We start from the raw sequence: 72089 nt of genomic DNA on the forward strand, positions 1-72089 counted from the left end.
CAATGTGAAGGACCAAGGGATAGATTAAAGGTGCAGTAGTGCATCGGAATCTAATACTGATCTCTCAGGAAACGCTCAAAGCTAACTAGTAACAATGATAAGATTTACTCATCTTGTACTTAAGTCGGCATTATGCATTTTGTATTAAATCCTGACGCAATTTCTGTGTTTAGTCGTCAATGTGAAGGTCCTAGGGATAGAGTAAAGCTGCAGTAGTGAATAGAAATCTAATACTGATCTACCAGGGAACGCTGAAAGCAAGTCTCTAACAATGAGTAAATATACTCTTCTGGTACTTAAGTCGTCATTGTGCATTTGTATTAAATCCCGACGTAATTTCTGTGTATCATCGTCAATGTGAAGGACCAAGGGATAGAGTGAAGCTGCAGTAGTGCATCGGAATCTAATACGGATATCCCAGGAAGCGCTCAAAGCAAACCAGATACAATGTGAAGTTTTACTCTTCTTAAGTCGGCATTGTGCCTTTTGTATTATATCCCGACGCTATTTCTGTGTTTCATCGTCAATTTGAAGGTCCAATGGATTGAGTAAAGCTGCAGTAGTGCATCGGAATCCAATACTGATCTCCCAGGAAATGATCAAAGCAAACCACAAACAATGAGAAGATTTACTCCTCTTGTACTCAAGTCGCCATATTGTATTTTGTATTAAATCACGACGCAATTTCTGTGTTTCTTCGTCAATGGGAACGTCCAATGAATAGAGTAAAGCTGCAGTAGTGCATCGGAATATAATACTGATCTCCCAGGAAACGCTCAAAGCAAACCAGAAACAATGAGAAGATTTACTCTTCTTGTACTTAAGTCGGCATTGTGCTTTTTGTATTAAATCCCAACACCATTTCCGTGTTTCATCGCCAATGTGAAGTTCCTAGGGATAGAGTACAGCTGAAGTAGTGAATAGAAATCTAATGCTGATCTACCAGGAAACGCTCAAAGCAAACTACAAACAATGAGAAGATATACGCTACTTGTACATAAGTCGGCATTGTGCCTTTTGTATTAAATCCCGACGCAATATCTGTGTTTCATCATCAGTATGAAGGTCCAAGGGATAGAGTAAAGCTGCAGTGCTGCATCGGAATGTAATACTGATGTCCCAGGAAAAGCTCAAGCAAACCACAGACAATGAGTAGATTTACTCTTCTTGTCCTTAAGTCGTCATTGTGCCTTTTGTATTAAATCCCGACGCAATTTCTGTGTTTCATCGTCAATGTGAAATTCCAAGGAATAGAGTAAAGCTGCAGTAGTGCATCGGAAATTAATTCTGATCTCCCAGGAAACTCTCAAATCAAACCACAAACTATGAGAAGAATTACTCTTCTTGTACCTAAGCCGGCATTATACCTTTTGTATTAAATTCCGACGTAATTTCTGTGTTTCATCGTCAATGTGAAGGTCCAAGGGATAGAGTAAAGCAGCAATAGTGCATCGGAATCTAATACTTATCTCCCAGGAAACGCTCAAATCAAACCACAAACATTGAGATGATTCACTCTTCTTGCACTTAAGACGGCATTGAGCCTTTTGTATTATATCCCGACGCAATTTCTGCGTTTCATCGTCAATGTGAAGATCCAAGTTATAGAGTAAAGCTGCAGTAGTGCAACGAAATCTAATACTGAACTCCCAGGAAACGCTCAAAGCAATCTAGTAACAACGATAAGAGCTCATCTTCTTGTACTTAAGTCGGCATTGAGCCTTTTGTATTCAACCCCGACGCAATTTCTGTGTTTCATCGTCAACGTGAAGGGCCTAGGGAGAGAGTAAAGCAGCAGTAGCGCATCGGAATCCAATGCTGATTTCCCAGGAAACGCTCAAAGCAAACCAGAAACAATGAGAAGATTTACTCCTCTTAAGTCGGAATTGTGCCTTTTGTATTATATCCCGACGCTATTTCTGTGTTTCATCGACAATTTGCAGGTCCAATGGATAGAGTTAAGCTGCAGTAGTGCATCGGAATCTAATACTGATCTCCCAGGAAATGCTCAAAGCAAACCACAAAAAATGGGAAGATATACTCTTCTTGTACTTAAGTCGCCATTGTGTATTTTGTATTAAATCACGACGCAATTTATGTGTTTCATGGTCAATGAGAACGTCCAATGGATATAGTAAAGCTGCAGTAATGCATCGGAATATAATACTGATCTCCCAGGTAACGCTCAAAGCAAACCATAAACATAGAGAAGATTTACTCTTCATCTACTTAAGTCGGCATTGTGCTTTTTGTATTAAATCCCAACGACATTTCCGTGTTTCATCGTCAATGTGAAGGTCCAAGTGATAAAATAAAGCTACAGTAGTGCATCGGAATCTAATATGTATCTCCATGGAAACGCTCAAACCAAACCACAAACAATGAGAAGATTTACTTATCTTGTACTTAAGTCGGCATTGTGCCTTTTGTATTAAATCCCGACGCAATATCTGTGTCTCGTCGTCAATGTGAAGGACCAAGGGATAGATTAAAGGTGCAGTAGTGCATCAGAATCTAATACTGATCTCTCACGAAACGCTCAAAGCTAACTAGTAACAATGATAAGATTTACTCATCTTGTACTTAAGTCGGCATTATGCATTTTGTATTAAATCCTGACGTAATTTCTGTGTTTAGTCGTCAATGTGAAGGTCCTAGGGATAGAGTAAAGCTGCAGTAGTGAATAGAAATCTAATACTGATCTACCAGGGAACGCTGAAAGCAGGTCTCTAACAATAAGTAAATATACACTTCTGGTACTTAAGTCGTCATTGTGCATTTGTATTAAATCCCGACGTAATTTCTGTGTATCATCGTCAATGTGAAGGACCAAGGGGTAGAGTAAAGCTGCAGTAGTGCATCGGACTCCAATACTGATCTCCAAAGAAACGCTCAAAAGAAACCAGAAATAATGAGAAGATTTACTCTTCATGTACTTAAGTCGTTATTGTGCCTTTTGTATTAAATCCCGACCCAATTTCTGTGTTTTATCGTGAATGTGATGGTCCAAGGGATAGTGTAAAACAGCAGTAGTGCATCGGAATCTAATACTGATCTCCCAGGATACGCTCAAAGCAAACCAGAAACAATGAGAGGAGTTACTCTTCTCGTGCTTAAGTCGGTATTGTGCCTTTTCTATTAAATCCCGACGCAATATCTGTGTTTCATCGTCAATGTGAATTTCCGAGGGATACAGTAAAGCTGCAGTAGTGCATCGGAAACTAATACTGTTCTCCCAGGAAACGCTCAAATCAAACCACAAACAATGGGAGGATTTACTCTTCTTGTACTTAAGTCGGCATTGTGCCTTTTGTATTAAATCGCGACGCTATATCTGTGTTTCATCGTCAATTTTAAGGTCCAATGAATAGAGTAAAGCTGCAATAGTGCAGCGGAATCTAATACTGATCTCCCTGGAAACGCTCAAAGCAATCCAAAAACAATGAAGAGATTTACTCTTCATGTACTTAAGTCGTCGTTGTGCAACCTGTATTAAATCACGACGCAATTTTTGTGTTTCATCGTCAATGAGAAGGTCCAAGGGATTGAGTAAAGCTGCAGTAGTGCATCGGAATATAATACTGATCTCCCAGGAAATACTCAAAGCAAACCAGAACAATGAGAAGATTTACTCCTCTTGTACTTAAGTCGGCATTGTGCCTTTTGTATTAAATCCCGACGCATTTTCTGTGTTTCATCGTCAATGTGAAGATCCAAGGGATAGAGTAAAGCTGCAGTAGTGCATTGGAAACCAGTACTGATCCCCCAGGAAACGCTCAAAGCAAACCACATACAATGAGAAGATTTACTCTTCTGTTACTTAAGTCGTTATTGTGCCTTTTGTATTAAATGCCGACAAAATTTCTGTGTTTCATCGTCAATGTGAACGTCCAAGGAATAGAGTCAAGCTGCAGTAGTGCATCGGAAATTAATTCTGATCTCCCAGGAAACGCTCAAATCAAGCCACAAACAATGAGAAGATTTACTCTTCTTGTACTTAAGTCGGCATTGTGCCTTTTGTATTAAATCCCGACGCAATTTCTGTCTTTCATCGTCAAAGTGAAGAACCAAGGGATAGAGTAAAGCTGCAGTAGTGCATCGGAATCTAAAACTGATCTCCCAGGAAACGCTCCAAGCAAGCCACAAACAATGAGAAGATTTACTCTTCTTGTATTTAAGTCAGCATTGTGAATTTTGTATTAAATCTCGACGCAATTTCTGTGTTTCAACGACAATGAGAAGGTCCAAGGGATAGAGTAAACCTGCTGTAGTGCATTAGAATGTAATACTAATCTCCCAGGACACGCTGACAGCAAACCAGAAACAATGAGAAGATTTACTCATCTTGTACTTAAGTCGGCATTGAGCCTTCTGTATTCAACCCCGACGCAATTTCTGTGTTTCATCGTCAACGTGAAAGTCCTAGGGAGAGAGGAAAGCAGCAGTAGCGCATCGGAATCTAATACTGATCTCCCAGGAAACGCTCAATGCAAACCACAAACAATGAAAAGATATACTCATCTTGTACTTAAGTCGACATTGTGCCTTTTGTATTAAATCCCGAAACAATTTCTGTGTATCATCGTCAATATGAAGGTTAAACGGATAAATTAAGATGCAGTAGTTCATTGGACCCCAATACTGATCTCCAAAGAAACGCTCAAAGCAAATCAGAAACAATGAGATGATTTACTCTTCTTGTACTTAAGTCGTTATTGTGCCTTTTGTAAAAAATCCCGACCCAATTTCTGTGTTTCATCGTCTATGTGAAGGTCCAAGCGACAGAGTAAAGCTGCAGTAGTACGTCGGAATCTAATACGGATATCCCAGGAACCGCTCAAAGCAAACCAGATACAATGAGAAATTTTACTCTTCTTAAGTCGGCATTGTGCCTTTTGTATTATATCCCGACGCTATTTCTGTGTTTCATCGTCAATTTGAAGGTCCAATGGATTGAGTAAAGCTGCAGTATTGCATCGGAATCCAATACTGATCTCCCAGGAAATGATCAAAGCAAACCACAAACAATGAGAAGATTTACTCCTCTTGTACTTAAGTCGCCATATTGTATTTTGTATTAAATCACGACGCAATTTCTGTGTTTCTTCGTCAATGTGAACGTCCAATAAATAGAGTAAAGCTGCAGTAGTGCATCGGAATATAATACTGATCTCCCAGGAAACGCTCAAAGCAAACCAGAAACAATTAGAAGATTTACTCTTCTTGTACTTAAGTCGGCATTGTGCTTTTTGTATTAAATCCCAACACCATTTCCGTGTTTCATCGCCAATGTGAAGTTCCTAGGGATAGAGTACAGCTGAAGTAGTGAATAGAAATCTAATGCTGATCTACAAGGAAACGCTCAAAGCAAACCACAAACAATGAGAAGATATACGCTACTTGTACATAAGTCGGCATTGTGCCTTTTGTATTAAATCCCGACGCAATATCTGTGTTTCATCATCAGTATGAAGGTCCAAGGGATAGAGTAAAGCTGCAGTGCTGCATCGGAATGTAATACTGATGTCCCAGGAAACGCTCAAGCAAACCACAGACAATGAGTAGATTTACTCTTCTTGTCCTTAAGTCGTCATTGTGCCTTTAGTATTAAATCCCGACGCAATATCTGTGTTTCATCGTCAATGTGAAATTCCAAGGAATAGAGTAAAGCTGCAGTAGTGCATCGGAAATTAATTCTGATCTCCCAGGAAACGCTCAAATCAAACCACAAACAATGAGAAGAATTACTCTTCTTGTACCTAAGCCGGCATTATACCTTTTGTATTAAATTCCGACGTAATTTCTGTGTTTCATCGTCAATGTGAAGGTCCAAGGGATAGAGTAAAGCAGCAGTAGTGCATCGGAATCTAATACTTATCTCCCAGGAAACGCTCAAATTAAACCACAAACATTGAGATGATTCACTCTTCTTGCACTTAAGACGGCATTGAGCCTTTTGTATTATATCCCGACGCAATTTCTGTGTTTCATCGTCAATGTGAAGATCCAAGTTATAGAGTAAAGCTGCAGTAGTGCAACGAAATCTAATACTGAACTCCCAGGAAACGCTCAAAGCAAACTAGTAACAACGATAAGAGCTCATCTTCTTGTAATTAAGTCGGCATTGAGCCTTTTGTATTCAACCCCGACGCAATTTCTGTGTTTCATCGTCAACGTGAAGGTCCTAGGGAGATAGTAAAGCAGCAGTAGCGCATCGGAATCTAATACTGATCTCCCAGGTAACGCTCAAAGCAAACCATAAACATTGAGATGATTCACTCTTCTTGCACTTAAGACGGCATTGAGCCTTTTGTATTATATCCCGACGCAATTTCTGTGTTTCATCGTCAATGTGAACGTCCAAGGAATAGAGTCAAGCTGCAGTAGTGCATCGGAAATTAATTCTGATCTCCCAGGAAACGCTCAAATCAAGCCACAAACAATGAGAAGATTTACTCTTCTTGTACTTAAGTCGGCATTGTGCCTTTTGTATTAAATCCCGACGCAATTTCTGTCTTTCATCGTCAAAGTGAAGAACCAAGGGATAGAGTAAAGCTGCAGTAGTGCATCGGAATCTAAAACTGATCTCCCAGGAAACGCTCCAAGCAAGCCACAAACAATGAGAGGATTTACTCTTCTTGTATTTAAGTCAGCATTGTGAATTTTGTATTACATCTCGACGCAATTTCTGTGTTTCAACGACAATGAGAAGGTCCAAGGGATAGAGTAAACCTGCTGTAGTGCATTAGAATGTAATACTAATCTCCCAGGACACGCTGACGGCAAACCAGAAACAATGAGAAGATTTACTCATCTTGTACTTAAGTCGGCATTGAGCCTTCTGTATTCAACCCCGACGCAATTTCTGTGTTTCATCGTCAACGTGAAAGTCCTAGGGAGAGAGGAAAGCAGCAGTAGCGCATCGGAATCTAATACTGATCTCCCAGGAAACGCTCAATGCAAACCACAAACAATGAAAAGATATACTCATCTTGTACTTAAGTCGACATTGTGCCTTTTGTATTAAATCCCGAACCAATTTCTGTGTATCATCGTCAATATGAAGGTTCAACGGATAAATTAAGATGCAGTAGTTCATTGGACCCCAATACTGATCTCCAAAGAAACGCTCAAAGCAAATCAGAAACAATGAGATGATTTACTCTTCTTGTACTTAAGTCGTTATTGTGCCTTTTGTAAAAAATCCCGACCCAATTTCTGTGTTTCATCGTCTATGTGAAGGTCCAAGCGACAGAGTAAAGCTGCAGTAGTACATCGGAATCTAATACGGATATCCCAGGAACCGCTCAAAGCAAACCAGATACAATGAGAAGTTTTACTCTTCTTAAGTCGGCATTGTGCCTTTTGTATTATATCCCGACGCTATTTCTGTGTTTCATCGTCAATTTGAAGGTCCAATGGATTGAGTAAAGCTGCAGTATTGCATCGGAATCCAATACTGATCTCCCAGGAAATGATCAAAGCAAACCACAAACAATGAGAAGATTTACTCCTCTTGTACTTAAGTCGCCATATTGTGTTTTGTATTAAATCACGACGCAATTTCTGTGTTTCTTCGTCAATGTGAACGTCGAATAAATAGAGTAAAGCTGCAGTAGGGCATCGGAATATAATACTGATCTCCCAGGAAACGCTCAAAGCAAACCAGAAACAATTAGAAGATTTACTCTTCTTGTACTTAAGTCGGCATTGTGCTTTTTGTATTAAATCCCAACACCATTTCCGTGTTTCATCGCCAATGTGAAGTTCCTAGGGATAGAGTACAGCTGAAGTAGTGAATAGAAATCTAATGCTGATCTACAAGGAAACGCTCAAAGCAAACCACAAACAATGAGAAGATATACGCTACTTGTACATATGTCGGCATTGTGCCTTTTGTATTAAATCCCGACGCAATATCTGTGTTTCATCATCAGTATGAAGGTCGAAGGGATAGAGTAAAGCTGCAGTGCTGCATCGGAATGTAATACTGATGTCCCAGGAAACGCTCAAGCAAACCACAGACAATGAGTAGATTTACTCTTCTTGTCCTTAAGTCGTCATTGTGCCTTTTGTATTAAATCCCGACGCAATTTCTGTGTTTCATCGTCAATGTGAAATTCCAAGGAATAGAGTAAAGCTGCAGTAGTGCATCGGAAATTAATTCTGATCTCCCAGGAAACGCTCAAATCAAACCACAAACAATGAGAAGAATTACTCTTCTTGTACCTAAGCCGGCATTATACCTTTTGTATTAAAATCCGACGTAATTTCTGTGTTTCATCGTCAATGTGAAGGTCCAAGGGATAGAGTAAAGCAGCAGTAGTGCATCGGAATCTAATACTTATCTCCCAGGAATCGCTCAAATCAAACCACAAACATTGAGATGATTCACTCTTCTTGCACTTAAGGCGGCATTGAGCCTTTTGTATTATATACCGACGCAATTTCTGTGTTTCATCGTCAATGTGAAGATCCAAGTTATAGAGTAAAGCTGCAGTAGTGCAACGACATCTAATACTGAACTCCCAGGAAACGCTCAAAGCAAACTAGTAACAACGATAAGAGCTCATCTTCTTGTAATTAAGTCGGCATTGAGCCTTTTGTATTCAACCCCGACGCAATTTCTGTGTTTCATCGTCAACGTGAAGGTCCTAGGGAGAGAGTAAAGCAGCAGTAGCGCATCGGAATCCAATGCTGATTTCCCAGGAAACGCTCAAAGCAAACCAGAAACAATGAGAAGATTTACTCCTCTTAAGTCGGAATTGTGCCTTTTGTATTATATCCCGACGCTATTTCTGTGTTTCATCGACAATTTGAAGGTCCAATGGATAGAGTTAACCTGCAGTAGTGCATCGGAATCTAATACTGATCTCCCAGGAAATGCTCAAAACAAACCACAAAAAATGGGAAGATATACTCTTCTTGTACTTAAGTCGCCATTGTGTATTTTGTATTAAATCACGACGCAATTTTTGTGTTTCATCGTCAATGAGAACGTCCAATGGATAGAGTAAAGCTGCAGTAGTGCATCGGAATATAATACTGATCTCCCAGGTAACGCTCAAAGCAAACCATAAACATAGAGAAGATTTACTCTTCTTCTACTTAAGTCGGCATTGTGCTTTTTGTATTAAATCCCAACGACATTTCCGTGTTTCGTCGTCAATGTGAAGGTCCAAGTGATAAAATAAAGCTACAGTAGTGCATCGGAATCTAATACGTATCTCCAAGGAAACGCTCAAACCAAACCACAAACAATGAGAAGATTTACTTATCTTGTACTTAAGTCGGCATTGTGCCTTTTGTATTAAATCCCGACGCAATATCTGTGTCTCGTCGTCAATGTGAAGGACCAAGGGATAGATTAAAGGTGCAGTAGTGCATCGGAATCTAATACTGATCTCTCAGGAACCGCTCAAAGCTAACTAGTAACAATGATAAGATTTACTCATCTTGTACTTAAGTCGGCATTATGCATTTTGTATTAAATCCTGACGCAATTTCTGTGTTTAGTCGTCAATGTGAAGGTCCTAGGGATAGAGTAAAGCTGCAGTAGTGAATAGAAATCTAATACTGATCTACCAGGGAACGCTGAAAGCAAGTCTCTAACAATGAGTAAATATACTCTTCTGGTACTTAAGTCGTCATTGTGCATTTGTATTAAATCCCGACGTAATTTCTGTGTATCATCGTCAATGTGAAGGACCAAGGGATAGAGTAAAGCTGCAGTAGTGCATCGGACTCCAATACTGATCTCCAAAGAAACGCTCAAAAAAAACCAGAAATAATGAGAAGATTTACTCTTCATGTACTTAAGTCGTTATTGTGCCTTTTGTATTAAATCCCGACCCAATTTCTGTGTTTTATCGTCAATGTGATGGTCCAAGGGATAGTGTGAATCAGCAGTAGTGCATCGGAATCTAATACTGATCTCCCAGGATACGCTCAAAGCAAACCAGAAACAATGAGAGGAGTTACTCTTCTCGTGCTTAAGTCGGTATTGTGCCTTTTCTATTAAATCCCGACGCAATATCTGTGTTTCATCGTCAAAGTGAATTTCCAAGGGATACACTAAAGCTGCAGTAGTGCATCGGAAACTAATACTGTTCTCCCAGGAAACGCTCAAATTAAACCACAAACAATGGGAGGATTTACTCTTCTTGTACTTAAGTCGGCATTGTGCCTTTTGTATTAAATCGCGACGCTATATCTGTGTTTCATCGTCAATTTTAAGGTCCAATGAATAGAGTAAAGCTGCAATAGTGCAGTGGAATCTAATACTGATCTCCCTGGAAACGCTCAAAGCAAACCAGAAACAATGAGGAGATTTACTCTTCTTGTACTTAAGTCGTCGTTGTGCATCCTGTATTAAATCACGACGCAATTTTTGTGTTTCATCGTCAATGAGAAGGTCCAAGGGATTGAGTAAAGCTGCAATAGTGCATCGGAATATAATACTGATCTCCCAGGAAATGCTGAAAGCAAACCAGAACAATGAGAAGATTTACTCCTCTTGTACTTAAGTCGGCATTGTGCCTTTTGTATTAAATCCCGACGCATTTTCTGTGTTTCATAGTCAATGTGAAGATCCAAGGGATAGAGTAAAGCTGCAGTAGTCCATTGGAAACCAGTACTGAACCCCCAGGAAACGCTCAAAGCAAACCACGTACAATGAGAAGATTTACTCTTCTTGTACTTAAGCCGGCATTGTGCCTTTTGCATTATCTGCCGACCCAATTGCTGTGTTTCATCGTCAATATGAAGGTCCAAGGGATAGAGCAAAGCTGCAGTAGTGCATCGGAATCAAATACTGATATCTCAGGAAACGCTCAAAGCAAACCAATAACAACGATAAGATTTACTCATCTTGTACTTAAGTCGGCATTGTGCCTTTTGTATTAAATCCTGACGCATTTTCTGGGTTTCATCGTCAATGTGAAGGTCCTAGGGAGAGAGTAAAGCTGCAGTAGTGCATCGGATTCTAATACTGAGCTCCGGGGAAACGCTCAAAGCAAACCACAAACACTGAGATGATTTACCCATCTTGTACTTAAATCGGCATTCTTCCTTTTGTATTTATCCCGACGCAATTTCTGTGTTTCTGTCGTCATTGTGAATGTCCTTGGGATAGAGTAAAGCTGCAGTAGTGTATAGAAATCTAATACTGATCTACCAGGAAACGCTCAAAGCAAATCTCTAACAATGAGAAGATATACTCTTCTGGTACTTCAGTCGTCATTGTGCCTTTTGTATTAAATCTCGACGCAATTTCGGTGTTTCGTCGTCAATGTGAAGGTCCAAGGGATAGAGTAAAGCTGCAGAAGTGCATCGGAATCTAATACTGATCTCCCAGGATACGCTCAAAGCAAACCAGAAGCAAACCTGCAGAAGTGCATCGGAATCTAATACTGATCTCCCAGGATACGTTTAAAGCAAACCAGAAGCAATGTGAAGTTTTACTCTTCTTGTGCTTAAGTCGGCATTGTGCCTTTTCTATTAAATCCCGACGCAATATCTGTGTTTCATCGTAAATGTGAAGGTCCAGGGGATAGAGTAAAGCTGCAGTAGTGCATCAGAAACTAATACTGATCTCTCAGAAAACGCTCAAATCAAACCACAATCAATGAGAAGATTTAATCTTCTCGTACTTAAGTCGGCATTGTACCTTTTGTATTAAATCGTGACGCTATATCTGTGTTTCATCGTCAATTTTAACGTCCAATGGATAGAGTAAAACTTCAATAGTGCATCGGAATCCAGTACTGATTTCCCAGGAAACGCTCAAAGCAAACCACAAACAATGAGAAGATTTACTCTTCTTGTACTTAAGTTGGCATTGTGCCTTTTGTATTAAATCCCGACGCTATTTCTGTGTTTCATCGTCAATTTGAAGGTCCAATTAATAGAGCTGCAGTTGTGCATCGGAATCCAATACTGATCTCCCAGGATACGCTCAAAGCAAACCAGTAACTCTTCTTGTACTTAAGTCGGCTTTGTGTTTATGTATTAAATCACGACGTCATTTCTGTGTTTCATCGTCAATGTGAGGGTCCATGTGATAGAGTAATGCTACAGTAGTGCATCGGAATCTAGTACTGATCGCCCAGGAAGCGCTTCAAGCAAACCACAAACAATGAGAAGATTTACTCTTCTTGTACTTAAGTCGTAATTGTGCCTTTTGTATTAAATCCCGACCCAATTTCTGTGTTTCATCGTCAAAGTGAAGGCCCAAGGGATAGAGCAAAGCTGCAGTAGTGCATCGGAATCCAATACTGACCTTCCAGGAAACGCTCAAAGCAAACCAGAAACAATGAGAAGATTTACTCATCTTGTACTTAAGTCGGCATTGTGCATTTCGTATTAAATCCCGACGCAATTTCTGTGTTTCATAGTCAATGTGAAGGTCCAAGGGATAGAGTAAAGCTGTAGGAGTGCATCGGAATCCAATACTGATCCCACAGAAAAGCTCAAATCTAACCACAAACAATGAGCAGATTTCCTCTTCTTGTACATAAGTCGACATTGTGCCTTTTGTATTAAATCCCGACCCAATATCTATGTTTCATCGTCAATGTGAAGGTCCAAGGGATAGAGTAAAGCTGCAGTAGTGCATCGGAATCTAACACTGATCTCCCAGGAAACGCTCAAAGCAATCAAGTAACAATGATAAGATTTACTCTTCTTGTACTTTCGTATGCATTGAGCCTTTTGAATTACATCGCGACGCAATTTTTGTGTTTCATCGTCAATGTGAAGGTCCTAGGGAGAGAGTAAAGCAGCAGTAACGCTTCGGAATCTAATACTGATCTCCCAGGAAATGCTCAAAGGAAACCACAAATAATGAGAAGATTTACTCTTCTTGTACTTAAATCGGCATTGTGGCTTTTGTATTTATCCCGACACAATTTCTGTGTTTCATCGTCAATGTGAAGATCCTAAGGATAGAGTAAAGCTGAACTAGTGAATAGAAATCTAATGCTGATCTACCAGGAAAATCCTCAAAGCAAACCACAAACAATAAGAAGATATACTCTTCTTGTACTTAAGTCGACATTGTGCCTTTTGTTTTAAATCCCGACGCAATTTCTGTGTCTCGTCGTCAATGTGAAGGTCCAAGGGATAGAGTAAAGCTGCAGTAGTGCATTGGAATCCAATACTGATCTTCCAGGATACGCTCAAAGCAAACCAGAAACAATGAGAAGATTTACTCTTCATGTGCTTAAGTCGACATTGTGCCTTTTGTATTAAATCCCGACGCCATTTCTGTGTATCATCATCAATATGAAGGTCCAACGGATAGACTAAAGATGCAGAAATGCTTCGGACCCCTATACTGATCTCCAAAGAAACACTCAAAGCAAATCAGAAACAATGAGACGATTTACTCTTCTTGTACTTAAGTCGTTATTGTGCGTTTTGTATTAAATCGCGACGCAATTTCTGTGATTCATCGTCAATGAGAACGTCCAATGAATAGAGTAAAGCTGCAGTAGTTTATCGGAATATAATACTGATCTCCCAAGAAACGCTCAAAGCAAACCAGAAACAATGAGATCATTTACTCTTCATGTACTTAAGTCGGCGGTGTGCTTTTGTATTAAATCCCAACGCCATTTCTGTGTTTCATCGTCAATGAGAAGGTCGATGTGATAAAGTAAAGCTACAGTAGTGCATCGGAATCTAATACTGATCGCCCAGGAAACGTTCCAAGCAAAACACAAACAATGAGAAGATTTACTCTTCTTGTACTTGAGTCGTCATTGTGCTTTTTGTATTAAATCCCGACACAATTTCCGTGTTTCCTCGTCAATGTGAAGGTCCAAGGGATAGAGTAAAGATGCAGAAATGCATCGGAATCCATTACTGATCCCCCAGGAAACGTTCAAAGCAAATCACAAACAATGAGAAGATTTACTCTTCTTGTCATTAAGTCGGCAATGTGCCTTTTGTATTACATCCCGACGCAATTTCTGTGTTTTACCGTCAGTGTGAAGGCCCAAGGGATCGAGTAAAGCTGCAGTAGTGCATCGGAATCTAATACTGATCACCCAGGAAACGCTCAAAGCAAACCTCAGACAATGAGAAGATTTACTCTTCTTGTACTTAAGCCGGCATTGTGACTTTTGTATTAAATCTTGACACAATTTCTGTGTTTCATCGTCAATGTGAAATTCCAAGGGATAGGTGTAAATCTGCAGGAGTGCACCGGAATATAATACTGATCTCGTAGGAAACGCTCCAAGCAAACCACAAACGATGAGAAGATTTACACTTCTTGTACTTAAGTCGGCATTGTGCCTTTTGTATTAAATCCCGACGCTATTTCTGCGTTTCATCGTCAATATGAAGGTCCCAGTGATATAGCAAAGCTGCAGTAGTGCATCGTAATCTAATACTGATCTCCAAAGAAACGCTAAATGCAAATCAGACTCAATGTGAAGATTTACTCTTCTTGTACTTGAGTCGTTATTGTGCCTTTTGTATTAAATCCCGACCCAATTTCTGTGTTTCGTCGTCAATGTGAAGGTCCAAGGGATACAGTAAAGCTGCAGTAGTGCATAGGAATCTGATACTGATCTTCCAGGAACCGCTCAAAGCAAACCAGAAACAATGAGAAGATTTATTCTTCTTGTGCTTAAGTCGGCATTGTGAATTTTGTATTAAATCCCGACGCAATTTCTGTGCTTCATCGTCAATGTGAACATCCAAGGGATGGAGTAAAGCTGCAGTAGTGCATCGGAAATTAATACTGATCTCCCAGGAAACGCTCAAATCAAACCACAAACAATGAGATTATTTACTCTTCTTGTGGTAAAATATAGCTACAGTAGTGAATCGGAATATAATACTGAGCGCCCAGGAAACGCTCCAAGCAAATCACAAACAATGAGAAGTTTTACTCTTCTTGTACTTAAGTCGTCATTGTGCCTTTTGTAATAAATCCAGACACAATTTCTGTGTTTCATCGTCAATGTGAATGTCCATGGGATAGAGTAAAAATGTGGTAGTGCAACGATCTCGAATACTGATCTCCAAAGAAACGCTCTAAGCAAATCAGAAACAATGAGATGATTTACTCTTCTTCTACTTATGTCGTTATTGTGCCTCTTGTATTAACTCCCGACGCAATTTCTGTATTTCATCGTCAATGTGAAGGTCCAAGGGATGGAGCAAAGCTGCTGTGGTGGATCGGAATCTAATACTTATCTCCCAGAAAACGCTCAAACCAAACCACAAACAATGTGAAGATTTACTCTTCTTGTTCTTAAGTCGGCATTGTTTCTGTTGTATAAAATCCTGACGCAATTCCTGTGTTTCATCGTCAATGAGAATGTCCAAGGGATAGAGTAAAGCTGCAGTGCTGCATCGGAATCTAATACTGATCTCGCAGGAAACGCTCAAAGCAAACCAAAAACAATGAGAAGATTTACTCTTCTTGTACATAAGTCGGCATTGTGCCTTTTGTATTAAATCCCGACGCAATTTCTACGTTTCGTCGTCCATGTGAAGGACCAAGGGATAGAGTAAAGCTCCAGTAGTGCATCGGAAACTAATGCCGATTTCCCAGGAAACGCTCAAAGCAAACCAGTAACAATGATAAGATTTACTCATCTTGTACTTAAGTTGGGATTGCGCCTTTTGTATTACATCCTGACGCAATTTCTGTGCTTCATCCTCAATGTGAAGGTCCTAGGGAGAGAGTAAAGCTGCAGTAGTGCATCTGAATCTAATACTGATCTCCCAGGAAACGCTCTATGCAAACCACAAACAATGAGAAGATTTACCCTTCTTGTACTTAAGCCGTCATTGTGCATTTGTATTAAATCCCGACGCAATTTCTGTGTATCATCGTCAGTGTGTAGGTCCAAGGGATAGAGTTAAGCTGCAGTAGCGTATCGGACTCCAATACTGATCTCCAAAGAAACGCTCAAAGCAAACCAGAAACAGTGAGAAGATTTACTCTTCTTGTGCTTAAGTCGGCATTGTGCCTTTTCTATTAAATCCCGACGCAATATCTGCGTTTCATCGTCAATATGGAGGTCCAAGGGATAGAGTAAAGCTGCAGTAGTGCATCGGAAACTAATTCTGAACTCCCAGGAAACGCTCAAATCAAACCACATACAATGAGAAGAACTACACTTCTTGTACTTAAGTCGGCGTTGTGAACTTAGTATTAAATCCCGACGCTATTTCTGTGTTTCATCGTCAATTTAATGGTAAAGGGATAGAGTAAAGCTGCAGTAGTAGACCGGAATCTAATACTGATCTCCCAGGAAACGCTCAAAGCAAACCAGAAACAATCAGAGGATTTACTCTCTTTGTACGTAAGTCGGCATTGTGCAGTTCGTATTAAATCCTGACGCAATTACTGTGTTTAATCGTCATTGAGTAGGTCCAAGGGATAGAGTAAATCCGCAGTAGTGCATCGGAATCTAATACTGATCTCCCAGGAAACGCTCAAAGCAAACCACAAACAATGAGAAGATTTACTCTTGTTGTACTTAAGTCGGCATTGTGCCTTTTGTATGTATCCCGACGCAATATCTTTGTTTAATCGTCAAAGTGAAGGTCCTAGGGATAGAGTAAAGCTGAAGTAGTGAATAGAAATCTAATGCTGATCTACCAGGAAACGCTCAAAGCAAATCACAAACAATAAGAAGATATACTCTTCTAGTACTTAAGTCGACATTGTGCCTTTTGTATAAAATCCCGACGCAATTTCTGTGTTTCATCGTCAATATGTAGGTCCAACGGATAGACTAGAGTTACAGTAGTGCATCGGACCCCAATACTGATCTCCGAAGAAACGCTCGAAGCAAATCAGAAAAAATGAGAAGATTTACTCTTCTTGTACTTATGTCGTTATTATGAATTTTGTATTAAATCCCCACACAATTTCTGTGTTTCATCGTCAATTTGAAGGTCCAAGGGATAGAGTAAAGCTGCAGTAGTGCATCGGAATCTAATATTGATCTCCCAGCAAATGCTCAAAGCAAACCACAAACAATTAGAAGATTTACTCTTCTTGTACTTAAGTCACCATTGTGCATTTTGTATTAAATCACGACGAAATTACTGTGTTTCATCGTCAATGAGAAGGTCCAAGTGATAAAATAAAGCTACAGTAGTGCATCGGAATCTAACACTAATCGTCCAGGTAACGCTCCAAGCAAACCACAAACTATGAGAAGTATTACTCATCTTGTACTTTAGTTGTCATTGTGCCTTTTGTATTAAATCCCGACACAATTTCTGTGTTTCATCGTCAATGTGAAGGTCCAAGGGATAGACTAAAAATGTAGTAGTGCATCGGTCTGCAATACTGATCTCCAAAAAACGCTCAAAGCAAATCAGAAACAATGAGAAGATTTACTTTTTTTGTACTTAAGTAGGCATTGTGCCTTTTGCATTATCTGCCGACCCAATTGCTGTGTTTCATCGTCAATATGAAGGTCCAAGGGATAGAGCAAAGCTGCAGTAGTGCATCGGAATCAAATACTGATATCTCAGGAAACGCTCAAAGCAAACCAATAACAACGACAAGATTTACTCATTTTGTACTTAAGTCGGCATTGTGCCTTTTGTATTAAATCCTGACGCATTTTCTGTGTTTCATCGTCAAAATGAAGGTCCTAGGGAGAGAGTAAAGCTGCAGTAGTGCATCGGATTCTAATACTGATCTCCCAGGAAACGCTCAGAGCAAACCACAAACACTGAGATGATTTACCCATCTTGTACTTAAATCGGCTATTTTCCTTTTGTATTTATCCCGACGCAATTTCTGTGTTTCGTCGTCATTGTGAGGGTCATTGGGATAGAGTAAAGCTGCAGTAGTGAATAGAAATCTAATACTGATCTACCAGGAAACGCTCAAAGCAAATCTCTAACAATGAGAAGATATACTCTTCTGGTACTTCAGTCGTCATTGTGCCTTTTGTATTAAATCCCGACGCAATTTCGGTGTTTCGTCTTCAATGTGAAGGTCCAAGGGGTAGAGTGAAGCTGCAGTAGTGCATCGGACTCCAATACTGATCTCCACAGTAACGCTAAAAGCAAACCAGAAATAATGAGAAGATTTACTCTTCCTGTACTTAAGACGTTATTGTGCCTTTTGTATTAAATCTTGACCCAATGTCTGTGCTTCATCGTCAATGTGAAGGTCCAAGGGATAGAGTAAAGCTGCAGAAGTGCATCGGAATCTAATACTGATCTCCCAGGATACGCTCAAAGCAAACCAGAAGCAAACCTGCAGAAGTGCATCGGAATCTAATACTGATCTCCCAGGATACGTTCAAAGCAAACCAGAAGCAATGGGAAGTTTTACTCTTCTTGTGCTTAAGTCGGCATTGTGCCTTTTCTATTAAATCCCGACGCAACATCTGTGTTTCATCGTAATTGTGAAGGTCCAGGGGATAGAGTAAAGCTGCAGTAGTGCATCAGAAACTAATACTGATCTCTCAGAAAACGCTCAAATCAAACCACAATCAATGAGAAGGTTTAATCTTCTCGTACTTAAGTCGGCATTGTGCCTTTTGTATTAAATCGTGACGGTATATCTGTGTTTCATCGTCAATTTTAACGTCCAATGGATAGAGTAAAGCTGCTATAGTGCATCGGAATCCATTACTGATTTTCCAGGAAACGCTCAAAGCAAACCACAAACAATGAGAAGATTTACTCTTCTTGTACTTAAGTCGGCATTGTGCCTTTTGTATTAAATCCCGACGCTATTTCTGTGTTTCATCGTCAATTTGAAGGTCCAATTAATAGAGCTGCAGTTGTGCATCGGAATCTAATACTGATCTCCCAGGATACGCTCAAAGCAAACCAGAAACTCTTCTTGTACTTAAGTCGGCTTTGTGTTTATGTATTAAATCACGACGTCATTTCTGTGTTTCATCGTCAATGTGAGGGTCCATGTGATAGAGTAATGCTACAGTAGTGCATCGGAATCTAGTACTGATCGCCCAGGAAGCACTTCAAGCAAACCACAAACAATGAGAAGATTTACTCTTCTTGTACTTAAGTCGTAATTGTGCCTTTTGTATTAAATCCCGACCCAAGTTCTGTGTTTCATCGTCAAAGTGAAGGTCCAAGGGATAGAGCAAAGCTGCAGTAGTGCATCGGAATCCAATACTGATCTTCCAGGAAACGCTCAAAGCAAACCAGAAACAATGAGAAGATTTACTCATCTTGTACTTAAGTCGGCATTGTGCCTTTCGTATTAAATACCGACGCAATTTCTGTGTTTCATAGTCAATGTGAAGGTCCAAGGGATAGAGTAAAGCTGTAGGAGTGCATCGGAATCCAATACCGATCCCACAGAAAAGTTCAAATCTAACCACAAACATTGAGCAGATATCCTCTTCTTGTACCTAAGTCGACATTGTGCCTTTTGTATTAAATCCCGACGCAATATCTATGTTTCATCGTCAATGTGAAGGTCCAAGGGATAGAGTAAAGCTGCAGTAGTGCATCGGAATCTAACACTGATCTCCCAGGAAACGCTCAAAGCAATCTAGTAACAATGATAAGATTTACTCTTCTTGTACTTAAGTAGGCATTGAGCCTTTTGTATTACATCGCGACGCAATTTTTGTGTATCATCGTCAATGTGAAGGTCCTAGGGAGAGAGTAAAGCAGCAGTAGCGCTTCGGAATCTGATACCGATCTCCCAGGAAATGCTCAAAGAAAACCACAAATAATGAGAAGATTTACTCTTCTTGTACTTAAATCGGCATTGTGGCTTTTGTATTTATCCCGACACAATTTCTGTGTTTCATCGTCAATGTGAAGATCCTAAGGATAGAGTAAAGCTGAACTAGTGAATAGAAGTCTAATGCTGATCTACCAGGAAAATCCTCAAAGCAAACCACAAACAATAAGAAGATATACTCTTCTTGTACTTAAGTCGACATTGTGCCTTTTGTTTTAATCCCGACGCAATTTCTGTGTCTCGTCGTCAATGTGAAGGACCAAGGGATAGAGTAAAGCTGCAGTAGTGCATTGGAATCCAATACTGATCTTCCAGGATACGCTCAAAGCAAACCAGAAACATTGAGAAGATTTACTCTTCATGTGCTTAAGTCGGCATTGTGAATTTTGTATTAAATCCCGACGCAATATCTGTGTTTAATCGTCAAAGTGAACGTCTAAGGGATAGAGTAAGGCTGCAGTAGTGCATCGGAAATTAATACTGATCTCCCAGGATACGCTCAAATCAAACTACAAACAATCTGAAGATTTACTCTTCTTGTACTAAGTCGGCATTGTGCCTTTTGTATTAAATCCCGACGCTATTTCTGCGTTTCATCGTCAATATGAAGGTCCTAATGATAGAGCAAAGCTGCAGTAGTGCATCGGAATCTAATACTCAACTCTAAGGAAACGCTCCAAGCAAACCGCAAACAATGAGGAGATTTACCCTTCTTGTACTTAAGTCGTCATTGTGCCTTTTGTATTAAATCCCGGCGCACTTTCTGTGTTTCATCGTCAATGAGAAAGTCCAAGGGATGGAGTAAAGCTGAAGTAGTGCATCGCAATCTAACACTGATCTCCCAGAAAACGCTCAAAGCAATCTAGTAACAATGATAAGATTTACTCCTCTTGTACTTAAGTCGGCATTGAGCCCTTTGTATTAAATCGCGACGCAATTTCTGTGTTTCATCGTCAATGTGATGGTCCTAGGGAGACAGTAAAGCAGCAGTAGCGCATCGGAATCTAATACTGATCTCCCAAGAATCGCTCAAAGCAAACCACAAACAATGAGAAGATATACTCTTCTTGTACTTAAGTCGACATTGTGCCTTTTGTATTAAATCCCGACGCCATTTCTGTGTATCATCGTCAATATGAAGGTCCAACGGATAGACTAAAGATGCAGTAGTGCATCGGACCCCTATACTGATCTCCAAAGAAACACTCAAAGCAAATCAGAAACAATGAGACGATTTACTCTTCTTGTACTTAAGTCGTTATTGTGCGTTTTGTATTAAATCGCGACGCAATTTCTGTTTCATCGTCAATGAGAACGTCCAATGAATAGAGTAAGGCTGCAGTAGTTTATCGGAATATAATACTGATCTCCCAAGAAACGCTCTAAGCAAACCAGAAACAATGAGATGATTTACTCTTCATGTACTTATGTCGGCGGTGTGCTTTTGTATTAAATCCCAACGCCATTTCCGTGTTTCATCGACAATGAGAAGGTCCATGTGATAAAATAAGGCTACAGTAGTGCATCGGAATCTAATAGTGATCGCCCAGGAAACGTTCCAAGCAAAACACAAACAATGAGAAGATTTACTCTTCTTGTACTTGAGTCGTAATTGTGCTTTTTGTATTAAATCCCGACACAATTTCTGTGTTTCCTCGTCAATGTGCAGGTCCAAGGGATAGAGTAAAGATGCAGAAATGCATCGGAATCCATTACTGATCCCCCAGGAAACGTTCAAAGCAAATCACAAACAATGAGAAGATTTACTCATCTTGTCATTAAGTCGGCAATGTGCCTTTTGTATTACATCCCGACGCAATTTCTGTGTTTCACCGTCAGTGTGAAGGTCCAAGGGATCGAGTAAAGCTGCAGTAGTGCATCGGAATCTAATACTGATCTCCAAAGAAACGCTAAATGCAAATCAGACTCAATGTGAAGATTTACTCTTCTTGTACTAAAGTCGTTATTGTGCGTTTTGTATTAAATCCCGACGCAATATCTGCATTTCATCGTCAATATGGAGGTCCAAGGGATAGAGTAAAGCTGCAGTAGTGCATCAGAAACTAATACTGAACTCCCAGGAAACGCTCAAATCAAACCACATACAATGAGAAGAATTACACTTCTTGTACTTAAGTCGGCATTGTGAACTTAGTATTAAATCCCGACGCTATTTCTGTGTTTCATCGTCATTTTAAAGTTAAAGGGATAGAGTAAAGCTGCAGTAGTGCATCGGAATCTAATACTGATCCTCCAGGAAACGCTCAAAGCAAACCAGAAACAATGAGAAGATTTACTCCTCCTGCATTTATGTCGGCATTGTGCCTTTTGAACTAAATCCCGACGCAATTTCTGTGTTCATCGTCAATGTGAATGTCCAAGGGATAGAGTAATGCTGCTGTAGTGCATCGGTATCTAATACTGATCTCCCTGGAAACGCTCAAAGCAAACCACAAACAATGAGAAGATTTACTCTTCTTGTACCTAAGCCGGCTTTGTGACTTTTGTATGAAATCTCGACACAATTTCTGTGTTTCATCGTCAATGTGAAAATCCAAGGGATAGGAGTTAATCTGCAGTAGTGCATCGGAATCTAATACTGATCTCCCAGGAAACGCTCTGAGCAAACCACAAACAATGAGAAGATTTACTCTTCTTGTACTTAAGTCGGCATTGTGAACATTGTATTAAATCCCGACGCTATTTCTGTGTTTCATCGTCAATTTAAAGGTAAAGGGATAGAGTAAAGCTGCAGTAGTGGATCGGAATCTAATAATGATCTCCCAGGAAGCGCTCAAAGCAAACCAGAAACAATCAGAGGATTTACTCTTCTTGTACTTAAGTCGGCATTGTGCATTTCGTATTAAATCCTGACGCAATTACTGTGTTTCATCGTCATTGAGTAGGTCCAAGGGATAGAGCAAAGCTGCAGTAGTGCATCGGAATATAATACTGCTCTCCCAGGAAACGCTCAAAGCAAACCAGAACCAATGGGAAGATTTACTCTTCTTGTACTTAAGTCAACATTTCGCCTTTCGTACGAGGGCAGTTCAATAAGTAATGCAACACATTTTTTTTCTGAAACAGGGGTTGTTTTATTCAGCATTGAAATACACCAGTTTATTCCCCAATCTTTTAGCTACACAACACTATTCTTCATTGTAATCTCCATTCAATGCTTCGGCCTTACGCCACCTTGAAATGAGGGCCAGTATGCCTGCACGGTACCATTCCGCTGGTCGATGTCGGAGCCAACGTCGTACTGCATCAATAACTTCATCATCATCCGCGTAGTGCCTCCCACGGACTGCGTCCTTCATTGGGCCAAACATATGGAAATCCGACGGTGCGAGATCGGGGCTGTAGAGTGTATGAGGAAGAACAGTCCACTGAAGTTTTGTGAGCTTCCCACGGGTGCGAAGACTTGTGTGAGGTCTTGCGTTGTCATGATGAAGGAGAAGTTCGTGCAGACTTTTATGCCTATGAACACGCTGAAGTCGTTTCTCCAATTTCTCAAGAGTAGCACAATACACTTCAGAGTTGATAGTTTGACCATGGGGAAGGACATCGAACAGAATAATCCCTTCAGCGTCCCAGAAGACTGTAACCATTACTTTACCAGCTGAGGGTATGGCTTTAAACTTTTTGTTGGTAGGGGAATGGGTGTGGCGCCACTCCATTGATTGCCGTTTTGTGTCAGGTTCGAAGTGATGAACCCATGATTCATCGCCTGTAACAATCTTTGACAAGAAATTGTCACCCTCAGCCACATGACGAGCAAGCAATTCCGCACAGATGGTTCTCCTTTGCTCTTTATGGTGTTCGGTTAGACAACAAGGGACCCAGCGGGAACAAACCTTTGAATATCCCAACTGGTGAACAATTGTGACAGCACTACCAACAGAGATGTCAAGTTGAGCACTGAGTTGTATGATGGTGATCCGTCGATCATCTCGAACGAGTGGGTTCGCACGCTCCGCCATTCCAGGAGTCACAGCTGTGCACGGCCGGCCCGCACGCGGGAGATCAGACAGTCTTGCTTGACCTTGTGGCGTTGATGACACACGCTTTGCCCAACGACTCACCGTGCGTTTGTCTACTGCCAGATCACCGTAGGCATTCTGCAAGCGCCTATGAATATCTGAGATGCCCTGGTTTTCCGCCAAAAGAAACTCGATCGCTGCCCGTTGTTTGCAACGCACGTCCGTTACAGACGCCACTTTAACAGTTCCGTACAGCGCTGCCACCTGTCGGAAGTCAATGAAACTATACGAGACGAAGCGGGAATGTTTGAAAATAATCCACAAGAAATTTCCGGATTTTTCAACCAAAATTGGCCGAGAAAAAAAATGTGTTGCATTACTTATTGAACTGCCCTCGTATTAATTCCCGACGCAATTTCTGTGTTTCATCGTCAATGTGAAGGTCCTAGGGATAGAGTAAAGCTGCAGTAGTGATCGGAATATAATACTGATATCCCAGGAAACGCTCAAAGCATACCAGAAACAATGAGTAGATTTACTCTTCTTGTACTTAAGTCGGCATTGTGCATTTTGCATTAAATTCCGACGCAATTTCTGTGTTTCATCGACAATGTGAAGTTCCAAGGGATAGGAGTAAATCTGCAGTAGAGCATCTGAATCTAATACTACTCTCCCAGGAATCTCTCCAAGCAAACCACAAACAATGAGAAGATTTACTCTTCTTGTACTTAGGTCGACATTGTGCATTGGTGCGTCGGAATGTAATACTGGGCTCGCAGGAAGCGCTCAAAGCAAACCACAAACAATGAGAAGAGTCAGTAATACTGTACCTTGTCGGCATTGTGCCATTTGAATTAATTCCCGACGCAATTTTTGTGTTTCATCGTCAATGTGAAGGGCCATCGGATACAGTAAAGCTGCATTGGTGTATCAGAATCTAATACTGGTCTCCCAGGAAACGCTCAAAGCAAACCACAAACAATGAGAACAGTCAGTCTTCCTGTACCTTGTCGGCATTGTGCCATTTGAATGAAATTCCGTCGCAATTTCTGTGTTTCATGGTCAATGTGAAGGGCCATCGGATACAGTAAAGCTTCATTGGTTCATCGGAATCTAATACTGGTCTCCCAGTTAACGCTAAAAGCAAACCACAAACTATGAGAAGAGTCAGTCTTCCTGTACCTTTTCGGCATTCAGCCAATTGAATTAAATCCCGACGCAATTTCTGTGTTTCAGCGTCAATGTGAAGGTCCATCGGATACAGGAAGGCTGGATTGTTGTATTCGAATCTAATACTGGTCACCCAGGAAAAGCTCAAAGCAAACCACAAACAATGAGAAGTTTCAGTCTCCTTGTACCTTGTCGTCATTGTGCCATTAGAATTAAATCCCGCCGCAATTTCTGTTTTTCATCGTCAATGTGAAGGTCCATCAGGTACAGTATAGCTGCATTGGTGCATTGGAATCTAATTCTGGTCTCCCAGGAAACGCTCAAAGCAAACCACAAACAATGAGAACAGTTAGTCTTCTTGTACCTTGTCGGCATTGTTCCATTTGAATTAAAATCCGACGCAATTTCTGGGGTTCATCTTCAATGTGAAGAACCACCGGATACAGTAAAGCTTCATTCGTGCACCGGAATCTAATACTGGTCTCCCAGGAAACGCTCAAAGCAAACCACAAACAATCACAAGAGTCAGTCTTCTTGTACCTTGTCGGCATTGTGCCATTTGAATTAAATCCTGACGCAATTTCTGTGTTTCATGTCAATGTGAATGTCCATCGGATACAGTAAAGCTGCATTGGTGTATCGGAATCTAATACTGGTCTCCCAGGAAACGTATAAGCAAACCACAAACAATGAAAAGAGTCAGTCTTCTTGTACCTTGTCGGCATTGTGCCATTTGAATGAAATCCCGTCGCAATATCTGTGTTTCATGGTCAATGTGAAGGTCCATCGGATACAGTAAAGCTTCATTGGTGGATCGGAATCTAATACTGGTCTCCCAGGTAACGCTAAAAGCAAACCACAAACTATGAGAAGAGTCAGTCTTGTTGTACCTTTTCGGCATTCAGCCATTTGAATTAAATCCCGACGCAATTTCTGTGTTTCAGCGTCAATGTGAAGGTACATCGGATACAGGAAGGCTGCATTGGTGTATTCGAATCTAATACTGGTCACCCAGGAAAAGCACAAAGCAAACCACAACAATGAGAACTTTCAGTCTCCTTGCACCTTGTCGTCATTGTGCCATTAGAATTAAATCCCGTCGCAATTTCTGTTTTTCATCGTCAATGTGATGGTCCATCAGGTAATGTAAGGGTGCATTGGTGCATTGGAAGCTAATACTGGGCTCCCAGGAAACAGACAAAGCAAACACACAAACAATAAGAAGAGTCAGTCTTCATGTACCTTGTTGGCATTGTGCCATTTGAATTAAATCCCGGCGCAATTTCTGTGTTTCATCGTCAATGTGAAGGTCCATCGGTTACAGTAAAGCTGTTTTGGTGCATTGGAATCAAATACTGGTCTAACAGGAAACGCTCAAAGCAAACCACAAACAATGAGAACAGTTAGTCTTCTTGTACCTTGTCGGCATTGTGCCATTTGAATTAAATCCCGACGCAATTTCTGAGTTTCTTCTTCAATGTGAAGGTCCACCGGATACAGTAAGACTGCATTGGTGTATCGGAATCTAATACTGGTCTCCCAGCAAACGCTCAAAGCAAACCACAAAGAATGAGAAGAGTCAGTCTTCTTGTACCTCGTCGGCAATGTGCCAATTGGATTAAATCCCGACGCAATTTCTGTGTTTCATGGTCAATGTGAAGGTCCATCGGATACAGTAAAGCTGTATTTGTGCATCTGAATCTAATACTGGTCTCCCAGGTAACGCTAAAAGGAAATCACAAACAATGAGGAGAGTCAGTGTACTCGTACCTTTTCGGCATTCAGATATTTGAATTAAATACCGACGCAATTTCTGTGTTTCATGGTCAATGTGCAGGTCCATCAGATACAGTAAAGCTGCACTGATGCATCGGAATTTAATACTGGTCTTGCAGGAAACGCTCAAAGTAAACCACAAACAATGAGATGAGTCAGCCTTCTTGCACCTTGTCGGCATTATGCTATTTGAATTAAATCCCGACGCTATTTCTGCGTTTCATCGTCAATGGGATGGTCCGTCGGATGCAGTAAAGCAGCATAGGTGCATCGGAATCTAATACTGGTCTCCCAGGAAATGTGCAAAGCATACCACAAACAATGAGAAGAGTCAGTCTACTTGTACCTTGTCGGCATGGTGCCATTTGAATTAAATTCCGACGCAATTTCTTTGTTTCATCGTCAATGTGAAAGTCCATCACATACAGGAAAGCTGCATTAGTGCAACCGAATCTAATACTGGTCACTTAGGAAACGCTCAAAGCAAACCACAAACAATAGGAAGTGTCAGTCTTCTTGTACCTTGTCGTCATTGTGCCATTTGAATTAAATGCCGACACAATTTGTGTTTTTCATCGTCAATGTGAATGTCCATCGGATACAGTAAAGCTGCATTGGTGCGTCGGAATCTAATAATGGTCTCGCAGGAAGCGCTCAAAGCAAACCACAAACAATGAGAAGAGTCAGTCATCCTGTACCTTGTCGGCATTGTGCCACTTGAATTAATTCCCGCCGCAGTTTCTGTGTATCATCGACAATGTGAAGGTCATTTGGATACAGTGAAGCTGCATTGGTGCATCGAATTCTAACACTGGTCTCCCATGAAGCGCACAAAGCAAACCACTAACAATGAGATGACTTAGTCTTCCTGTAACTTGTCGGCATTGTGCCATTTGAAGTAAATCCAGAGGCAATATCTCTGTTTCGTCGTCAATGTGAATGTCCATCTGATACAGTAAAGCTGCATTGGTGCATCCGATTCTAAAACTGGTCACCCAGGAAACGCTTAAAGCAAACCACAAACAATGAAATGTGTAAGTCTTCTTGTACCTTGTCGGCATTGTGAAATTTGAATTAATTCCCGATGCAATTTCTGAGTTTCATTGTCAATGTGAAGGTCCATCAGATACTGTAAAGCTGCATTGGTGCATCGGAATCTAATACTGGTCTCCCAGGAAGCGCACAAAGCAAACCACAAACAATGAGAAGAGTCAGTCATCCTGTACCTTGTCGGCATTGAGCCATTTGAATTAAATCCCGACGCGATTTCTGTGTTTCATCGTCAATGTGATGTTCCATCGGATACAGTAAGACTGCATTGCTGTATCGGAATCTAATACTGGTCTCCCAGCAAACGCTCAAAGCAAACCACAAAGAATGAGAAGAGTCAGTCTTCTTGTAAGTTGTCGGCAATGTGCCATTTGAATTAAATCCCGACGCAATTTCTGTGTTTCTTCGTCGATGTGAAGGTCCATCAGATACAGTAAAGCTGCATTGGTGCATCGGAATGTAATGCTGGTCTCCCAGGAAACAGACAACGAAAGAACAAACAATGAGAAGAGTCAGTCTTCATGTACCTTGTCGGAATTATGCCATTTGATTTAAATCCCGACACAATATCTGTGTTTCCTCGTCAATGTGAGAGTCCATCGGATACAGTAAAGCTGCATTGGTTCATGGGAATCAAACACTGGTCTCGCAGGAAACGCTCAAAGCAAACCTCAAACAATGAGAAGAGTCCGTCTTCTTGTACCTTGTCAGCATTGTGCCTTTTGCATTAAATAACGACGCAATTTCTGTGTTTCTTCGTCACTGTGAAGGTCCACCGGATACAGTAAAGCTTTATTGGTGCATCGAAATCTAATACTGGTCTCCCAGGAAACGCTCAAAGCAAACCACAAACAATGAGAAGAGTCAGTCATCCTGTACCTTGTTGTCATTGTGCCACTTGAATTAATTCCCCACGCAATTTCTGTGTTTCATGGTCAATGTGAAGGTCCGTCGGATACAGTAAAGCTTCATTGGTGCATCGGAATCTAATACTGGTCTCCCAGGTAACGCTAAAAGCAAACCACAAACTATGAGAAGAGTCAGTCTTCCTGTACCTTTTCGGCATTCAGCTATTTGAATTAAATCCCGACGCAATTTCTGTGTTTCAGCGTCAATGTGAAGGTCCATCGGATACAGGAAGGCTGCATTTGTGTATTGGAATCTAATACTGGTCACCCAGGAAAAGCTCGAAGGAAACCACAAACAATGAGATGTTTCAGTCTCCTTGTACCTTGTCGTCATTGTGCCATTAGAATTAAATCCCGTCGCAATTTCTGTTTTTTATCGTCAATGTGAATGTCCATCAGGTACAGTATAGCTGCATTGGTGCATCGGAATCCAATACTGGTCTCCCAGGAAAGGCTCAAAGCAAACCACAAACAATGACAAGAGTCAGTCTTCTTGTACCTTGTCGGCATTGTGCCATTTGAATAAAATCCCGACGCAATTTCTTTGTTTCATCGTCAATGTGAAAGTCCATCGGGAACAGTAAAGCTGCATTGGTGCATCGGAATCTAATACAGGTCTCCCATGAAACGCTCAAAGCAAACCACAAACAATGAGAAGAGTCAGTCTTCTTGTACCTTGTCGGCATTGTGCCATTTGAATTAAATCCCGACGCAATTTCTGTGTTTCATGGTCAATGTGAAAGTCTATCGGATACTGTAAAGCTGCATTGGTGCATCGGAATCTAATACTGGTCTCCCAGGTAACGCTAAAAGGAAATCACATACTATAAGGAGAGTCAGTGTACTCGTACCTTTTCGGCATTCAGCCATTTGAATTAAACCCCGACGCAATCCTTGTGTTTCATGGTCAATGTGAAGGTCCAATGGATACAGTAAAGCTGCACTGGTGCATAGGAATTTAATACTGGTCTTCCAGGAAACGCTCAAAGTAAACCAAAAACAATGAGATGAGTCAGCCTTCTTGCACCTTGTCGGCATTGTGCTATTTGAATTAAATCCCGACGCAGATTCTGTGTCTCATCGTCAATGGGATTGTCCATCGGATGCAGTAAAGCAGCATAGGTGCATCGGAATCTAATACTGGTCTCCCAGGAAACGTGCAAAGCAAACCACAAATAATGAGAAGAGTCAGTCTTCTTGTACCTTGTCGGCATTGTGCCATTTGAATTAAATTCCGACGCAATTTCTTTGTTTCATCGTCAATGTGAAGGTCCATCACATACAGGAAAGCTGCATTATTGCATCCGATTGTAATACTGGTCACTTAGAAAACACTCAAAGGAAACCACAAACATTGAGAAGAGTCAGTCTTCTTGTACCTTGTCGGCATTGTGCCATTTGAATTAAATCCCGTCGCAATTTCTTTTTTTCATCGTCAATGTGAAGGTCCATCGGATACAGTGAAGCTGCATTCGTGCATCGGAATCCAATACTGGTCTCCCAGGAAACGCTCAAAGCAAACCACAAACAATGACAAGAGTAAGTCTTCTTGTACCTTGTCGTCATTGTGCCAATTGAATTAAATCCTGACGCAAGTTCTGTGTTTCATCGTCAATGTGAATGTCCATCGGATACAGTAAGGCTGCATTGGTGTATCGGAATCTAACACTGGTTTCCCAGGAAACGTCTAAAGCAAACCACAAACAATGAGAGGAGTCAGTCTTCCTGTACCTTGTCGGCATTGTGCCATTTGAATTACATCCCTTCGCAATATCTGTGTTTGATCGTCAATGTGAAGGTCAATCGGATACATTAAGGCTGCATTGGTGTATCGGAATCTAATACTTGATCTCCCAGGAAACGCTCAAAGCAAACCACAAAGAATGAGAAGAGTCAGTATTCTTGTACCTTGTCGGCATTGTGCCATTTGTATTAAATCCCGTAGCAATATCTGTGATTCATCGTCAATGTGATGGTCCATCGGATACAGTAAAGCAGCAATGGTGCATCGGAATCTAATTCTGGTCTCCCAGGAGAAACGCAAAGCAAACCACAAACATTGAGATGAGTCAATCTTCTAGTACCTTGTCGGCATTGTGCCATTTGAATAAAATCCCGACGCAATTTCTTTGTTTCATCGTCAATGTGAAAGTCCATCGGGAACAGTAAAGCTGCATTGGTGCATCGGAATCTAATACTGGTCTCCCAGGAACCGCTCAAAGCAAACCACAAACAATGAGAAGAGTCAGTCTTCTTCTACCTTGTCGGCATTGTGCCATTTGAATAAAATCCCGACGCAATTTCTTTGTTTCATCGTCAATGTGACGGTCCATTGGATACAGTAATGCTGCAATTGTGCTTCGGAATCTAATACTGTTCTCCCAGGTAACGCTCAAAAAAAACCACAAACAATGAGAAGAGTCAGTCTTCATGTACCTTGTCGGCATTGTGCCATTTGAATAAAATCCTGACGCAATTCCTGTTTTTCATCGTCAATGTGAAGGTCCATCGGATACAGTAAAGCTGCATTTGTGCATCGGAATCTAAACTGTTCTCCCAGGTAACGCTCAAACCAAACCACAAACAATGAGAAGAGTCAGTCTTCTTGCACCTTGTCGGCATTGTGCAATTTGAATTAAATACCGACGCAATTTCTGTGTTTCATCGTCAATGTTATGGTCCATTGGATACAGTAAAGGTGCATTGGTGCAACGGAATGGAATACTGGTCACCCCGGAAACGCTCAAAGCAAACCAAAACTGGGAGAAGAGTCAGTCTTCTTGTACCTTGGCGGCATTGTGGCATTTGAATTAAATCTCGACGCAATTTCTGTGTTTCATCGTCAATGTGAAGGTCTATTTGATACAGTAAAGATGCATTGGTGCGTCGGAATCTAATACTGGTCTCCCAAGAAGAGCTCAAAGAAAACCACAAACAATGACAAGAGTGAGTCTTTCTGCACCTTGTCGGCATTGTACCATTTGAATTAAATCCCGTCCCAGTTTCTGTGTTTCATTGACAATGTGAGTATCCATCGGATACAGTTAAGCTGCATTGTTGCATCGGAATCTACTACTGTTCTCCGAGGAAACGGACAAAGCAAACTACAAACAATGAGAAGAGTCAGTCTTCTTGTACCTTGTCAGCATTGTGCCAATTGAATTAAATACCGAGGCAATTTCTGTGTTTCTTCGTCAATGTGAAGGACCACCGGATATAGTAAAGCTTAATTGGTGCATCGGAATCTAATACTGGTCTCCCAGGAAACGCTCAAAGCAAACCACAAACAATGACAAATGTCAGTCTTCTTGTACCTTGTCGGCATTGTGATATTTGCATTAAATCCCGACGCAATTTCTGTGTATCATCGTCAATGTGAAGGCCCATCAGACACAGTAAAGCTGCATTGGTGCGTCGGATCAAATACTGGTCTCCCAGGAAGCGCTCAAAGCAAACAACCAACATTGAGAAGAGTCAGTCATCCTGTACCTTGTCGGTATTGTGTCATTTGAATTAAATCCCGACGCAACTTCTGTGTTTCATCGTCAATGTGAAGGTCCATCGGATATATTAAAGCTGATTTGGTGTATCGGAATCTAATACTGGTCTCCTAGGAAACGCTCAAAGCAAACCACAAACAATGAGAAGTGTGAGTCTTCTTGTACCTTGTCGTTATTGTGGGATTAGAATTAAATACCGTCGCAATTTCTGTTTTTCATCGTCAATGTGAAGGTCCATTAGGTACAGTATAGCTGCATTGGTGCATTGGAATCTAATACTGGTCTCCCAGGAAACAGACAAGGCAAACACACTAACAATGAGAAGAGTAAGTCTTCATGTACCTTGTTGGCATTGCGCCATTTGAATTAAATCCCGGCGCAATTTCTGAGATTCTTCTTCAATGTGAAGGTCCACCGGATTCAGTAAAGCTTCATTCGTGCATCGGAATCTAATACTGGTCTCCCAGGAAACGCTCAAAGCAAACCACTAACTATGACAAGACACAGTCTTCTTGTACCTTGTCAGCATTGTGCCATTTGGATTAAATCCTGACGCAATTTCTGTGTTTCATGTCAATGTGAATGTCCATCGGATACAGTAAAGCTGCATTGGTCTATCGGAATCTAATACTGGTCTCCCAGGAAACGTTTATAGCAAACCACAAACAATGAGAAGAGTCAGTGTTCTTGTACCTTGTAGGCATTGTGCTATTTCAATGACATCCCGACGCAATTTCTGTGTTTCATGGTCAATGTGAAGGTCCGTCGGATACAGTAAAGCTTCATTGGTGGATCGGAATCTAATACTGGTCTCCCAGGTAACGCTAAAAGCAAACCACAAACTATGAGAAGAGTCAGACTTCTTGTACCTTTTCGGCATTCAGCCATTTGAATTAAATCTCGACGCAAATTCTGTGTTTCAGCGTCAATGTGAAGGTCCATCGGGTACAGGAAGGCTGCATTGGTGTATTCGAATCTAATACTGGTCACCCAGGAAAAGCTCAAAGCAAACCACAAACAATGAGAAGTTTCAGCCTCCTTGTACCTTGTCGTCATTGTGCCATTAGAATTAAATCCCGTCGCTATTTCTGTTTTTCTTCGTCAATGTGAAGGTCCATCAGGTACAGTATAGCTGCATTGGTGCATTGTAATGTAATACTGGTCACCCAGGAGACAGACAAAGCAAACACACAAACAATGAGAAGAGTCAGTCTTCAAGTACCTTGTTGGCATTGTGCCATTTGAATTAAATCCCGGCGCAATTTCTGTGTTTCATCGTCAATGTGAAGGTCCATCGGATACAGTAAAGCTGCATTGGTGCATTGGAATCAAATACTGGTCTAACAGGAAACGCTCCAAGCAAACCAGAAACAATGAGAACAGTTAGTCTTCTTGTACCTTGTCGGCATTGTGCCATCTGAATTAAATCCCGACGCAATTTCTGAGTTTCTTCTTCATTGTGAAGGTCCACCGGATACAGTAAATTTTCATTCGTGCATCGGAATCCAATACTGGTCTCCCAGGAAACGCTCAAAGCAAACCACAAACAATGACAAGAGTCAGTCTTCTTGTACCTTGTCGGCATTGTGCCATTTGAATTACATCCTGATGCAATTTCTGTGTTTCATCGTCAATGTGAATGTCCATCGGATACAGTAAAACTGCATTGGTGTATCGGAATCTAATACTGATCTCCCAGGAAACGTTTAAAGCAAACCACAAACAATGAGAAGAGTCAGTTTTCTTGTACCTTGTCGGCATTGTGCCATTTGAATTAAATCCCGACGCAATTTCTGTGTTTCATGGTCAATGTGAAGGTCCATCGGATACAGTAAAGCTGCATTGGTGCATCGGAATCTAATACTGGTCTCCCAGGTAACGCTAAAAGGAAATCACAAACTATGAGGAGAGTCAGTGTACTCGTACCTTTTCGGCATTCAGCCATTTGAATTAAATCCCGACGCAATTTCTGTGTTTCATGGTAAATGTGGAAGTCCTTCTGATACAGTTAAGCTGCATTGGTGCATCGGAATTTAATACTGGTCTTCCAGGAAACGCTCAAAGTAAACCACAAACAATGAGAAGAGTCAGTCTTCTTGTACCTTGTCGGCATTGTGCCATTTGAATTAAATTTTGACGCAATTTCTTTCTTTCATCGTCAATGTGAATGTCCGTCACATACATAAAAGCAGCATTAGTGGATCCGAATCTAATACTGGTCACTTAGGAAACGCTCAAAGCAAACCTCAAACAATCGGAAGTGCCAATCTTCTTGTACCTTGTCGGCATTGTGCCATTTGAATTTAATCCCTTGGCAATTTCTCTGTTTCGTCGTCAATGTGAAGGTCCATCGGATACAGTGAAGCTGTATTGGTGCTTCGGAAACTAATACTGGTCTCTCAGGAAACGCTCATAGCAAACCACAAACAATGAGAAGAGTCGGTTTCTTGTACCTTGTCGGAATTGTGTCATTTAAGTTAAATCACGACGCAATTTCTTTGTTTCATCGTAAATGTGAAGGTCCGTCTGATACAGTAACGCCGCATTGGTGCATCCGAATCTAATACTGGTCACCCAGGAAACGCTCAAAGCAAACCACAAACAATGAGAAGAGTCAGTCTTCTTGTACCTTGTCGGCATTGTGAAATTTCAGTTAATTCCCGATGCAATATCTGAGTTTGATCGTCAATGTGAAGGTCCATCGGATACTGTGAGCAGCATTTTTGCATCGGAATCTAATACTGGTCTCCCAGGAAGCGCACAAAGCAAACCCCAAACAATGAGAAGAGTCAGTCTTCCTGTACCTTGTCGGCATTGAGCCATTTGAATTAAATCCCGACGTAATTTGTGTGTTTTATAGTCAATGCGAAGTTCCATGGGATACAGTAAGGCTGCATTGGTGAATCGGAATCTAATACTGGTCTCCCAGCTAACGCTCAAAGCAAACCACAAAGAATGAGAAGAGTCAGTCCTCTTGTACCTTGTCGGCATTGTGCCATTTGAATTAAATCGCGACGCAATCTCTGTGTTTCATGCTCAATGTGAAGGTCCAACGGATACAGTAAAGCTGCACTGGTGCATCGGAATTTAATACTGGTCTTCCAGGAAACGCTCAAAGTAAACGAAGAACAATGAGATGAGTCAGCCTTCTTGCACCTTGTCGGCATTGTGCTATTTGAATTAAATCCCGACGCAAATTCTGTGTTTCATCGTCAATGGGATTGTCCATCGGATGCAGTAAAACAGCATAGGTGCATCGGAATCTAATACTGGTCTCCCAGCAAACGTGCAAAGCAAACCACAAACAATGAGAAGAGTCAGTCTTCTTGTACCTTGTCGGCATTGTGCCATTTGAATTATATTCCGACGCAATTTCTTTGTTTCATCGTCAATGTGAAGGTCCATCACATACAGGAAAGCTGCATTAGTGCATCCGATTGTAATACTGGTCACTTAGGAAACACTCAAAGCAAACCACAAACAATGAGAAGAGTCAGTCTTCTTGTACCTTGTCGGCATTGTGCCATTTGAATTAAATCCCGTCGCAATTTCTGTTTTTGATCGTCAATGTGAAGGTCCATCGGATACAGTGAAGCTGCATTCGTGCATCGGAATCCAATACTGGTCTCCCAGGAAACGCTCAAAGCAAACCACAAACAATGACCAGAGTAAGTATTCTTGTACCTCGTCGGCATTGTGCCAATTGAATTAAATCCTGACGCAATTTCTGTGTTTCATCGTCAATGTGAATGTCCATCGGATACAGTGAAGCTGCATTGGTGCATTGGAAACTAATACTGGTCTCCCAGGAAGCGCTCAAAGCAAACCACAAACAATGAGAAGAGACAGTCTTCTTATACCTTGTCGGCATTGTGCCATTTGAAGTAAATCCCGAGGCAATATCTCTGTTTCGTCGTCAATGTGAAGGTCCATTGTATACAGTGAACCTGTATTGGTGCTTCGGAAACTAATACTGGTCTCCCAGGAAACGCTCATAACAAACCAAAAACAATGAGAAGAGTCAGTCTTCATGCACATTGTCGGCATTGTGCCATTTGAATAAAATCCCGACACAATTTCTTTTTTTCATCGTCAATGTGAAAGTCCATCGGATACAGTAAAGCTGCATTGGTGCATCGGAATCTAATACTGGTCTCCCAGGTAACGCTAAAAGGAAATCACAAACTATGAGGAGAGTCAGTGTACTCGTACCTTTTCGGCATTCAGCCATTTGAATTAAATCCCGACGCAATTTCTGTGTTTCATGGTAAATGTGGAAGTCCTTCTGATACAGTAAAGCTGCATTGGTGCATCGGAATTTAATACTGGTCTTCCAGGAAACGCTCAAAGTAAACCACAAACAATGAGAAGAGTCAGTCTTCTTGTACCTTGTCGGCATTGTGCCATTTGAATTAAATTTTGACGCAATTTCTTTCTTTCATCGTCAATGTGAATGTCCGTCACATACATAAAAGCAGCATTAGTGGATCCGAATCTAATACTGGTCACTTAGGAAACGCTCAAAGCAAACCTCAAACAATCGGAAGTGCCAATCTTCTTGTACCTTGTCGGCATTGTGCCATTGGAAGTTAATCCCTTGGCAATTTCTCTGTTTCGTCGTCAATGTGAAGGTCCATCGGATACAGTGAAGCTGTATTGGTGCTTCGGAAACTAATACTGGTCTCTCAGGAAACGCTCATAGCAAACCACAAACAATGAGAAGAGTCGGTTTCTTGTACCTTGTCGGAATTGTGTCATTTAAGTTAAATCACGACGCAATTTCTTTGTTTCATCGTAAATGTGAAGGTCCATCTGATACAGTAACGCCGCATTGGTGCATCCGAATCTAATACTGGTCACCCAGGAAACGCTCAAAGCAAACCACAAACAATGAGAAGAGTCAGTCTTCTTGTACCTTGTCGGCATTGTGAAATTTCAGTTAATTCCCGATGCAATATCTGAGTTTGATCGTCAATGTGATGGTCCATCGGATACTGTGAGCAGCATTTTTGCATCGGAATCTAATACTGGTCTCCCAGGAAGCGCACAAAGCAAACCCCAAACAATGAGAAGAGTCAGTCTTCCTGTACCTTGTCGGCATTGAGCCATTTGAATTAAATCCCGACGTAATTTGTGTGTTTTATAGTCAATGCGAAGTTCCATGGGATACAGTAAGGCTGCATTGGTGTATCGGAATCTAATACTGGTCTCCCAGCAAACGCTCAAAGCAAACCACAAAGAATGAGAAGAGTCAGTCCTCTTGTACCTTGTCGGCATTGTGCCATTTGAATTAAATCGCGACGCAATCTCTGTGTTTCATGCTCAATGTGAAGGTCCAACGGATACAGTAAAGCTGCACTGGTGCATCGGAATTTAATACTGGTCTTCCAGGAAACGCTCAAAGTAAAGAAGAACAATGAGATGAGTCAGCCTTCTTGCACCTTGTCGGCATTGTGCTATTTGAATTAAATCCCGACGCAAATTCTGTGTTTCATCGTCAATGGGATTGTCCATCGGATGCAGTAAAACAGCATAGGTGCATCGGAATCTAATACTGGTCTCCCAGCAAACGTGCAAAGCAAACCACAAACAATGAGAAGAGTCAGTCTTCTTGTACCTTGTCGGCATTGTGCCATTTGAATTAAATTCCGACGCAATTTCTTTGTTTCATCGTCAATGTGAAGGTCCATCACATACAGGAAAGCTGCATTAGTGCATCCGATTGTAATACTGGTCACTTAGGAAACACTCAAAGCAAACCACAAACAATGAGAAGAGTCAGTCTTCTTGTACCTTGTCGGCATTGTGCCATTTGAATTAAATCCCGTCGCAATTTCTGTTTTTCATCGTCAATGTGAAGGTCCATCGGATACAGTAAAGCTGCATTGGTGCATTGGAATCTAATACTAATCTCCTAGGAAAGCTCAAAGCAAACCACAAACAATGAGAAGTTTCAGCCTCCTTGTACCTTGTCGTCATTGTGCCATTTGAATTAAATCCCGTCGCTATTTCTGTTTTTCTTCGTGAATGTGAAGGTCCATCAGGTACAGTATAGCTGCATTGGTGCATTGGAAAGTAATACTGGTCACCCAGGAAACAGACAAAGCAAACACACAAACAATGAGAAGAGTCAGTCTTCATGTACCTTGTTGGCATTGTGCCATTTGAATTAAATCCCGGCGCAATTTCTGTGTTTCATCGTCAATGTGAAGGTCCATCGGATACAGTAAAGCTGCATTGGTGCAATGGAATCAAATACTGGCCTAACAGGAAACGCTCAAAGAAAACCAGAAACAATGAGAACAGTTAGTCTTCTTGTACCTTGTCGGCATTGTGCCATCTGAATTAAATCCCGACGCAATTTCTGAGTTTCTTCTTCAATGTGAAGGTCCACCGGATACAGTAAATTTTCATTCGTGCATCGGAATCCTATACTGGTGTCCCAGGAAACGCTCAAAGCAAACCACAAACAATGACCAGAGTAAGTATTCTTGTACCTCGTCGGCATTGTGCCAATTGAATTAAATCCTGACGCAATTTCTGTGTTTCATCGTCAATGTGAATGTCCATCGGATACAGTGAAGCTGCATTGGTGCATTGGAAACTAATACTGGTCTCCCAGGAAGCGCTCAAAGCAAACCACAAACAATGAGAAGAGACAGTCTTCTTATACCTTGTCGGCATTGTGCCATTTGAAGTAAATCCCGAGGCAATATCTCTGTTTCGTCGTCAATGTGAAGGTCCATTGTATACAGTGAACCTGTATTGGTGCTTCGGAAACTAATACTGGTCTCCCAGGAAACGCTCATAACAAACCAAAAACAATGAGAAGAGTCAGTCTTCATGCACATTGTCGGCATTGTGCCATTTGAATAAAATCCCGACACAATTTCTTTTTTTCATCGTCAATGTGAAAGTCCATCGGATACAGTAAAGCTGCATTGGTGCATCGGAATCTAATACTGGTCTCCCAGGTAACGCTAAAAGGAAATCACAAACTATGAGGAGAGTCAGTGTACTCGTACCTTTTCGGCATTCAGCCATTTGAATTAAATCCCGACGCAATTTCTGTGTTTCATGGTAAATGTGGAAGTCCTTCTGATACAGTAAAGCTGCATTGGTGCATCGGAATTTAATACTGGTCTTCCAGGAAACGCTCAAAGTAAACCACAAACAATGAGAAGAGTCAGTCTTCTTGTACCTTGTCGGCATTGTGCCATTTGAATTAAATTTTGACGCAATTTCTTTCTTTCATCGTCAATGTGAATGTCCGTCACATACATAAAAGCAGCATTAGTGGATCCGAATCTAATACTGGTCACTTAGGAAACGCTCAAAGCAAACCTCAAACAATCGGAAGTGCCAATCTTCTTGTACCTTGTCGGCATTGTGCCATTGGAAGTTAATCCCTTGGCAATTTCTCTGTTTCGTCGTCAATGTGAAGGTCCATCGGATACAGTGAAGCTGTATTGGTGCTTCGGAAACTAATACTGGTCTCTCAGGAAACGCTCATAGCAAACCACAAACAATGAGAAGAGTCGGTTTCTTGTACCTTGTCGGAATTGTGTCATTTAAGTTAAATCACGACGCAATTTCTTTGTTTCATCGTAAATGTGAAGGTCCATCTGATACAGTAACGCCGCATTGGTGCATCCGAATCTAATACTGGTCACCCAGGAAACGCTCAAAGCAAACCACAAACAATGAGAAGAGTCAGTCTTCTTGTACCTTGTCGGCATTGTGAAATTTCAGTTAATTCCCGATGCAATATCTGAGTTTGATCGTCAATGTGATGGTCCATCGGATACTGTGAGCAGCATTTTTGCATCGGAATCTAATACTGGTCTCCCAGGAAGCGCACAAAGCAAACCCCAAACAATGAGAAGAGTCAGTCTTCCTGTACCTTGTCGGCATTGAGCCATTTGAATTAAATCCCGACGTAATTTGTGTGTTTTATAGTCAATGCGAAGTTCCATGGGATACAGTAAGGCTGCATTGGTGTATCGGAATCTAATACTGGTCTCCCAGCAAACGCTCAAAGCAAACCACAAAGAATGAGAAGAGTCAGTCCTCTTGTACCTTGTCGGCATTGTGCCATTTGAATTAAATCGCGACGCAATCTCTGTGTTTCATGCTCAATGTGAAGGTCCAACGGATACAGTAAAGCTGCACTGGTGCATCGGAATTTAATACTGGTCTTCCAGGAAACGCTCAAAGTAAAGAAGAACAATGAGATGAGTCAGCCTTCTTGCACCTTGTCGGCATTGTGCTATTTGAATTAAATCCCGACGCAAATTCTGTGTTTCATCGTCAATGGGATTGTCCATCGGATGCAGTAAAACAGCATAGGTGCATCGGAATCTAATACTGGTCTCCCAGCAAACGTGCAAAGCAAACCACAAACAATGAGAAGAGTCAGTCTTCTTGTACCTTGTCGGCATTGTGCCATTTGAATTAAATTCCGACGCAATTTCTTTGTTTCATCGTCAATGTGAAGGTCCATCACATACAGGAAAGCTGCATTAGTGCATCCGATTGTAATACTGGTCACTTAGGAAACACTCAAAGCAAACCACAAACAATGAGAAGAGTCAGTCTTCTTGTACCTTGTCGGCATTGTGCCATTTGAATTAAATCCCGTCGCAATTTCTGTTTTTCATCGTCAATGTGAAGGTCCATCGGATACAGTAAAGCTGCATTGGTGCATTGGAATCTAATACTAATCTCCTAGGAAAGCTCAAAGCAAACCACAAACAATGAGAAGTTTCAGCCTCCTTGTACCTTGTCGTCATTGTGCCATTTGAATTAAATCCCGTCGCTATTTCTGTTTTTCTTCGTGAATGTGAAGGTCCATCAGGTACAGTATAGCTGCATTGGTGCATTGGAAAGTAATACTGGTCACCCAGGAAACAGACAAAGCAAACACACAAACAATGAGAAGAGTCAGTCTTCATGTACCTTGTTGGCATTGTGCCATTTGAATTAAATCCCGGCGCAATTTCTGTGTTTCATCGTCAATGTGAAGGTCCATCGGATACAGTAAAGCTGCATTGGTGCAATGGAATCAAATACTGGCCTAACAGGAAACGCTCAAAGAAAACCAGAAACAATGAGAACAGTTAGTCTTCTTGTACCTTGTCGGCATTGTGCCATCTGAATTAAATCCCGACGCAATTTCTGAGTTTCTTCTTCAATGTGAAGGTCCACCGGATACAGTAAATTTTCATTCGTGCATCGGAATCCTATACTGGTGTCCCAGGAAACGCTCAAAGCAAACCACAAACAATGACAAGAGTCAGTCTTCTTGTACCTTGTCGGCATTGTGCCATTTGAATTAAATCCTGACGCAATTTCTGTGTTTCATCGTCAATGTGAATGTCCATCGGATACAATAAAGCTGCATTGGTGTATCGGAATCTAATACTGGTCTCCCAGGAAACGTTTAAAGCAAACCACAAACAATGAGAAGAGTCAGTCTTCTTGTACCTTGTCGGCATTGTGCCATTTGAATAAAATCCCCACGCAATTTCTGTGTTTCATGGTCAATGTGAAGGTCCATCGGATACAGTAAAGCAGCATTGGTGCATCGGAATCTAATACTGGTCTCCCAGGCAACGCTAAAAGGAAATCACAAACTATGAGGAGAGACAGTGTACTCGTACCTTTTCAGCATTCAGCCATTTGAATTAAATCCCGACGCAATTTCTGTGTTTCATGGTCAATGTGGAAGTCCTTCTGATACAGTAAAGCTGCATTGGTGCATCGGAATTTAATACTGGTCTTCCAGGAAACGCTCAAAGTAAACGACAAACAATGAGAAGAGTCAGTGATCTTAAACCTTGTCGGCATTGTGCCATTTGAATTAAATTTTGACGCAATTTCTTTGATTCATCGTCAATGTGAATGTCCGTCACATACAGGAAAGCAGCATTAGTGCATCCGAATCTAATACTGGTCACTTAGGAAACGCTCAAAGCAAACCACAAACAATCGGAAGTGCCAGTCTTCTTGTACCTTGTCGTCATTGTGCCATTTGAATTAAATCCCGAGACAATTTCTATTTTTCATCGTCAATGTGAAGGTCCATCGGATACAGTGAAGCTGCATTGGTGCATCCGAATCTAAAACTGGTCACCCAGGAAACGCTCAAAGCAAACCACAAACAATGAGAAGAGTCAGTCTTCTTGTACCTTGTCGGCATTGTGAAATTTCAATTAATTCCCGATGCAATATCTGAGTTTCATCGTCAATGTGATGGTCCATCGGATACTGTGAGCAGCATTTTTGCATCGGAATCTAATACTGGTCTCCCAGGAAGCGCACTAAGCAAACCACAAACAATGAGAGGAGTCAGTCTTCCTGTACCTTGTCGGCATTGAGCCATTTGAATTAAATCCCGACGCTATTTCTGTGTTTCATCGTCAATGTGAAGGTCCATCGGAAACAGTAAAGCTGCATTTGTGCATCGGAATCTAATACTGGTCTCCCAGGAAACGCTCAAAGCAAACCAAAACTGGGAGAAGAGTCAGTCCTCTTGTAGGTGGTCGGCACTGTGCCATTTGTATTAAATCCCGACGCAATTTATGTGTTTCATCGTCAATGTAAAGGTCCATCAGATTCAGTAAAGCTACAGTGGTGCGTCGGCATCTAATACTGGTCTCCCAGAACACGCTCGAAGCAAACCACAAACAATGAGAAGAGTCAGTCATCCTGTACCTTGTCGGCATTGTACCATTTGAATTAAATCTCGACGGAATTTCTGTGTTTCAACGTCATTGTAAAGGTCCATCGGATACAGGAAAGCTGCATTGGTGAATCCGAATCTAATACTGGTCACCCGGGAGACGCTCAAAGCAAACCACAAACAATCAGAAGTGTCAGTCTCCTTGTACCTTGTCGTCATTGTCCCATTTGAATTAAATCCCGACGCAATATCTGTGTTTCATCGTCAATGTGAAGGTCCATCGGATACAGTAAAGCTGCATTGGTGCATTGGAATCTAATACTAATCTCCTAGGAAAGCTCAAAGCAAACCACAAACAATGAGACGAGTCAGTCTTCTTGTACCTTGTCGTCATTGTGCCATTTGAATTAAATCCCGACGCAATTTCTGTGTTTCTTCGTCAACGTGAAGGTCCACCGGATACAGTAAATCTTCATTGGTGCATTGGAATCTAATTCTGGTCCCCCAGGAAACGCTCAAAGCAAACCACAAACAACGAGAAGAGTCAGTCTTCTTGTACGTTGTCGGCATTGTGCCATTTGAATTAAATCTCGACGCAATTTCTGTGTTTTATCGTCAATGTGTATTTCCATCGGATACAGTAAAGCTGCATTGTTGTATCGGAATCTAATACTGGTCTCCCAGGAAGCGCTCAAAGCAAACTACAAACAATGCGAAGAGTCAGTCTTCCTGTACATTGTCGGCATTGTGCCATTTGAATTAAATCCCGACGCAATTTCTGTGTTTCATGTTCAATGTGAAGGTTCATCGGATACAGTAAAGCTGCGTTGGTGCATCGGAATCTAATACTGGTCTCCCAGGAAGCGCTCAAAGCAAACCACAAACAATGAGAAGAGTCAGTCTTCCTGTACATTGTCGGCATTATGCCATTTGAAGTAAATCCCGACGCAATTTCTGTGTTTCAGCGTCAATGTGAAGTTCCATCGGATACAGTAAAGCTGCATTGGTGCATCGGAATCTAATACTGGTCTTCCAGGTAAAGCTCAAAGTAAAACACAAATAATGAGATGAGTCAGTCTTCTTGTACCTTGTCGGTATTGTGCCATTTGAATTAAATCCCGACGCAATTTCTGTGTTTCATCGTCAATGGGATGGTCCATCGGATGCAGTAAAGCAGCATAGGTGCATCGGAATCTAATACTTGTCTCCCAGGAAACGCGCAAAGCAAACCACAAACAATGACAAGAGTCAGTCTTCTTGTACCTTGTCGGCATTGTGCCATTTGAATTAAATACCGACGCAATATCTTTGTTACATCGTCAATATGAAGGATCATCGGATACAGGAAAGCTGCATTGGTGCATCCGAATCTAATACTGGTCACCCAGGACACGCTCAAAGCAAACCACAAACAATGAGAAGTGTCAATCTTCTTGTACCTTGTCGTCATTGTGCCATATGAATTAAATCCCGACGCAATTTCTGTTTTTCATTGTCAATGTGAAGGTCCATCGGATACAGTATAGCTGCATAAGTGCACCGGATTCTAATACTGGTCTCCCAGGAAACAGACAAAGAAAACATACAAACAATGAGAAGAGTCAGTCCTCATGTACCTTGTCGGCATTGTGCCATTTAAATTAAATCCCGGCGCAATATCTGTGTTTCATCTTCAATGTGAAGGTCCATCGGATACAGTAAACTGCATTGGTGCATTGGAATCTAATACCGGTCTCCCAGGAAACGCTCAAAGCAGACCACAAACAATGAGAAGAGTCAGTCCTCTTGTACCTTGTCGGCATTGTGCCATTTGAAGTAAATCCCGAGGCAATTTCTCTGTTTCACCATATATGTGAAGGCCCATCGGAAACAGTGAAGCTGTATTGGTGCATCGGAAACTAGTACTGGTCTCCCAGGAAACGCTCATAGCAAACCACAAACAATGAGGAGATTCAGTCTTCTTGTACCTTGTGTGCATTGTGCCATTTGAGTTAAATCACGAAGCAATTTCTTTGTATCATCGTCAATGTGATGGTCCATCTGATACAGTAAAGCTGTATTGGTGCATCCGAATCTAAAACTGGTCACCCAGGAAACGCCCAAAGCAAACCACAAACAATGAGAAGTGTCAGTAATCTTATACCCTGTCGGCATTGTGTAATTTGAATTAATTCCCGTTGCAATTTCTGTGTTTCATCGTCAATGTGAAGGTCCATCGGATACAGTAAAGCTGCATTGGAGCATTGGAATCTAATACTGGTCTCCCAGGAAACGCTCAATGCAAACCACAAACAATGAGATCAGTCAGTCTTCCTGTACCTTGTCGGCATTGTGCCATTTGAATTAAATGCCGACGCAATTTCTGTGCTACATCGTCACTGTGAAGTTCCATCGGATACAGTAAAGGTGCATTGGTGCATCGGAATCGAATACTGGTCTCCCAGGAAACGCTCGAAGCAAACCAAAATCTGTGAGAGGAGTCAGTCTTCTTGTCCCTTGTCGGCATTGTGCCATATGAATAAAATCCCGACGCAATATCTGTGTTTCATTGTCAAAGATAATTTCCATCGGGTACAGTAAAGCCGCATTGGTGTATCGGAATCTAAACTGGTCTCCCAGGAAACGCTCAAAGCAAACGACAACCAATGAGAAAAGTCAGTCTTCTTGTACCTTGTCGGCATTGTGCCATTTGAATTTAATCCCGACGCAATATTTGTGTTTCATGGTCAATGTGAAGGTCCATCGGATACAGTAAAGCTGCATTGGTGCATCGGAATCTACTACTGTTCTCCCAGGAAACGCTCAAAGCAAACCACAAACAATGAGAAGAGTCAGTCTCCTTGTACCATTTCGAAATTGTGCCATTTGAATTTAATCCCGACGCAATTTCTGCGTTTCATCGTCAATGCGAAGGTCATTCGGATACAGTGAAGCTGCATTGGTGCATCGAATTCTAACACTGGTCTCCCATGAAGCGCACAAAGCAAACCACTAACAGTGAGATGACTTAGTCTTCCTGTGACTTGTCGGCATTGTGCCATTTGAATTAAATCCCGACGCAATTTCTGTGTTTGATCGTCAATTTGAAGGTCCATCGGATACAGTATGGCTGCGTTGGTGTATCGGAATCTAATACTGGTCTCCCAGGAAACGCGCAAAGCAAACCACAAACAATGAGGAGAGTCAATCTTCTAGTACCTTGTCGGCATTGTGCCATTTGAAGTAAATCCCGAGGCAATTTCTCTGTTTCGTCGTCAATGTGAAGGTCCATCACATACAGGAAAGCTGCATTAGTGCATCCGAATCTAATACTGGTCACTTAGGAAACGCTCAAAGCAAACCACAAACAATCGGAAGTGCCAGTCTTCTTGTACCTTGTCGTCATTGTGCCATTTGAATTAAATCCCGAGGCAATTTCTGTTTTTCATCGTCAATGTGAAGGTCAATCGGATACAGTGAAGCTGCATTGGTGCATTGGAATCTAATACTGGTCTCCCAGGACACGCTCAAAGAAACCCACAAACAATGAGAAGAGTCAGTCTTCTTATACCTTGTCGGCATTGTGCCATTTGAAGTAAATCCCGAGGCAATTTCTCTGTTTCGTCGTCAATGTGAAGGTCCATCGGATACAGTGAAGCTGTATTGGTGCTTCGGAAACTAATACTGGTCTCTCAGGAAACACTCATAGCAAACCACAAACAATGAGAAGAGTCAGTCCTCTTGTACCTTGTCGGAATTGTGCCATTTCAGTTAAATCACGACGCAATTTCTTTGTTTCATCGTCAATCTGAAGGTCCATCTGATACAGTAAAGCTGCAGTGGTGCATCGCAATCTAAAACTGGTCACCCAGGAAACGCTCAAAGCAAAAAACAAACAATGAGGAGACTCAGTCTCCTTGTACCTTGTCGGCATTGTGAAATTTCAATTAATTCCCGATGCAATATCTGAGTTTCATCGTCAATGTGATGGTCCATCGGATACTGTGAGCAGCATTTGTGCAACGGAACTAATACAGGTCTCCCAGGAAGCGCACAAAGCAAACAACAAACAATGAGAAGAGTCAGTCTTCTTGTACCTTGTCGGCATTGTGTCATTTGAATTAAATCCCGACGCAATTTCTGTGTTTGATCGTCAATGTGAAGGTCCATCGGATACAGTGAAGCAGCATTGGTGTAGCGAAATCTAATACTGGTCTCCCAGGAAGCGCGAAGCAAACCACAAACAATGAGAAGAGTCAGTCTTCCTGTACCTTGTCGGCATTGAGCCATTTGAATTAAATCCCGACGCAATTTCTGTGTTTCATAGTCAATGCGAAGTTCCATCGGATACAGTAAGGCTGCATTGGTGTATCGGAATCTAATACTGGTCTCCCAGCAAACGCTCAAAGCAAACCACAAAGAATGAGAAGAGTCAGTATTCTGGTACCTTTTCGGCATTTAGCCATTTGAATTAAATCTCGAGGCAATTTCTGTGTTTCAACGTCAATGTGAAGGTCCATCGGATACAGTATAGGTGCATTGGTGCATCGGAATCTAAAACAGTTCTCCCAGGAAACGCTCAAAGCAAACCACAAACAATGAGAAGAGTCAGTCTTCTTCCACCTTGTCGGCATTGTGCCATTTGAATTAAATCCCGACGCAATTTCTGTGTTTCATCGTCAATGTGAAGGTCCATCGGATACAGTAGAGCTGCATTTGTGCATCGGAATCTAATACTGGTCTCCCAGGAAACGCTCAAAGCAAACCAAAGCTGGGAGAATAGTCAGTCCTCTTGTACGTGGTCGGCATTGTGCCATTTGTATTATATTCCGACGCAATTTCTGTGCTGCATCGTCAATGTGAAGGTCCATCTGATACAGTAAAGATGCATTGGTGCATCGGAATGTAATACTGGTCTCCCAAGAAGAGCTCAAAGCAAACCACAAACAATGACAAGAGTCAGTCTTCCTGCACCTTGTCGGCATTGTGCCATATGAATTAAATCCCGACGCAATATCTGTGTTTCATTGTCAAAGATAATTTCCATCGGGTACAGTAAAGCCGCATTGGTGTATCGGAATCTAAACTGGTCTCCCAGGAAACGCTCAAAGCAAACGACAACCAATGAGAAAAGTCAGTCTTCTTGTACCTTGTCGGCATTGTGCCATTTGAATTTAATCCCGACGCAATATTTGTGTTTCATGGTCAATGTGAAAGTCCATCGGATACAGTAAAGCTGCATTGGTGCATCGGAATCTACTACTGTTCTCCCAGGAAACGCTCAAAGGAAACCACAAACAATGAGAAGAGTCAGTCTCCTTGTACCATTTCGAAATTGTGCCATTTGAATTTAATCCCGCCGCAATTTCTGCGTTTCATAGTCAATGCGAAGGTCATTCGGATACAGTGAAGCTGCATTGGTGCATCGAATTCTAACACTGGTCTCCCATGAAGCGCACAAAGCAAACCACTAACAGTGAGATGACTTAGTCTTCCTGTAACTTGTCGGCATTGTGCCATTTGAATTAAATCCCGACGCAATTTCTGTGTTTGATCGTCAATTTGAAGGTCCATCGGATACAGTATGGCTGCATTGGTGTATCGGAATCTAATACTGGTCTCCCAGGAAACGCGCAAAGCAAACCACAAACAATGAGGAGAGTCAATCTTCTAGTACCTTGTCGGCATTGTGCCATTTGAAGTAAATCCCGAGGCAATTTCTCTGTTTCGTCGTCAATGTGAAGGTCCATCACATACAGGAAAGCTGCATTAGTGCATCCGAATCTAATACTGGTCACTTAGGAAACGCTCAAAGCAAACCACAAACAATCGGAAGTGCCAGTCTTCTTGTACCTTGTCGTCATTGTGCCATTTGAATTAAATCCCGAGGCAATTTCTGTTTTTCATCGTCAATGTGAAGGTCAATCGGATACAGTGAAGCTGCATTGGTGCATTGGAATCTAATACTGGTCTCCCAGGACACGCTCAAAGAAACCCACAAACAATGAGAAGAGTCAGTCTTCTTATACCTTGTCGGCATTGTGCCATATGAAGTAAATCCCGAGGCAATTTCTCTGTTTCGTCGTCAATGTGAAGGTCCATCGGATACAGTGAAGCTGTATTGGTGCTTCGGAAACTAATACTGGTCTCTCAGGAAACGCTCATAGCAAACCACAAACAATGAGAAGAGTCAGTCCTCTTGTACCTTGTCGGAATTGTGCCATTTCAGTTAAATCACGACGCAATTTCTTTGTTTCATCGTCAATCTGAAGGTCCATCTGATACAGTAAAGCGGCAGTGGTGCATCCCAATCTAAAACTGGTCACCCAGGAAACGCTCAAAGCAAAAAACAAACAATGAGGAGACTCAGTCTCCTTGTACCTTGTCGGCATTGTGAAATTTCAATTAATTCCCGATGCAATATCTGAGTTTCATCGTCAATGTGATGGTCCATCGGATACTGTGAGCAGCATTTGTGCAACGGAATCTAATACAGGTCTCCCAGGAAGCGCACAAAGCAAACAACAAACAATGAGAAGAGTCAGTCTTCTTGTACCTTGTCGGCATTGTGTCATTTGAATTAAATCCCGACGCAATTTCTGTGTTTGATCGTCAATGTGAAGGTCCATCGGATACAGTGAAGCAGCATTGGTGTATCGAAATCTAATACTGGTCTCCCAGGAAGCGCGAAGCAAACCACAAACAATGAGAAGAGTCAGTCTTCCTGTACCTTGTCGGCATTGAGCCATTTGAATTAAATCCCGACGCAATTTCTGTGTTTCATAGTCAATGCGAAGTTCCATCGGATACAGTAAGGCTGCATTGGTGTATCGGAATCTAATACTGGTCTCCCAGCAAACGCTCAAAGCAAACCACAAAGAATGAGAAGAGTCAGTATTCTGGTACCTTTTCGGCATTTAGCCATTTGAATTAAATCTCGAGGCAATTTCTGTGTTTCAACGTCAATGTGAAGGTCCATCGGATACAGTATAGGTGCATTGGTGCATCGGAATCTAAAACAGTTCTCCCAGGAAACGCTCAAAGCAAACCACAAACAATGAGAAGAGTCAGTCTTCTTCCACCTTGTCGGCATTGTGCCATTTGAATTAAATCCCGACGCAATTTCTGTGTTTCATCGTCAATGTGAAGGTCCATCGGATACAGTAGAGCTGCATTTGTGCATCGGAATCTAATACTGGTCTCCCAGGAAACGCTCAAAGCAAACCAAAGCTGGGAGAATAGTCAGTCCTCTTGTACGTGGTCGGCATTGTGCCATTTGTATTAAATCCCGACGCAATTTCTGTGCTGCATCGTCAATGTGAAGGTCCATCTGATACAGTAAAGATGCATTGGTGCATCGGAATGTAATACTGGTCTCCCAAGAAGAGCTCAAAGCAAACCACAAACAATGACAAGAGTCAGTCTTCCTGCACCTTGTCGGCATTGTGCCATATGAATTAAATCCCGACGCAATATCTGTGTTTCATTGTCAAAGATAATTTCCATCGGGTACAGTAAAGCCGCATTGGTGTATCGGAATCTAAACTGGTCTCCCAGGAAACGCTCAAAGCAAACGACAACCAATGAGAAAAGTCAGTCTTCTTGTACCTTGTCGGCATTGTGCCATTTGAATTTAATCCCGACGCAATATTTGTGTTTCATGGTCAATGTGAAAGTCCATCGGATACAGTAAAGCTGCATTGGTGCATCGGAATCTACTACTGTTCTCCCAGGAAACGCTCAAAGGAAACCACAAACAATGAGAAGAGTCAGTCTCCTTGTACCATTTCGAAATTGTGCCATTTGAATTTAATCCCGCCGCAATTTCTGCGTTTCATCGTCAATGCGAAGGTCATTCGGATACAGTGAAGCTGCATTGGTGCATCGAATTCTAACACTGGTCTCCCATGAAGCGCACAAAGCAAACCACTAACAGTGAGATGACTTAGTCTTCCTGTAACTTGTCGGCATTGTGCCATTTGAATTAAATCCCGACGCAATTTCTGTGTTTGATCCTCAATTTGAAGGTCCATCGGATACAGTATGGCTGCATTGGTGTATCGGAATCTAATACTGGTCTCCCAGGAAACGCGCAAAGCAAACCACAAACAATGAGGAGAGTCAATCTTCTAGTACCTCTTCGGCATTTTGCCATTTGAAGTAAATCCCGAGGCAATTTCTCTGTTTCCTCGTCAATGTGAAGGTCCATCACATACAGGAAAGCTGCATTAGTGCATCCGAATCTAATACTGGTCACTTAGGAAACGCTCAAAGCAAACCACAAACAATCGGAAGTGCCAGTCTTCTTGTACCTTGTCGTCATTGTGCCATTTGAATTAAATCCCGAGGCAATTTCTGTTTTTCATCGTCAATGTGAAGGTCAATCGGATACAGTGAAGCTGCATTGGTGCATTGGAATCTAATACTAGTCTCCCAGGACACGCTCAAAGAAAACCACAAACAATGAGAAGAGTCAGTCTTCTTATACCTTGTCGGCATTGTGCCATTTGAAGTAAATCCCGAGGCAATTTCTCTGTTTCGTCGTCGATGTGAAGATCCATCAGATACAGTGAAGCTGTATTCGTGCTTCGGAAACTAATACTGGTCTCTCAGGAAACGCTCATAGCAAACCACAAACAATGAGAAGAGTCAGTCTTCTTGTACCTTGTCGGAATTGTGCCATTTCAGTTAAATCACGACGCAATTTCTTTGTTTCATCGTCAATCTGAAGGTCCATCTGATACAGTAAAGCTGCAGTGGTGCATCCCAATCTAAAACTGGTCACCCAGGAAACGCTCAAAGCAAAAAACAAACAATGAGGAGACTCAGTCTCCTTGTACCTTGTCGGCATTGTGAAATTTCAATTAATTCCCGATGCAATATCTGAGTTTCATCGTCAATGTGATGGTCCATCGGATACTGTGAGCAGCATTTGTGCAACGGAATCTAATACAGGTCTCCCAGGAAGCGCACAAAGCAAACAACAAACAATGAGAAGAGTCAGTCTTCTTGTACCTTGTCGGCATTGTGTCATTTGAATTAAATCCCGACGCAATTTCTGTGTTTGATCGTCAATGTGAAGGTCCATCGGATACAGTGAAGCAGCATTGGTGTATCGAAATCTAATACTGGTCTCCCAGGAAGCGCGAAGCAAACCACAAACAATGAGAAGAGTCAGTCTTCCTGTACCTTGTCGGCATTGAGCCATTTGAATTAAATCCCGACGCAATTTCTGTGTTTCATAGTCAATGCGAAGTTCCATCGGATACAGTAAGGCTGCATTGGTGTATCGGAATCTAATACTGGTCTCCCAGCAAACGCTCAAAGCAAACCACAAAGAATGAGAAGAGTCAGTATTCTGGTACCTTTTCGGCATTTAGCCATTTGAATTAAATCTCGAGGCAATTTCTGTGTTTCAACGTCAATGTGAAGGTCCATCGGATACAGTATAGGTGCATTGGTGCATCGGAATCTAAAACAGTTCTCCCAGGAAACGCTCAAAGCAAACCACAAACAATGAGAAGAGTCAGTCTTCTTCCACCTTGTCGGCATTGTGCCATTTGAATTAAATCCCGACGCAATTTCTGTGTTTCATCGTCAATGTGAAGGTCCATCGGATACAGTAGAGCTGCATTTGTGCATCGGAATCTAATACTGGTCTCCCAGGAAACGCTCAAAGCAAACCAAAGCTGGGAGAATAGTCAGTCCTCTTGTACGTGGTCGGCATTGTGCCATTTGTATTAAATCCCGACGCAATTTCTGTGCTGCATCGTCAATGTGAAGGTCCATCTGATACAGTAAAGATGCATTGGTGCATCGGAATGTAATACTGGTCTCCCAAGAAGAGCTCAAAGCAAACCACAAACAATGACGAGAGTCAGTCTTCCTGCACCTTGTCGGCATTGTGCATTTTGAATTGAATCCCGACGCAATTTCTGTGTTTCAACGACAATGTGAGTGTCCATTGGATACAGTAAAGCTGCATTGGTGCATCGGAATCTACTACTGTTCTAACAGGAAACGCTCAAAGGAAACCACAAACAATGAGAAGAGTCAGTCTTCTTGTACCTTGTCAGCATTGTGCCATTTGAATTAAATACCGACGCAATTTCTGTGTTTCTTCGTCAAGGTGAAGGTCCACCGGATACAGTAAAGCTTCATTGGTGCATCGGAATCTAATACTGGTCTCCCGGGAAACGCTCAAGGCATACCACAAACAATGACAAAAGTCAGTCTTCTTGTACCTTGTCGGCATTGTGCCATTTGATATAAATCCCGCCGCACTTTCTGTGTATCATCGACAATGTGAAGGTCCATCAGATGCAGTAAAGCTACTTTGGTGCGTCGGAATCTAATACTGCTCTCCCAGGAAACGCGCAAACCAAACCACAAACAATGAGAAGAGTCAATCTTCTAGTACCTTGTCGGCATTGTGCCATTTGAATAAAATCCAGACGCAATTTCTGTTTTTCATCGTCAATGTGAAGGTCCATCGGTTACAGTGAACATGCATTGGTGCATTGGAATCTAATACTGGTCCCCCAGGAAACGCTCAAAGCAAACCAAAAACAAGGAGAAGAGTCAGTCTTCTTGTACCGTGTCGGCATTGTGCCACTTGAATTAAATTTTGACGCAATTTCTTTGTTTCGTCGTCAATGTGAAGGTCCATCACATACAGGAAAGCTGCATTAGTGCATCCGAATCTAATACTGGTCATTAAGGAAATGCTCAAAGCTAACCACAAACAATCGGAAGTGCCAGTCCTCTTGCACCTTGTCGTCATTGTGCCATTTGAATGAAATCCCGAGGCAATTTCTGTTTTTCATCGTCAATGTGAAGGTCCATCGGATACAGTGAAGCTGCGTTGGTGCATTGGAATCTAATACTGGTCCCCCAGGAAACGCTCAATGCAAACCACAAACAATGAGAAGACTCAGTCTTCTTATACCTTGTTGGCATTGTGCCATTTGAAGTAAATCCCGAGGCAATTTCTCTGTTTCGTCGTCAATGTGAAGGTCCATCGGATACAGTGAAGCCGCATTGGTGCTTCGGAAACTAATACTGGTCTCTCAGGAAACGCTCATAGCAAACCACAAACAATGAGAAGAGTCAGTCTTCTTGTACCTTGTCGGAATTGTGATATTTCAGTTAAATCACGACGCAATTTCTTTGTTTCATCGTCAATGTGAATGTCCATCTGATACAGTAAAGCTGCATTGATGCATCCGAATCTAAAACTGGTCACCCAGGAAACGTTCAAAGCAAACCACAAACAATGAGAAGAGTCAGTCTTCTTGTACCTTGTCAGTATTATGAAATTTCTATTAATTCCCGATGCAATATCTGAATTTCATCGCCAATGTGATGGTCCATCGGATACTGTGAGCAGCATTTGTGCAACGGAATCTAATACTGGTCTCCCAGGAAGTGCACAAAGCAAACCACAATCAATGAGAAGAGTCAGACTTCCTGTACCTTCTGGGCATTGAGCCATTTCAATTAAATCCCGACGCAATTTCTGTGTTTCATAGTCAATGTGAAGTTCCATCGGATACAGTAAGGCTGCATTGGTGTATCGGATTCTAATACTGGTCTCCCAGCAAACGCTCAAAGCAAACCACAAAGAATGAGAAGAGTCAGTCTTCTTGTACCTTGTCGGCATTGTGCCATTTGAATTAAATCCCGACGCAATATCTGTGTTTCATCGTCAATGTGAAGGTACATCGGATCCAGTAAAGCTGCATTGGTGCATCGGAATGTAATGCTGGTCTCCTAGGAAGCGCACAAAGCAAACCACTAACAATGAGATGAGGCAGTCTTCCTGTACCTTGTCGGCATTGTGCCTTTTGCATTAAAACCCTAAGCATTATCTGTGTTTCATCGTCAGTGTGATGGTCCATCGGATACAGTAAAGCAGCATTGGTGCATCGGAATCTAATACTGGCCTCCCAGGAGACGCGCAAACCAAACCACAAACAATGAGAAGAGTCAATCTTCTAGTACCTCATCGGCATTGTGCCATTTGAATAAAATCCCGACGCAATATCTTTGTTTCATCATCAATGTGAAAGTCCATCGGATATAGTTAAGCTGCATAGGTGCATCGGAATGTAATAATAGTCTCCCAGGAAATGCTCAAAGCAAACCACAAACAATGGGAAGAGTCAGTCTTCTTCTACATTTCCGGCATTTAGCCATTTGAATTAAATCTCGAGGCAAGTTCTGTGTTTCAACGTCAATGTGAAGGTCCATCGGATACAGTAAAGCTGCATTGGTCCATCGGAATCTAATACTGGTCTCCCAGGAAACGCTCAAAGCAAACCAAAACTGGGAGAATAGTCAGTCCTCTTGTACGTGGTCGGCATTGTGCCATTTGTATTAAATCCCGACGCAATTTCTGTGCTTCATCGTCAATTTGAAGGTCCATCTGATACAGTAAAGATGCATTGGTGCATCGGAATGTAATACTGGTCTCCCAAGAAGAGCTCAAAGCAAACCACAAACAATGACAAGAGTCAGTCTTCCTGCACCTTGTCGGCATTGTGCATTTTGAATTGAATCCCGACGCAATTTCTGTGTTTCAACGACAATGTGAGTGTCCATTGGATACAGTAAAGCTGCATTGGTACATCGGAATCTACTACTGTTCTAACAGGAAACGCTCAAAGCAAACCACAAACAATGAGAAGAGTCAGTCTTCTTGTACCTTGTCAGCATTGTGCCATTTGAATTAAATACCGACGTAATTTCTGTGTTTCTTCGTCAAGGTGAAGGTCCACCGGATACAGTAAAGCTTCATTGGTGCCCCGGAATCTAATGCTGGTCTCCCGGGAAACGCTCAAGGCATACCACAAACAATGACAAAAGTCAGTCTTCTTGTACCTTGTCGGGATTGTGCCATTTGAATTAAATCCCGCCGCACTTTCTGTGTATCATCGACAATGTGAAGGTCCATCGGATACAGTAAAGCTACTTTGGTGCGTCGGAATCTAATACTGCTCTCCCAGGAAACGCGCAAACCAAACCACAAACAATGAGAAGAGTCAATCTTCTAGTACCTTGTCGGCATTGTGCCATTTAAATAAAATCCAGACGCAATTTCTGTTTTTCATCGTCAATGTGAAGGTCCATCGGTTACAGTGAACATGCATTGGTGCATTGGAATCTAATACTGGTCCCCCAGGAAACGCTCAAAGCAAACCAAAAACAAGGAGAAGAGTCAGTCTTCTTGTACCGTGTCGGCATTGGGCCACTTGAATTAAATTTTGACGCAATTTCTTTGTTTCGTCGTCAATGTGAAGGACCATCACATACAGGAAAGCTGCATTAGTGCATCCGAATCTAATACTGCTCATTTAGGAAATGCTCAAAGTTAACCACAAACAATCGGAAGTGCCAGTCTTCTTGTACCTTGTCGTCATTGTGCCATTTGAATGAAATCCCGAGGCAATTTCTGTTTTTCATCGTCAATGTGAAGGTCCATCGGATACAGTGAAGCTGCGTTGGTGCATTGGAATCTAATACTGGTCCCCCAGGAAACGCTCAATGCAAACCACAAACAATGAGAAGACTCAGTCTTCTTATACCTTGTTGGCATTGTGCCATTTGAAGTAAATCCCGAGGCAATTTCTCTGTTTCGTCGTCAATGTGAAGGTCCATCGGATACAGTGAAGCCGCATTGGTGCTTCGGAAACTAATACTGGTCTCTCAGGAAACGCTCATAGCAAACCACAAACAATGAGAAGAGTCAGTCTTCTTGTACCTTGTCGGAATTGTGATATTTCAGTTAAATCACGACGCAATTTCTTTGTTTCATCGTCAATGTGAAGGTCCATCTGATACAGTAAACCTGCATTGATGCATCCGAATCTAAAACTGGTCACCCAGGAAACGTTCAAAGCAAACCACAAACAATGAGAAGAGTCAGTCTTCTTGTACCTTGTCAGCATTATGAAATTTCAATTAATTCCCGATGCAATATCTGAATTTCATCGCCAATGTGATGGTCCATCGGATACTGTGAGCAGCATTTGTGCAACGGAATCTAATACTGGTCTCCCAGGAAGTGCACAAATCAAACCACAATCAATGAGAAGAGTCAGTCTTCCTGTACCTTCTGGGCATTGAGCCATTTCAATTAAATCCCGACGCAATTTCTGTGTTTCATAGTCAATGTGAAGTTCCATCGGATACAGTAAGGCTGCATTGGTGTATCGGATTCTAATACTGGTCTCCCAGCAAACGCTCAAAGCAAACCACTAAGAATGAGAAGAGTCAGTCTTCTTGTACCTTGTCGGCATTGTGCCATTTGAATTAAATCCCGACGCAATATCTGTGTTTCATCGTCAATGTGAAGGTACATCGGATCCAGTAAAGCTGCATTGGTGCATCGGAATGTAATGCTGGTCTCCTAGGAAGTGCACAAAGCAAACCACTAACAATGAGATGAGGCAGTCTTCCTGTACCTTGTCGGCATTGTGCCTTTTGCATTAAAACCCCAAGCATTATCTGTGTTTCATCGTCAGTGTGATGGTCCATCGGATACAGTAAAGCAGCATTGGTGCATCGGAATCTAATACTGGCCTCCCAGGAGACGCGCAAACCAAACCACAAACAATGAGAAGAGTCAATCTTCTAGTACCTCATCGGCATTGTGCCATTTGAATAAAATCCCGACGCAATATCTTTGTTTCATCATCAATGTGAAAGTCCATCGGATATAGTTAAGCTGCATAGGTGCATCGGAATGTAATAATAGTCTCCCAGGAAATGCTCAAAGCAAACCACAAACAATGGGAAGAGTCAGTCTTCTTCTACATTTCCGGCATTTAGCCATTTGAATTAAATCTCGAGGCAAGTTCTGTGTTTCAACGTCAATGTGAAGGTCCATCGGATACAGTAAAGCTGCATTGGTCCATCGGAATCTAATACTGGTCTCCCAGGAAACGCTCAAAGCAAACCAAAACTGGGAGAATAGTCGGTCCTCATGTACGTGGTCGGCATTGTGCCATTTGTATTAAATCCCGACGCAATTTCTGTGCTTCATCGTCAATGTGAAGGTCCATCTGATACAGTAAAGATTCATTGGTGCATCGGAATGTAATACTGGTCTCCCAAGAAGAGCTCAAAGCAAACCACAAACAATGACAAGAGTCAGTCTTCCTGCACCTTGTCGGCATTGTGCATTTTGAATTGAATCCCGACGCAATTTCTGTGTTTCAACGACAATGTGAGTGTCCATTGGATACAGTAAAGCTGCATTGGTGCATCGGAATCTACTACTGTTCTAACAGGAAACGCTCAAAGCAAACCACAAACAATGAGAAGAGTCAGTCTTCTTGTACCTTGTCAGCATTGTGCCATTTGAATTAAATACCGACGCAATTTCTGTGTTTCTTCGTCAAGGTGAAGGTCCACCGGATACAGTAAAGCTTCATTGGTGCATCGGAATCTAATGCTGGTCTCCCGGGAAACGCTCAAGGCATACCACAAACAATGACAAAAGTCAGTCTTCTTGTACCTTGTCGGGATTGTGCCATTTGAATTAAATCCCGCCGCACTTTCTGTGTATCATCGACAATGTGAAGGTCCATCGGATACAGTAAAGCTACATTGGTGCGTCGGAATCTAATACTGCTCTCCCAGGAAACGCGCAAACCAAACCACAAACAATGAGAAGAGTCAATCTTCTAGTACCTTGTCGGCATTGTGCCATTTAAATAAAATCCAGACGCAATTTCTGTTTTTCATCGTCAATGTGAAGGTCCATCGGTTACAGTGAACATGCATTGGTGCATTGGAATCTAATACTGGTCCCCCAGGAAACGCTCAAAGCAAACCACAAACAATGAGAAGAGTCAGTCTTCTTGTACCGTGTCGGCATTGTGCAACTTGAATTAAATTTTGACGCAATTTCTTTGTTTCGTCGTCAATGTGAAGGACCATCACATACAGGAAAGCTGCATTAGTGCATCCGAATCTAATAGTGCTCATTTTGGAAATGCTCAAAGCTAACCACAAACAATCGGAAGTGCCAGTCTCCTTGTACCTTGTCGTCATTGTGCCATTTGAATGAAATCCCGAGGCAATTTCTGTTTTTCATCGTCAATGTGAAGGTCCATCGGATACAGTGAAGCTGCATTGGTGTATTGGAATCTAATACTGGTCCCCCAGGAAACGCTCAAAGCAAACCACAAACAATGAGAAGAGTCAGTCTTCTTATACCTTGTCGGCATTGAGCCATTTGAAGTAAATCCCGAGGCAATTTCTCTGTTTCGTCGTCAATGTGAAGGTCCATCGGATACAGTGAAGCCGCATTGGTGCATCGGAAACTAATACTGGTCTCTCAGGAAACGCTCATACCAAACCACAAACAATGAGAAGAGTCAGTCTTCTTGTACCTTGTCGGAATTGTGATATTTCAGTTAAATCACGACGCAATTTCTTTGTTTCATCGTCAATGTGAAGGTCCATCTGATACAGTAAACCTGCATTGATGCATCCGAATCTAAAACTGGTCACCCAGGAAACGTTCAAAGCAAACCACAAACAACGAGAACAGTCAGTCTTCTTGTACCTTGTCGGCATTATGAAATTTCAATTAATTCCCGATGCAATATCTGAGTTTCATCGCCAATGTGATGGTCCATCGGATACTGTGAGCAGCATTTGTGCAACGGAATCTAATACTGGTCTCCCAGGAAGTGCACAAAGCAAACCACAAACAATGAGAAGAGTCTGTCTTCCTGTACCTTCTGGGCATTGAGCCATTTGAATTAAATCCCGACGCAATTTCTGTGTTTCATAGTCAATGTGAAGTTCCATCGGATACAGTAAGGCTGCATTGATGTATCGGATTCTAATACTGGTCTCCCAGCAAACGCTCAAAGCAAACCACAAAGAATGAGAAGAGTCAGTCTTCTTGTACCTTGTCGGCATTGTGCCATTTGAATTAAATCCCGACGCAATATCTGTGTTTCACCGTCAATGTGAAGGTACATCGGATCCAGTAAAGCTGCATTGGTGCATCGGAATGTAATGCTGGTCTCCTAGGAAGCGCACAAAGCAAACCACTAACAATGAGATGAGGCAGTCTCCCTGTACCTTGTCGGCATTGTGCCTTTTGTATTAAAAGCCCAAGCATTATCTGTGTTTCATCGTCAATGTGATGGTCCATCGGATACTGTAAAGCAGCATTGGTGCATCGGAATCTAATACTGGTCTCCCAGGAGACGCGCAAAAAAAACACAAACAATGAGAAGATTCAATCTTCTAGTAACTCATCGGCATTGTGCCATTTGAATAAAATCCCGACGCAATATATTTGTTTCATCATCAATGTGAAAGTCCATCGGATACAGTTAAGCTGCATAGGTGCATCGGAATGTAATAATAGTCTCCCAGGAAATGCTCAAAGCAAACCACAAACAATGGGAAGAGTCAGTCTTCTTCTACATTCCGGCATTTAGCCATTTGAATTAAATCTCGAGGCAAGTTCTGTGTTTCAACGTCAATGTGAAGGTCCATCGGATACAGTAAAGCTGCATTGGTCCATCGGAATCTAATACTGGTCTTCCAGGAAACGCTCAAAGTAAAGCACAAACAATGAGATGAGTCATTCTTCTTGTACCTTATCGGCATTGTGCAATTTGAATTAAATCCCTCACAATTTCATTGTTTCATTGTCATAGTAAAGGTCCATCGGATACAGGAAAGCAGCATTGGTGCATCCGAATCTAATACTGGTCACGCAGGAAATGCTCAAAGCAAACCACAAACAATCAGAAGTGTCAGGCTCCTCGTACCTTGTCGTCATTATGCCATTTGAATTAAATCCCGACGCAATTTCTGTATTTCATCGTCAATGTGAAGGTCCATCGGATACAATATAGGGGCATTGGTGCATTGGAATCTAAAACTGGTCTCCCACGAAACGCTCAAAGCAAACCACAAACAATGAGAAGAGTCAGTCTTCTTCCACCTTGTCGGTATTGTGCCATTTGAATTAAATCCCGACGCAATTTCTGTGTTTCATCGTCAATGTGAAGGTCCATCGGATACAGTAAAGCTGCATTTGTGCGTCGGAGTCTAATACTGGTCTCCCAGGAAACGTTCATAGCAAACCAAAACTGGGAGAAGAGTCAGTCCTCTTGTACGTGCTCGGCATTGTGCCATTTGTATTAAATCCCGACGCAATTTCTGTGTTTCATCGTCAATGTGAAGGTCCATCTGATACAGTAAAGATGCATTGGTGCGTCGGACTGAAATACTAGTCTCCCAAGAAGAGCTCAAAGCAAACCACAAACAATGACAAGAGTCAGTCTTCCTGCACCTTGTCGGTATTGTGACATTTGAATTAAATCCCGACGCAATTTCTGAATTTCATCGTCAATGTGAAGGTCCATCGGATACAATATAGGTGCATTGGTGCATTGGAATCTAAAACTGGTCTCCCAGGAAACGCTCAAAACAAACCACAAACAATGAGAAGAGTCAGTCATCTTCCACCTTGTCGGCATTGTGCCTTTTGAATTAAATCCCGACGCAATTTCTGTGTTTCATCGTCAATGTGAAGGTCCATCGGATACAGTAAAGCTGCATTGGTGCATCGGAATATACTACTGTTCTAACAGGAAACGCTCAAAGCAAACCACAAACAATTAGAAGAGTCAGTCGTCTTGTACCTTGTCAGCATTGTGCCATTTGAATTAAATACCGACGCAATTTCTGTGTTTCTTCGTCAAGGTGAAGGTCCATCGGATACAGTAAAGCTTCATTTAAGCATCTGAATCTAATACTGGTCTCCCGGGAAACGCTCAAAGCAAACCACAAACAATGACAAAAGTCAGTCTTCCTGTACCTTGTCGGCATTGTGCCACTTGAATTAAGTCCTGACGCAATTTCTGTGTTTCATCGTCAATGTGAATGTCCATCGGATACAGGAAAGCTGCATTGGTGCATCCGAATCTAATACTGGTCACCCAGGAGACGCTCAAAGCAAACCAAAAACAATCAGAAGTGTCAGTCTCCTAGTACCTTGTCGTCATTGTGCCATTTGAATTAAATCCCGACGCAATTTCTGTCTTTCATCGTCAATGTGAAGGTCCATCTGATACAGTAAAGATGCATTGGTGCGTCGGACTGAAATACTAGTCTCCCAAGAAGAGCTCAAAGCAAACCACAAACAATGACAAGAGTCAGTCTTCCTGCACCTTGTCGGTATTGTGACATTTGAATTAAATCCCGACGCAATTTCTGTATTTCATCGTCAATGTGAAGGTCCATCGGATACAATATAGGGGCATTGGTGCATTGGAATCTAAAACTGGTCTCCCACGAAACGCTCAAAGCAAACCACAAACAATGAGAAGAGTCAGTCTTCTTCCACCTTGTCGGTATTGTGCCATTTGAATTAAATCCCGACGCAATTTCTGTGTTTCATCGTCAATGTGAAGGTCCATCGGATACAGTAAAGCTGCATTTGTGCGTCGGAGTCTAATACTGGTCTCCCAGGAAACGTTCATAGCAAACCAAAACTGGGAGAAGAGTCAGTCCTCTTGTACGTGCTCGGCATTGTGCCATTTGTATTAAATCCCGACGCAATTTCTGTGTTTCATCGTCAATGTGAAGGTCCATCTGATACAGTAAAGATGCATTGGTGCGTCGGACTGAAATACTAGTCTCCCAAGAAGAGCTCAAAGCAAACCACAAACAATGACAAGAGTCAGTCTTCCTGCACCTTGTCGGTATTGTGACATTTGAATTAAATCCCGACGCAATTTCTGTATTTCATCGTCAATGTGAAGGTCCATCGGATACAATATAGGTGCATTGGTGCATTGGAATCTAAAACTGGTCTCCCAGGAAACGCTCAAAACAAACCACAAACAATGAGAAGAGTCAGTCATCTTCCACCTTGTCGGCATTGTGCCTTTTGAATTAAATCCCGACGCAATTTCTGTGTTTCATCGTCAATGTGAAGGTCCATCGGATACAGTAAAGCTGCATTGGTGCATCGGAATATACTACTGTTCTAACAGGAAACGCTCAAAGCAAACCACAAACAATTAGAAGAGTCAGTCTTCTTGTACCTTGTCAGCATTGTGCCATTTGAATTAAATACCGACGCAATTTCTGTGTTTCTTCGTCAAGGTGAAGGTCCATCGGATACAGTAAAGCTTCATTTAAGCATCTGAATCTAATACTGGTCTCCCGGGAAACGCTCAAAGCAAACCACAAACAATGACAAAAGTCAGTCTTCCTGTACCTTGTCGGCATTGTGCCACTTGAATTAAGTCCTGACGCAATTTCTGTGTTTCATCGTCAATGTGAATGTCCATCGGATACAGGAAAGCTGCATTGGTGCATCCGAATCTAATACTGGTCACCCAGGAGACGCTCAAAGCAAACCAAAAACAATCAGAAGTGTCAGTCTCCTAGTACCTTGTCGTCATTGTGCCATTTGAATTAAATCCCGACGCAATTTCTGTCTTTCATCGTCAATGTGAAGGTTCATTGGATACAGTATAGGCGCATTGGTGCATCGGAATCTAATACTGGTCTCCCAGGAAACAGACAAAACAAACACACAAACAATGAGAAGAGTCAGTCTTTATGTACCATGTCGCCATTGTGCCATTTGAATTAAATCCCGGCGCAATTTCTGTGTTTCATCGCCAATGTGAAGGTCCATCGGATACAGTAAAGCTGCATTGGTGAATTGGAATGTAATACTAATCTCCCAGGAAATGCTCAAAGCAAACCACAAACAATGAGACGAGTCAGTCTTCTTGTACCTTGTCGTCATTGTGCCATTTGAATTAAATCCCGACGTAATTTCTGTGTTTCTTCGTCAACGTGAAGGTCCACCGGATACAGTAAATCTTCATTAGATTATCGGAATCTAATTCTGGTCCCCCAGGAAACGCTCAAAGCAAACCACAAACAACGAGAAAAGTCAGTCGTCTTGTACCTTGTCGGCATTGTGCCATTTGAATTAAATCTCGACGCAATTTCTGTGTTTCATCGTCAATGTGAAGGTCCATCAGATACAGTAAAGCTGCATTGATGCGTCGGAATCTAATACTGGTCTCCCAGGAAGCGCTCAAAGCATACCACAATCTATGAGAAGAGTCAGTCTTCCTGTACATTGTCGGCTTTGTGCCATTTGAATTAAACACCGTCGCATTTTCTGTGTTTTATCGTCAATGTGTATGTCCGTCGGATACAGTAAAGCTGCATTGTTGTATCGGAATCTAATACTGGTCTCCCAGCAAACGCTCAAAGCAAACCACAAAGAATGAGAAGAGTCAGTCTTCTTGTACCTTTTCGGCATTTAGCCATTTGAATTAAATCTCGAGGCAATTTCTGTGTTTCAACGTCAATGTGAATGTCCATCGGATACAGTAAAGCTGCATTGGTGAATCGGAATCTAATACTGGTCTTCCAGGAAACGGCCAAAGTAAACCACAAACAATGAGATGAGTCAGTCTTCTTGTACTTTGTCGGCATTGTGCCATTTGAATTAAATCCCGACGCTATTTCTTTGTTTCATCGCCTTTGTAAAGGTCCATCGGATACAGGAAAGCTGCATTGGTCCATCCGAATCTAATACTGGTCACCCAGGAAACACTCAAAGCAAACCACAAACAATCAGAAGTGTCAGGCTCCTCGTACCTTGTCGTCATTGTGCCATTTGAATTAAATCCCGACGCAATTTCTGTTTTTCATCGTCAATGTAAACGTCCATCGGATACAGTATAGGTGCATTTGTGTACCGGAATCTAAAACTGGTCTCTCAGGAAACGCTCAAAGCAAACCACAAACAATGAGAAGAGTCAGTCTTCTTCCACCTTGTCGGCATTGTGCCATTTGAATTAAATCCCGACGCTATTTCTGTGTTTCATCGTCAATGTGAAGGTCCATCGGAAACAGTAAAGCTGCATTTGTGCATCGGAATCTAATACTGGTCTCCCAGGAAACGCTCAAAGCAAACCAAAACTGGGAGAAGAGTCAGTCCTCTTGTAGGTGGTCGGCATTGTGCCATTTGTATTAACTCCCGACGCAATTTCTGTGTTTCATCGTCAATGTGAAGGTCCATCTGATACAGTAAAGATGCATCGGTGCGTCGGAATGTAATACTGGTCTCCCAAGAAGAGCTCAAAGCAAACCACAAACAATGAGAAGAGTCAGTCTTCTTGTACCTTGTGAGCATTGTGCCATTTGAATTAAATCCCGACGCAATTTCTCTGTTTCTTCGTCAAGGTGAAGGTCCACCGGATACAGTAAAGCTTCATTGGTGCATCGGAATCTAATACTGGTCTCCCGGGAAACGCTCAAAGCAAACCACAAACAATGACAAAAGTCAGTCTTCATGTACCTTGTCGGCATTGTGCCATTTGAATTAAATCCCGACGCAATTTCTGTGTATCATCGTCAATGTTAGGGTCCATCGGATACAGAAAAGCTACATTGGTGCGCCGGAATGTAATACTGGTCTCCCAAGACGCGCTCGAAACAAACCACAAACAATGAGAAGAGTCAGTCATCCTGTACCTTGTCGGCATTGTACCATTTGAATTCAATCTCGACGGAATTTCTGTGTTTCAACGTCATTGTAAAGGTCCATCGTACACAGGAAAGCTGCATTGGTGCATCCGAATCTAATACTGGTCACCCAGGAGACGCTCAAAGCAAACCACAAACAATCAGAAGTGTCAGTCTCCTTGTACCTTGTCGTCATTGTGCCATTTGAATTAAATCCCGACGCAATTTCTGTCTTTCATCGTCAATGTGAAGGTTCATCGGATACAGTATAGGTGCATTGGTGCATCGGAATCTAATACTGGTCTCCCAGGAAACAGACAAAACAAACACACAAACAATGAGAAGAGTCAGTCTTTATGTACCATGTCGCCATTGTGCCATTTGATTTAAATCCCGGCGCAATTTCTGTGTTTCATCGTCAATGTGAAGGTCCATCGGATACAGTAAAGCTGCATTGGTGCATTGGAATCTAATACTAATCTCCCAGGAAATGCTCAAAGCAAACCACAAACAATGAGACGAGTCAGTCTTCTTGTACCTTGTCGTCATTGTGCCATTTGAATTAAATCCCGACGTAATTTCTGTGTTTCTTCGTCAACGTGAAGGTCCACCGGATACAGTAAATCTTCATTGGTTTATCGGAATCTAATTATGGTCCCACAGGAAACGCTCAAAGCAAACCACAAACAACGAGAAGAGTCAGTCTTCTTGTACCTTGTCGGCATTGTGCCATTTTAATTAAATCTCGACGCAATTTCTGTGTTTCATCGTCAATGTGAAGGTCCATCGGATACAGTGAAGCTGTATTGGTGCTTCGGAAACTAATACTGGTCTCTCAGGAAACGCTCATAGCAAACCACAAACAATGAGAAGAGTCAGTCTTCTTGTACATTGTCGGCTTTGTGCCATTTGAATTAAATACCGTCGCATTTTCTGTGTTTTATCGTCAATGTGTATGTCTGTCGGATACAGTAAAGCTGCATTGTTGTTTCGGAATCTAATACTGGTCTCCCAGGAAGCGCTCAAAGCAAACCACAAACAATGAGAAGAGTCAGTCTTTCTGTACATTGTCGGCATTGTGCCATTTGAAGTAAATCCCGAGGCAATTTCTCTGTTTCGTCGTCAATGTGAATTTCCATCGGATACAGTGAAGCTGTATTGGTGCTTCGGAAACTAATACTGGTCTCTCAGGAAACGCTCATAGCAAACCACAAACAATGAGAAGAGTCAGTCTTCTTGTACCTTGTCGGAATTGTGCCATTTCAGTTAAATCACGACGCAATTTGTTTGTTTCATCGTCAATCTGAAGGTCCATCTGATACAGTAAAGCTGCAGTGGTGCATCCGAATCTAAAACTGGTCATCCAGGAAACGCTCAAAGCAAACCACAAACAATGAGGAGAGTCAGTCTTCTTGTACCTTGTCGGCATTGTGAAATTTCAATTAATTCCCGATGCAATATCTGAGTTTCATCGTCAATGTGATGGTCCATTGGATACTGTGAGCAGCATTAGTGAAACGGAATCTAATACAGGTCTCCCAGGAAGCGCACAAAGAAAACAACAAACAATGAGAAGAGTCAGTCTTCTTGTACCTTTTCGGCATTGTGGCATTTGAATTAAATCCCGACGCAATTTCTGTGTTTGATCGTCAATGTGAAGGTCCATCGGATACAGTAAAGCAGCATTGGTGTATCGGAATCTAATACTGGTCTCCCAGGAGACGCGCAAAGCAAACCACATACAATGAGAAGAGTCAGTCTTCCTGCACCTTGTCGGCATTGAGCCATTTGAATTAAATCCCGACGCAATTTCTACGTTTCATAGTCAATGCGAAGTTCCATCGGATACAGTAAGGCTGCATTGGTGTATCGGATCTAATACTGGTCTCCCAGCAAACGCTCAAAGCAAACCACAAAGAATGAGAAGAGTCAGTATTCTGGTACCTTTTCGGCATTTAGCCATTTGAATTAAATCTCGAGGCAATTTCTGTGTTTTATCGTCAATGTGAAGCTCCCTCGGATACAGTAAAGCTGCATTTGTGCATCGGAATCTAATACTGGTCTCCCAGGAAACGCTCAAAGCTAACCAAAACTGGGAGAATAGTCAGTCCTCTTGTACGTGGTCGGCATTGTGCCATTTGTATTAAATCCAGACGCAATTTCTGTGTTTCATCATCAATGTGAAGGTCCATCTGATACAGTAAAGATGCATTGGTGCATCGGAATGTAATACTGGTCTCCCAAGAAGAGCTCAAAGCAAACCACAAACAATGACAAGAGTCAGTCTTCCTGCACCTTGTCGGCATTGTGCATTTTGAATTGAATCCCGACGCAATTTCTGTGTTTCAACGACAATGTGAGTGTCCATTGGATACAGTAAAGCTGCATTGGTGCATCGGAATCTACTACTGTTCTAACAGGAAACGCTCAAAGCAAACCACAAACAATGAGAAGAGTCAGTCTTCTTGTACCTTGTCAGCATTGTGCCATTTGAATTAAATACCGACGCAATTTCTGTGTTTCTTCGTCAAGGTGAAGGTCCACCGGATACAGTAAAGTTTCATTGGTGCATCGGAATCTAATACAGGTCTCCCGGGAAACGCTCAAAGCATACCACAAACAATGACAAAAGTCAGTCTTCTTGTACCTTGTGAGCATTGTGCCATTTGAATTAAATACCGACGCAATTTCTCTGTTTCTTCGTCAAGGTGAAGGTCCACCGGATACAGTAAATCCTCATTGGTGCATCGGAATCTAATACTGGTCTCCCGGGAAACGCTCAAAGCAAACCACAAACAATGACAAGAGTCAGTCTTCTAGTACCTTGTCGGCATTGTGCGATTTGAATTAAATCCCGACGCAATTTCTTTGTTTCGTCGTCAATGTGAAGGTCCATCACATACAGGAAAGCTGCATTAGTGCATCCGAATCTAATACTGGTCATTTAGGAAATGCTCAAATCCAACCACAAACAATCGGAAGTGCCAGTCTTCTTGTACCTTGTCGTCATTGTACCATTTGAATTAAATCCCGGGCCAATTTCTGTTTTTCATTGTCAATATGAAGGTCCATCGGATACAGTGAAGCTGCATTGGTGCATTGGAATCTAATACTGGTCTCACAGGAAACGCTAAAAGCAAACCACAAACAATGAGAAGAGTCAGTCTTCTTATACCTTGTCGGCATTGTGCCATTTGAAGTAAATCCCGAGGCAATTTCTCTGCTTCGTCGTCAATGTGAAGGTCCATCAGATACAGTGAAGCCGCATTGGTGCATCCGAATCTAAAACTGGTCACCCAGGAAACGCTCAAAGCAAACCACAAACAATGAGAAGAGTCAGTCTTCTTGTACCTTGTCGGCATTATGAAATTTCAATTAATTCCCGATGCAATATCTGAGTTTCATCGTCAATGTGATGGTCCATTGGATACTGTGAGCAGCATTTGTGCAACGGAATCTAATACTGGTCTCCCAGGAAGTGCACAAAGCAAACCACAAACAATGAGAAGAGTCAGTCTTCCTGTACCTTCTGGGCATTGAGCCATTTGAATTAAATCCCGACGCAATTTCAGTGTTTCATAGTCAATGTGAAGTTCCATCGGATACAGTAAGGCTGCATTGGTGTATCCCATTCTAATACTGGTCTCCCACCAAATGCTCAAAGCAAACCACTAACAATGAGATGAGGCAGTCTTCCTGTACCTTGTCGGCATTGTGCCATTTGTATTAAATCCCCAAGCATTATCTGTGTTTCATCGTCAATGTGATGGTCCATCGGATACAGTAAAGCAGCATTGGTGCATCGGAATTTAATACTGGTCTCCCAGGAGACGCGCAAACCAAACCACAAACAATGAGAAGAGTCAATCTTCTAGTACCTTGTCGGCATTGGGCCATTTGAATAAAATCCCGACGTAATTTCTGTTATTCATCGTCAATGTGAAGTTCCATCGGATACAGTAAAGCTGCATTGGTCCATCGGAATCTAATACTGGTCTTTCAGGAAACGCTCAAAACAAACCACAAACAATGAGAAGAGTCAGTCTTCTTCCACCTTGTCGGCATTGTGCCATTTGAATTAAATCCCGGCGCAATTTCTGTGTTTCTTCGTCAGCGTGAAGGTCCACCGGATACAGTAAATCTTCATTGGTGCATCGGAATCTAGTACTGGTCACCCAGGAGACGCTCAAAGCAAACCACAAACAATGAGAAGAGCCAGCCTTCTTCCACCTTGTCGGCATTGTGCCATTTGAATTAAATCCCGACGCAATTTCTGTGTTTCTTCGTCAAGGTGAATGTCCACCGGATACAGTAAAGCTTCATTTGGGCATCGGAATCTAATACTGGTCTCCCGGAAAACGCTCAAAGCAAACCACAAACAATGACAAAAGTCAGTCTTCTTGTACCTTGTCGGCATTGTGCCATTTGAATTAAATCCCGACGCAATTTCTTTGTTTCATCGTCATTGTAAAGGTCCATCGGATACAGGAAAGCTACATTGGTGCATCCGAATCTAATACTGGTCCCCCAGGAAACGCTCAAAGCAAACCACAAACAATCAGAAGTGTCAGTATCCTTGTACCTTGTCGTCATTGTGCCATTTGAATTAAATCCCGACGCAATTTCTGCGTAATATCGTCAATGTGAAGGTCATTCGGATACAGTCAAGCTGCATTGGTGCATCGAATTCTAACACTGGTCTCCCATGAAGCGCACAAAGCAAACCAATAACAATGAGATGACTTAGTCTTCCTGTAACTTGTCGGCATTGTGCCATTTGAAATAAATCCCGACGCAATTTCTGTGTTTGATCGTCAATGTGAAGGTCCATCGAATACAGTATGGCTGCATTGGTGTATCGGAATCTAATACTGGTCTCCCAGGAAACGCGCAAAGCAAACCACAAACAATGAGAAGAGTCAATCTTCTAGTACCTTGTCGGCATTGGGCCATTTGAATAAAATCCGGACGCAATTTCTGTTATTCATCGTCAATGTGAAGGTCCATCGGATACAGTGAAGCTGCATTGGTGCATTGGAATCTAATACTGATCTCCCAGGAAACGCTCAAAGCAAACCACAAACAATGAGAACAGTCAGTCTTCTTGTACGTTGTCGGCATTGTGCCATTTGAATTAAACTTTGACGCAATTTCTTTGTTTCATCGTCAATGTGAAGGTCCATCACATACAGGAAAGCTGCATTAGTGCATCCGAATCTAATACTGGTCACTTAGGAAACGCTCAAAGCAAACCACAAACAATCGTAAGTGCCAGTCTTCTTGTATCTTGTCGTCATTGTGCCATTTGAATTAAATCCCGAGGCAATTTCTGTTTTTCATCGTCAATGTGAAGGTCAATCGGATACAGTGAAGCTGCATTGGTGCATTGGAATCTAATACTGGTCTCCCAGGAAACGCTCAAAGCAAACCACAAACAATGAGAAGAGTCAGTCTTCTTATACCTTGTCGGCATTGTGCCATTTGAAGTAAATCCCGAGGCAATTTCTCTGTTTCGTCGTCAATGTGAAGGTCCATCGGATACAGTGAAGCTGTATTGGTGCTTCGGAAACTAATACTGGTCTCTCAGGAAACGCTCATAGCAAACCACAAACAATGAGAAGAGTCAGTCTTCTTGTACCTTGTCGGAATTGTGCCATTTCAGTTAAATCACAACGCAATTTCTTTGTTTCATCGTCAATGTGAAGGTCCATCTGATACAGTAAAGCTGCATTGGTGCATCCGAATTTAAAACTGGTCACCCAGGAAACGCTCAAAGCAAACCACCAACAATGAGAAGAGTCAGTCTTCTTGTAGCTTGTCGGCATTGTGGAATTTCAATTAATTCCCGATGCACTATCTGAGTTTCATCGTCAATGTGATGGTCCATCGGATACTGTGAGCAGCATTTGTGCAACGGAATCTAATACAGGTCTCCCAGGAAGCGCACAAAGCAAACAACAAACAATGAGAAGAGTCAGTCTTCTTGTACCTTGTCGGCATTGTGCCATTTGTATTAAATCCCGAAGCAATATCTGTGTTTCATTGTCAATGTGATGGTCCATCGGATACAGTAAAGCAGCGTTGGTGCATCGGAATCTAATACTGGGGTCCCAGGAGACGCGCAAAGCAAACCACAAACAATGAGAAGAGTCAATCTTCTAGTACCTTATCGGAATCGTGCCATTTGAATATAATCCCGACGCAATTTCTTTGTTTCATTATCAATGTGAAAGTCCATCGGATACAGTAAAGCTGCATAGGTGCATCGGAATCTAATAATGGTCTCCCAGGAAACGCTCAAAGCAAACCAAAGACAATGGGAACAGTCACTCTTCTTCTACCTTTTCGGCAATTAGCCATTTGAATTAAATCTCGAGGCAATATCTGTGTTTCAACGTCAATGTGAAGGTTCATCAGATACAGTAAAGCTGCATTGGTCCATCGGAATCTAATACTGGTCTTCCCGGAAACGCTCAAAGTAAACCACAAACAAAGAGATGAGTCAGTCTTCTTGTACCTTGTCGGAATTGTGCCATTTGAATTAAATCCCGACGCAGTTTCTTTGTTTCATCGTCACTGTAAAGGTCCATCGGATACAGGAAAGCTGCATTGGTGCATCCGAATCTAATACTGGTCATCCAGGAAACGCTCAAAGCAAACCACAAAGAATCAAAAGTGTCAGGCTCCTCGTACCTTGTCGCCATTTTCCCATTTGAACTAAATCCCGACGCAATATCTGCGTTTCTTCGTCAATGTGAAGGTCCATCGGATACA

This window comes from Schistocerca piceifrons, chromosome 3 (genome assembly GCF_021461385.2).
Source record: "Schistocerca piceifrons isolate TAMUIC-IGC-003096 chromosome 3, iqSchPice1.1, whole genome shotgun sequence".
Classification (NCBI taxonomy): Eukaryota; Metazoa; Arthropoda; class Insecta; order Orthoptera; family Acrididae; genus Schistocerca; species Schistocerca piceifrons.